Source organism: Microcaecilia unicolor, chromosome 1 (genome assembly GCF_901765095.1).
Source record: "Microcaecilia unicolor chromosome 1, aMicUni1.1, whole genome shotgun sequence".
Taxonomy (NCBI): domain Eukaryota; kingdom Metazoa; phylum Chordata; class Amphibia; order Gymnophiona; family Siphonopidae; genus Microcaecilia; species Microcaecilia unicolor.
In genome coordinates this window covers 326,421,246-326,493,334 of record NC_044031.1, presented here as the reverse complement: position 1 = coordinate 326,493,334, position 72,089 = coordinate 326,421,246, and positions in this window count along the sequence as shown.

Genomic DNA, 72,089 nt, shown 5'->3' with positions numbered 1-72,089 from the left:
GTGATCAAGACACTGTAATTGAATAACATAACAGTGCAGGAAGTGTCACAGGCGTCTGAGATCTTTTCCCCCAACTTTTTTATATAATACATTAAAAAGTGGTAGCTACAGCGAACACCTTTTCTCACTTGATTTTTTGGATTGTATTAAAATACGGTGAAAATATAAAATCTCATAGTTATAGTGCTGCTCTCCACCTAACCTAAACATATATTATCACTATCCTTTACACTATACCAAATACTGCCTGCAACCCTTCTGCTCAACGAGATTAATAAAAAGTCTTCACAAAAAGTGTGTATTTATCTCAATGGTCCTCCAACAGTTTGTCCACACAGGAAGTCCATGTTGCTCCACACTATGCTAACACGGTGCAGCAGTTATATATCCAAAACATGCTCCATAGTCAGTATATTAGTCAGAGTCAACTTTCAAATTTTATTTTATTTATTTATTTATTTGTTGCATTTGGATCCCACCTTATTCCACCTCTTTGCAGGCTCAAAGTGGCTTACAATACATCATGAGTAGTGGAAGAATGTTAGTAGATAAATATTTGGTATTGCAGGATCTTGGTCAGCATGATGTTAATAAAACAAACAAAATAAACAAAGTCATAGTATACAAGCAGATATTATGAAATGGTTCGGGATATAGATGTGCGCGTTGTGCATATTCACATTTGTTGATCTTTGTGGTACGCTTTATTAAAGAGATGTGTCTTCAGTAATATGCGGAAGTTCGTTCTTTCGTATATCGATTTCAAGCTGCGCGAAATGTTATATGCAGTTGGGTGCCACGACATTGTATTTCACCGTAAAACAAGGGCACTAATGCTGAAACTTGAGCCTGTCTCTGTAAAGTACCAAACCCATATTTATTGTGGATTTCCTGAAAACCTATGGGACTAGGTGTACCTCAAGTACTGAGTTGTGAAGCACTGCTTTAGGTGACTGAGGGGATAATGTACATTTAAAAAAAATATTCCACTAAGTTCTATCTAGATTCTATGCAGATGACACAATAAGATATCCTTTATATAGGAGAATTACATACCATCTTTCATAAAGAAAATCACAGTCACATTGCAATATAGATCTATCTTTATTGTCCATGCAAATTAAAGTTGCTCTGCTAATAAATATGTCTTCAGAGCTTTAGAAAAGGCATAATATATTGGAATTCTCCTAATACTCAAAGGTGAGTCATTCCAAATTTTCATGCCCTGATACAGAAAGAGGACTCCAAATAAGATTTCTTTTAAGTACTTCTAAAAGATAAATAATTTAATTTTAAACAACGTCCTGACCTGGCTGAAGAAAGGGATTATGAAAAATCTAATTAACTAAATGTCTAGAACTGTCCTCATATAACAATTTATGCAAACTAATTTAAATTGTATTCTTGAGCCAACAGAAAGCCAGCGTAAGTCATACCGCAATGGAGTTACTCTTTCATATTTTCCCAAACCATAAATCAGCCTTGCGACTGTATTCTGTAAAAACTGTAATCTTTTTAATAACTTATTTGTAAGACCTCCTGTTCAGGCCTCTAAGACTTGTAGCTTCTAAGTCTTATATCCTGACGTATAACCTCGGTACACCAGTTCACACCTGAAGACTCTATCTCTCTGAAAGTCCTTTATTTGAATAACACAATGTTTACTCACAGTCAACTGTAGATCAGAGGTTCTGCCCCAATGGCAAAGAGTCTCTGTGATTCTGAGAACAACATTAGCTCAGAGCTGATTGAATGGAGTACAATATCTTTTTTAGTAAGATTTATTTAAGGTAAAAACTAAGTACTCTAACAGAGGGTAACACAGGAAAGGGTTCTGTACTGTCTAACAAATGGAGCCTACCTCAGACTAGAGGGAAACAGAAAGGGCACACTCTGACCCAGTGATGAGCAGGGGGGAAACCCAGCAATGGGAACAGAGCCTGCCAACTAGCAACAGCATAACCAATCATATAACAGTTCTATACAGACAGGCTAGTGAAGTCAGATTGCCTGATAACTACATCCCCCACAATGCATCGCTCATGTGGCTCTGCAGTGAGAATGAAAGAAAAAGTGTCACACTCACCCCAGAGCCACATTACAATCAGGGAAAGGCTGTCAGAGGACAGAACTCCTCCGTATAAGGAACTGAAATAATCCAAATATGGAAGAAGAATTGCCTGTGCCACTGTTCTAAAGTTACAAGGGTGGAGCATAGAGCCTATTGCTCTTAATTGTCGTAACCTAACAAAGAATTTTGCAGGTATGTTTTAAATGAACACCAGAAACATCTTAATGAAAGAAAATGGCAGAATTTTGCTTACTCTGGAAAGTAAGGACAGAGGGACTTTAGGCTCTATGATTCCTGTGCTCAAAAGTAGCTAAAATTGTCTATATGCTATCTAAAATCATCAAAATAGCAAGTTGTTGCTGATTACTTTGGAGGCTTTTAAACAGTTGTCCAGAACTACCATCTCACGCCTCCTTCTTGCCATATGGACCAGTGTCACCTCCTTTCTCCTCCTCCTGGTTCATGTGGGCCAGCCATGGTTTTCTGCTAGCTGATCTCCACACCAATTTATGCAGAGCAAATAGAAACTTTATGCTGGAGGAGAATTCTGCAAAAATTCTGCATAGTGCACTTTTGCAAAATTTCACCAAGAGCAACCTAAGGAAGGCTTCTCAGTCTGATGTATTTCAGAAGATTGCAAGTGAAATGCAAAGCGCTGATAAGGTAGACAAAGAGCGACTTTGAAAAAAAGATTGCATTGTAGGCAAAACCACATAGTAAAAACTTTTTTAGGTATATTAAAAGCAAGAAGCTAGCAAAAGAATCAGTTGGACCGCTAGATGACCGCGGGGTAAAAGGGGCATTCAGGGAGTACAAAGCCACAGCAGAGAGATTAAATGAATTCTTTGCTTCGGTCTTCACCGAGGAAGATTTTGGAGAGATATCGGTGTCAGAAATGGTATTCAAAGCTGACTAGTCACAGGAGCTGAATGAAATCTCTATAAACCTGGAAGATGTAATGGCACAATTTGACAAATTGAATAGTAGCAAATCACATGGACCAGATGGTATTCATTCCAGAGTACTGATAGAATTGAAAAATGAACTTGCAGAACTATTGTTAATAATATGTAATTTATCTTTAAAATCAAGCATAGTACTGGTACCAGAAGATTGGAGGGTGATCAATGTAACGCCAATTTTTAAAAAAGGTTCCAGAGGTGATCCGGGAAATTATAGACCAGTGAGCCTGACGTTGATGCTGGACAAAATGGTAGAGACTACTATAAAGAACAAAATCACAGAGCATATTCAAAAGCATGGATTAATAAGACAAAGCGAACATGGATTCAGTGAAGGGAAATCTTGCCTCACCAATCTATTACATTTCTTTGAAGGGATGAACAAACAAGTGGATAAAGGTGAGCTGGTTGATATTGTGTATCTGAATTTTCAAAAGGCATTTGACAAAGTACCTCATGAAAGACTCCAGAGGAAACTGGAGAGTCATGGGATAGGAGGTAGTATTTTATTGTGGATTAAAAACTGGTTAAAGGATAGAAAACAGAGAGGAGGGTTAAATGGTCAGTATTCTCAATGGATAATGGTAGATAGTGGGGTTCCCCAGGGGTCTGTGCTGGGACCAGTGCTTTTAAACATATTTATAAATGATTTAGAGATAGGAATAACTAGAGAGGTAATTAAATTTGCTGACAAAACAAGGTTATTCAAAGTTGTTAAAAAGCAATAGAACTGTGAAAAATGCAAGAGGACCTTATGAGACTGGTTATTCAAATGACAAATGACATTTAATGTGAGCAAGTGTAAAGTGATACATGTGGGAAAGTGGAACCTAAACTATAGCTACATGGTGCAAGGTTCCACATTAGTTCTATATGTTACAAACATGAAAAAATGGAGGGAAAAGGCCTCATAAATCGCCAGTGGTGCTTCAGTGCTTTCATACATGAACTTAGTCACCACCAAGACTTGCAGTCATCATTGGCCAAAAAACCTTTTATAAACAGTCATTTTATTATATATAACACCTTCATTTTTAGTACATTTTCTTATAAATAAAAAGCACTTTTATAGTGATTCCAGCATAGTTCATATGATCAAAACTTCAAGCACACCTATACACCCGACAGGGTCCCGTTTCACCCAAAGCTTTATCAAGGGAGTGTGCCCAGAAATGGTTCAGCATTCTGTTACTGTTACTTTCATCTTCAACGCCATTTCTCAGCACACTATAAAAGTGCTTTAAAAAAAATATCATTTATTTATAATTTTTCATTTTACAAGGGTCACTTGCAAACAGTAATACAGAGATGACTGCACATTAATACAAGATAAGAAGAAAACAATCCCAATTAGATATATGGATTATATACAATCTTTCTCTTTCTTAGACCACAAAGTGAAGAAAAATAGGGAGAGTGAGATAAGACAAGGAGATCAATTAAACAGTAAACAGAAAAAAGAAAACATGGTATTAACCTGATTATCCCCAGATATTACTCATCTAATACATTATTCCACATTGATCATCTGGTTGGCTTCTTCAAGACCAAATACGGTGTATAGTCAATTCATTTCATTGAGAACATACTTATTGTCCAGATTTTAGTTAGAAATAATACATCTGATTACATTCTCTCTCTTTTAAAAACCAGAAATTATTTAACAATACATATACTTAAGTCTCTAATTCAAATCCCACTGATTAAAGCAATCCCAGTTTTCACAGGCTTCACTCCTTTCGAAGTAATAATTAAGGAAATATTTCTGAGGAAAACTTTAGGAGTCATACCTGGAACTCTGGGAAAAACAATAATCTCGACATTAATCATCCACAATAACATCCACCTTATCATTCAAAGTTTCTGGTCCATTATCATTTTCAGGATCATAACCACTTCTAGCTTGTGTAGAACTTCATTTATTATATCAATTTTTCACTCTCAAAGGTTTCAGTCAAATTGTTCATGTAACTCTCCAATAAGATTATATCTGAAACAAAGTTATTTACTACCGCCGTCAGGTCCCGAAGCGCCTTCCAGATGGCATTCAATGTAACCTCCACGGAAGCCAAAAACTCCAAGGTGATTTCTCTTGAGGTGTTTAGGAGTGGTTCCGCCGATTCGGATTCTGCTGTAAACGTCCTCCGTTTCAGCAATATGCCTCTAACTCACTCCTCCACTCCTTTGGACATGGTGGTTGAATAATTCGGGAGCGATGGAGTTGTTTTTCCAGGTCCAAGAGCGTTGACGCTCCTTCGCCAGCGCTAATCAAAGGACTCGCCAACCCTTTCATCTGTGGGCAGTTTGACGCGCAGCGGTCTCGCACTTGCTGCTCAGGGGACAAAACGCTGGCCATCAGTGGCTGACTGCCGGTTGTTCCCTTCCTCTCAGTTAAGGAAAGTGCAATTGCAGAGAGGGAATTTACATAAAGAAGACAAAACTTCAGAGGGCAGCTGGGCCGCTGGGCATACGGAAGTGCTTTTTATTCATAAGAAAAATTATGACTGTCAGTCTTGGTGGTGACTAAGTTGATGTCTGAAAGTACTGAAGCACCACTGGCAATTTATGAGGCCTTTTTCCTCCATTTGTTTTTCATGTTTGTAACATATAAAACTCCTAATGTGGAACAAATAGTGTTCATTTAACCCACAATATTTGGTGAAATGAAATGATTTTCACATAAGTTTGTGGAGTGTTCTTTGAGTTTTGAAGTGTCAACAATAGGAGTCACTGCCCTGGAAAAGGATATAGGTGTCATTGTTGATGCTACATTGAAATCCTTTGCTCAGTGGGCAGCAGTGTCTAAGAAAGCAAATAGAATGTTAGGAATTATTAGGAAAGGAATGGAAAGCCACATTGAGCCTACAAATAGGTGGGAAAATGTGGGATATAAATGTAACAAATAAATAAAACAAAATGAGAATGTTATAATGGATTTGTATTGCTCCAAGGTGTGAACACACCTCAAATACTGTATGCAATTGGTCACCATATCTCAAAAAAGATATAGCGATATCTACCCCCATATTCATGGAGGCAGGGTGCATTGATATGTATACTTACAGTGAGTATTATTTGTATTTAATTGCATTGTCTATGTAATAGATAGCACTGTGTATTAGGAATGCTTTTCCTATAGTTTGTTGTATCCTATGATTGAGTCCATATGAGCTTTCCCTATTGGCTGTTAGCTCTGAGCTACGGCCAGCACTCCTTCTCTGCACCTGCAGGCTTTGTGAGAGAAACCAGTCTTTCTTGCATGCTTTTTTGATCAGCAGCCGTTCAATTTACTATAATTCCATCAAGAGTTTTCACCATCTCCCCAACTCATTCCCCTTTTATTTATCCTGAATTTCTCTCCCTTATTTCTTTTGAGAGTTATAAATTTTCCTTTCAGTTGGGCAGAGGTTCTGGCCATCTCCTTACCTCTGGTATGGCTAGATACAGACTGTATGTGCAGAAGGCAACAATTGTCTTCTAAGCACAGTGCTTTTTTTGTGCCGGTACACAACGGTACGGCGTACCGGCACCTTTTTCCTCCCCCCCCCCCCCCCACCGTGAGTCCTCTGACCCTTCTTTCACTTCCCTACTTACTTTGATGTCAACTCGGCGCAGCGCGAACGGTGCAGGCAGCGATTGAGAGAGGCTGTCAGCGTTGGAGCTTCTCTCTGCGAGTCCCGCCTATGTTGTTACAACTTCCAGTTTCCACATAGGCGGGACTCGCAGAGGGAAGCTCCGACACGCTGACAGCCTCTTTCAATCGCATGGAGCTTTTCCTGTTCTTCACCACCATCCTGCAGAGCTGTGTCCTGAAATCGACCAGAGATCCCAAGGACATCAGCTTGGTGCCAGAGAAGGTTGGTCTCATAGTCGAGGCACCCCGATACCAGTTTTTCATCCTTCCTCGATAAGACATGAGAGGCCCTGCTTTACCTTCCTAACCTGCCGTACCTTTGACTTGTTTTAAAAACCTAGTCTGACTCTAATGATTTCTCACTGCTCACCTTGTTTACTTAGCTACCATGGACTATGAAAGGCGAGTTACAAATTAGTTTAAACAAACAATTTTTAAGCTTCTACAGAGGCAAATGAAGAAATGCACAACTAAAACTCAGGAGAACCACAATTATCATAAAATGCCAACCTCCAAACACTGTTTTCTGCAGTCCTACTCCAAACCCTTCCTCAGTGACCAATGAACAAAAAGATTTGTTAACCAATTCTATGGTTTCCTTATCAACTGCTTTATGTTCTTGCATTTCACCTCTGTGGGTCCTAATGACACTATTACACTATCTCCTGTCATTATTAATTTAAAAAAAACTTCTTGTCCTGTGTTACCAATGGATCTATTTTTGTCCCATTTGCACCTTTGCTCTTCTGACTACTTTTCCAGCTTCCTATAGCTTTTCCAGAGATTATTGTCTGTCTTCCTTTCTGTGACCCCTTGCAATTTATGAAGGCTCACCTTTTTCTCCTTACCTCTTCAGTTACTTTAGAAACCTATAGCAGCCTCTTTTCCTCTTACCTCTATTTACTTTCCTAACAAAAATGTTTGTTCCTTTACACTCTTTTCAGTTTTGCCCACTGTTTTTCTGCTTCTTCCAGATATTCCCATTCAGCTAATGACTCTCAGCTGTCCTGTGGTAACCCTGAAATTTGCCCGTGCAGGGCAGAGAGGATAATTACTGGACACGGATGGCAGCGGAGGACAGGGGGCAGAGAAGAATTGCTGGACAAGGATGCCAGGGGAGGACAGGGGGCAGAGAAGAATCGCTGGACATGGATGGGAGGGGAGGGTAGGGCAGGGGAAGGAGGAGACGTACTGGATATGGATGAAAGGAGAGGGCAGGGAAAGGCGGGGACATACTGGATATGGATGGAAGGGGAGGGCAGGGGGCAGAGAATTGCTGGACATGGATGGCAGGGGAGGACAGGGGGCAGAGAAGAATCACTGGACATGGATGGGAGGAGAGGGCAGGGGAAGGAGGAGACATACTGGACATGGATGGAAGGGGAGGGCAGGGAAGAGAGATTCGCTGGACATGGATGGAAGGGGAGGGCAGGGGAGAGAGGAGAATCATTGGACATGGATGAGAGGGAAGGGGAGAGAGGAGAATTGCTGGACATGGATGGCAGGGGAGGACAGGGGACAGAGGAGAATCGCTGGACATGGGAGGGGAGGGCAGGGGAGAGAGGAGACATGCTGGACATGGATGGAGGGGAGGAAAGAGAGGAAGGAGATGCACATGGATGGGAGGGCAGGAAGAGAGGAGAAATGCTGGAAATGGATGGAGAGGAGAGCAGGAGATAGAGGAGAATTGCTGGACATGGATGGATGGAGGGATTGGCGGGGAGAGATGAGAAATGCTGGACCTGGATGGAGGAGAGAGGAGAGAGAATTATTGCTTTATATGGATACGGGGAGGGAAGAGAGAGGAGAAATGCTGGACATGGATGGAGGGGAGGAGAGACGAGAAGTGCTGGACATGGATGGAGGGAAGGAAAGAAAAAAAGAAGAAGATGCACATGGATAGAGATGAGGGAAGGGAAGAGAGGAGAAAAACTGCACATGGATGGAGAAAATAGGCAAAAGCTGGATCCACGTTGTACCTTCTCCAGTCAATTCCATGGAGGAGGACCCAGCTTTTACTTATGGATGTAGGGCAAGAAATGAAGAAGAAAGGCGGAAAGTAAGTGGAGGAGTGGCCTAGTGGTTAGGGTGGTGGACTTTGGTCCTGAGGAACTGAGTTCAATTCCCACTCCAGGCACAGGCAGCTCCTTATGATTCTTGGCAAGTCACTTAACCCTCCATTGTCCCATGTAAGCCACATTGAGCCTGCCATGAGTGGGAAAGCACAGGGTACAAATGTAACAAAAAAAATGGAAAGGAAGCCCTGGAAACAGTGTTAAGAGAACAGATAGAGAGCACCAGAATCAGAGACTGGGACCAATATGGATAGAAAAAGAAAGTCACCAAAGGTAGAAAAAATCATTTTATTTTCATTTTAGTGTTTGGAATATGTCCAATTTGAGAATTTGCATCTGCTGTCTTATTTTGCGCTGGGTATACTGGAACTGTAACAGCTTACAGAAGTTATTTATAATGAAAAAAAAACATTATTTTTTTCTCCTATACTAGTATAATATTTTCAATGATGTCTGTTTATATGCGCCATGGCTAGTATACGGGGTATGGCTAATGTGGATGTGGCTACAATAGGGGTGGAGCCATATGTGGTGACCCCGCCCATGATTAGTACCGGCACCTTTTTTTCTACAAAAAAAAGCACCATCTAAGTAACTGAACTGGAAGTTGGATTTTCTTTGTTTAATATGAGTACTACAATAAAGAAGATTTGCTTAAAAATTGAGTCTACTGATAAAGATGGTTTAAGCTGGCTGTTTAAGCTACACTAACTTTGACTAGAAAAGTACAAGTGGTATTAGAAAAGGTACAGAGAAGGGTGACGAAAATGATAAAGGGGATTGGACGACTTCCCTATGAGGAAAGACTAAAGTGACTAGGGCTCTTCAGCATGGAGAAGAGATGGCTGAGGGAAGATGGCCTACAAAATACTGAGTGGATTGGAACGGGTAGACATAAATCGCTTGTTTACTCTTTCCAAAAATACTAGAACTAGGGGGCACACAATGAAGCTACTAATCCACTGTTTATTTCTAGGATAAGCAGCATAAAATCTATTTCATTGTTCTGGGATCTTGCTGGGAACTTGTGACCTGGATTGGACACTGTTGGAAATAGGATACTGGGCTTGTTGGACTTTTGGTCTGTCCCAGTATGGAAACACTTATGTTCTTACCACTAGGGAGCATCCTTGTTTAGAAAGAGTCATCTTGGAAGCAGGGGCGTATCTGCGTGGGGCCACAGGGGCCTGGGCCCCCGCAGATTTCGCCCTGGCCCCCCTCCCCGCCATCAACCCTCCCCCGCTGCTTACTTTTGCTGGCGGGGGCCGAGGTCCGACCCGCAATCTCCATATTTCGTCTTCCTCCGTGGCCATGTGCTTCAAGGAAGTAACGCTGCAGTGCTGATTGGTTGAATCCAGTTCGGCGTCTGACGTCGCTGCGACGTCAGACGCCGAACTGGATTCAACCAATCAGCACTGCAGCGTTACTTCCTTGAAGCACATGGCCACGGAGGAAGACGAAATATGGAGATTGCGGGTCGGACCTCGGCCCCCGCCAGCAAAAGTAAGCAACGGGGGAGGGTTGACGGCGGGGAGGGGGTGGAGAGAGGCGGCGGCGGTGGCGGCGGGGGGGGGAAGGGAGGCAAAAATGTGCCCCCCCTCTCTGGCTCTGGCCCCCCCTACCGCCGGATTCCAGATACGCCCCTGCTTGGAAGGATGACTCCTAGCAGTAGTATCACAAGACTACTGCCAGGGGTCATTGCCATCATTTTGGATTTGGGCACCGACTGGGCTGCAGTGGAGGAAGATCGCTGCTGTCCGATTCCACTGGGCCACCAATACAGCCCCTGGGTAAGTCTTGGGGTTCAATCGGGGGTGGTGGAAAGAGGGTTGAGCTCTGGGGGGATGGGAATTTTAGGTCCAAAGGTTGTGGTTTTGTGAAGGAATGGGTTACGAAATCTCTAGCCACTCACCTGGGGTTACCCTGTGGCCACATAGAGGGTCTATCCCCACCACAGTTCAGGTCAGCCTGCGCCTGCTGCTTGTGCTCTACACTGGCACTCTCCCTCCACAGACTGGGTCACAACTGCCTCTGGGAGAGTCTCCCACTCTCAAATTATCCCCAGTGATTTCTAGGTTACTGGAGTCACACTCCCAGTTGTCCCACAGGTCCCAGAAAACACTCACAGACCCAACACACAAAAAAGGATTCTTTATCAGTGCAGACAAGCAGAGCAAACAAAGAATTTTGTTTATTCTCATAAAAATTGAACAATGAACAAAAATGTGCAAATAGCAAACATTAACAAGTAACTGAAAAAATGGATTAATTAGAAAAACTAAACATCTGTCTAAACAGTACCTGGGAAGATCAGAACAACATGGACATAGAAAACTTCATTAATGGCCTAGACTCAACCCCTGATGTATACCCTGCTGACCAAATATGGTCCAATTTTGCTCTCCTCAGCACCGACACAGTTACCCAGGTGATAAAACAATACTCCAACCAGTGGCGTAGCCACAGGTGGGCCTGGGTGGGCCGGGGCCCACCCACTTAGGACTCAGGCCCACCCATCAGTAGCACACATTTAGAGGTAGCTGGTGGGGATCCCAAGCTCTGCCCGCTGAAGACTTCCCCCTGATGGTAACAAAAACGCTATTCTCCGTGATACCGGCACCTGCACATGCTAAGTTTTCAGCGCAAGGTGGAAAGAAGTGTTTCCTGCCAGCTGAGATATTATTTGGTGGTGCTGGTGGTGGTGGTGGTGGGAGAACACTTGGTGCCCACCCACTTCTTGCCTAGGACCACCCAAAATCTGTTTTCTGGCTACGCCTCTGACTCCAACAGCCATTTGTAACTGGACACCTGCCCCAGCTACCTAATACAATCTGCCCCCCACCGTGTCATAATAGATCTTACATCCCACTTAAACTTCATGCTTCAACAGCCAGGGTATCTACCCTAAAGAAAAAGGCAACATCCTACTCATTCCAATACCAAAAGACACCAAGAAAAAAAACGAACGACATTAACAACTACCGCCCAGTAGCATCTATCCCATTAGCAGTCAAACTAATGGAAGGACTGGTGACCAAACAACTCAATGACTACATACACAAATTCACTATACTACATGAATCACAATCAGGATTTCGGCCCCTACACAGCACCGAAACAGTACTACTCACTCTCCTAAACAAATTCAAGCAGGAAATAGCCATAGGCAAGAGCATTCTCCTCCTCCAATTTGACATGTCAAGTGCATTCGACATGGTTAACCATAACATATTGCTGAGACTCCTAGACTACTTCAGAATCAGTGGTGGCACTCTCAATTGGATTAAGGGTTTCCTAACCACAAAAGCATATCAAGTGAAATGAAAAACAAACATATCGTCACCATGGAAACCAGGCTGCGGAGTACCGCAAGGATCACCACTATCACCGATCCTTTTCAACCTCATGATGACTCCACTAGCCAAGACCTTATCCACCCAAGGCCTTAACCCATTTATCTACGCTGATGACGTCACATTATACATGCCCTTCAAACATGATCTGGCGGAAATCACCAACGAAATCAAACTAAGCTTAAACATCATGAACTCATGGGCAAATGCATTCCAACTAAAACTCAATACTGAAAAAACGCACTGTCTGATCATTTCATCCCAATACAATACCTACAAGCCCACAAACATTAACACCCCAGGATACACCCTCCCTATCTCAGACAGGCTGAAAATTCTCAGAGTAACAATCGACCATAACCTATCACTAGAGGCCCAAGCGAATTCCACCATAAAAAAAATGTTTTTCTCAATGTGGAAACTCAAATGCGTGAAACCATTCTTCCCGAGGGAAATATTTCGTAACATGGTACTTTCAATGGTACTAAGCCACGCAGATTACTGTAATGGAATCTATGCGGGATGCAAGGAACAAATCATAAAGAAACTTCAGACCGCCCAAAACACAGCAGCCAGGCTTGTATTTGGAAAAACATGTTTTGACAGTGCCAAACCATTCCGAGAAAAACTGCTACCAATCAAAGAATGTATCACTTTCAAAATCTGCACAACTGTCCATAAAATTATCTATGGCGAGGCACTGGGATACATGACAGACCTTATCGACCTGCCAACCAGAAACACCACAAAATCTGCAAGATCATACCTAAACCTCCACTACCCAAGCAGCAAAGGACTCAAATACAAATCCACCTATGCAACCAGCTTTTCCTACCTAAGCGTACAACTATGGAATGCATTACCAAAAGCAGTAAAACCACACTCGACCACCTAAATTTCTGGAAAGCACTAAAGACAGACCTGTTCAGAAGAGCATACCCCACCGACTCAACATAAAAATACCTGGACACTTGCGACACAATGTAACCAAAGATTATAGCAGACATTACCTGACTCTTCTTCCCCCTTTCCCTCCCTAGGTTCTCCCCCAATTGTACCTACCATACATGTACCTCATTCTACCACAATATCACTTTGTATTCATTCATACCATGTATTTGTTCAGACCGGAATCGGCTAACGCTTTTAACGATCATATGTAAGCCACATTGAGTCTGCAAAAAGGTGGGAAAATGTGGGATACAAATGTAACAAATAATAATAATAATAGTGTCACTGCAGGTACCTGCCCTGTTGTTTGTTAACACGTGGCCACATATTACATGCCCGGAGTATTAACTGTGTATTAACTGTGTGACCTGTGTGCTAAATGCAGGGCAGATGTAGGTTATGCCCCATGCAATTACTGCACATTCTTTTCACTTATCGCACATTAATTTTTGTGTTGCATGTGTGGTAACAGCAAAACCTTCCACATTTAGTAGAAGGGCTCCTAAATTTATCCACATAAGCGTGGCCACACAAATGGTAGCTGCAGTCTAACCGCACAGGTTTTGTTCAATTACAAATAGACTTACCTATTAATCCCAACTTTAGCGGCAGCCCTAATATCCAGCCTTAGTTAACTGGTTAAAATTAACGATTAACCTTGCCACTCAGAAGTTCTTTGAATATCTACCCCTAAGTGTGTGGTGGATATTAATAAACTAGCTTCAAATATGAAATATCTGACATTTGTCCTTTGTATATAGAGCATCAGTCCTAGTGGGGAGAACTGATGACTTTCTTTCTAGAAAGAAGCAAAACAGCACCATCTACTGGCTTACTTAGAAAAGAAGAGGGAATTACTTTTTATTTTTTTTCGAATAACATAATAAAAACACACATGCATACATGCTAAATATTTTTAATTTATTATGACATAACTTTTCTATTTTATGGGGTCAATTTAGCACCCACAGATTTGAGACTCCAAGTTGTGGCTAACGGTTGAATATCAGGTTTTCTTCTTTTTTAACTTTATATTTATTAGGATTTTAAATAATGTATACATTGGGGTCCTTTTACTAAACCGCGCTAGAACTTGGTCAGCATTGCAGTTAGCGCATGGGTTTGTCGCACATTCTGGACACTTTCTAGCGTGGCTGAAAAATGGCTGCAGTCATTGTTTTTTTTAATGGTCATGTGCTAATTTCCCCATAAGCACAGGCCATTACCGCCAGGAACCCTTACTGACACCTATTTAGGAAAGGGAAAGGGAAGGGAAATGGGACTTGATATACCACCTTTCTATGCTATTTTGCAACTACATTCAAAGCGGTTTACATATATACAGGTACTTATTTTGTACCTGGGGCAATGGAGGGTTAAGTGACTTGCCCACAGTCACAAGGAGCTGCAGTGGGAATCGAATCGAACTCAGTTCCCCAGGATCAAAGTCCGCTGCACTACTAGGCTACTCCTCCACTACTCCTGTGGTAATCAGGTACTGTGTGGTAATGTGCCTGCACTACCTGATTAGTACAGGCATGCCTACTCTCCATCTGCAGACACGCCTCCTACAGCAAACGTTTTTAAATATTTTTTACAGTGGGAGTAGCGCATGCTGTTGCCCAAACTACTATGGGACACCTCAGTGTGTCCCATGGTAGTGCCCTTTTAACACATGGTAGGCCTATGTTAGGCCTACCATGCCTTAGTAAAAGGGTTCCAATGTGCACTTAACTAGTATTCTATGAAGTCCGTTCCACGCAGACCAACCTTTATAGAATGTATCTATTTATTAAGATTTATTTACTGTCTTTTTGAAGGAAATCACTCAAGGCAGTGTACAATAAGAATAAGTCAAAATAGGCAGTGGTATTCCTTGGTTGGCTGCCACCTGGGCCCTCACCCCGTGTGCAGCATCCCCCCCCCCCCCGCATCACCTTGAAACGCCCCCCCTCCCCCAGGTTCATTGTTCTTACCTCCTGGGATGCTGGGAGCAGTCACGCAGCTTCTCAGCTCCACCAGTTCCCTGCTCTCTCTGCCCCGGAACAGGAAGTAACATCTGAGAGAGCAGGGAACCGGCGGAACTGACAGCCATGCGGCTGCTCCCTGCACCCCCCCCTGCAGCGTGCACCCAGGGCGGACTTCCCCCACCGCCCTGCCCTCGGTACGCCACTGAACATAGGCAACAGGCAATTACAGCAGTAAAAATATTCAAATAACAATATAAAGTAAGGCATAGCGTACTACTTACAATGTCAACACAATACATAATAAAGCATTTTAATAGACAGCATAAGGTATAAGCAAAGAAGGGACATATAGATAGATATAGAAAATACTAGCTTGGGGTTTCTTTTACAAATCTGCAGTAAAAAGAGGCCTGCGGCAGTGTGGGAGCATATTTTAGGCGCGCTGGACCATTTTTTACCACAGCTGGGAAAAAGGCTATTTTTTAAAGGGCCAGGAAATGGACCTGCACTAATGTTAAAACTAGAGTGCACCTATTCACCGCCTGAACCCTTACTGCCAGCCATTGACCTAGCGGTAAGGGCTCATACGTGCCTTGACCTTTGGACCGGACCTGACTACCCGCTGTGTTGCTGCCTGCCTTGACCTTTGGACCGGACCTGATTATCCACGGTATTGCTGCCTGCCTTGATCTTTGGACTGTACCCGATTACCCGCTGAGTTACGCCCACCTTTATCACTAGCCAGGTCATTGGCTGCCCAACCCCGTCCGGATCCCGAAGTCCTGGTGGCCACCTGCACCTGGGGGCTCAACTCCTGGGCAACGGTGGTCGCTTCCCAGGTGAAGCTAGGGGTTGTCCGGCTGCCTGACTGAGTGCGGCGCTGCTCTTCACCGTGCTCAGTCATGGCACAAGGGCTCACTACTCAAGTCCTAACATTTGGAGGGAAAGGGGAGGGAGAAGGCAAACAGGCAATAAACGCGTTTTCGGCTTCCACAGAAAACATATGGTCAGTTTTGGCTGAAACTGAAACTATGACAGTAACCTTTTGGCCAAAACTGAAACCGGGCAGAAAAAGGATTTTGGACCAGTTTTGGTACAGTAACTGAAACTGAAACCAAAATTCAGTCGGTCTCTAGTTTCAGATGTCATGTGTTTACAAAAATAACAGATGAACTATTTGACTTCTGGCTGACCCAATAAATCATTGGGTCAATATTTAGCCACCCCAGACAGTGTTTTTATTTAAAGCCTGCTGCCGTGGTCAAAACATATTGAGATATTTAGTGCACTGTTGCTGAATATCTAAATAAGGTGGTCAGCACCAGAACTTATCTGGAAGTAGCAATATTCAGTCTCCAATCTGAATAATTTATCTGGAAAAATTTGGTCAGCCTTCTGTCCTAAGTTATCTGGATAAGTTATCCAAAAAGTAGACTGACAGGGAGATGTACAAAACTTACCTGACCAGCAATGTGCTTTTTTTTTACCATTTCCAGCCGGTTCAGTGAGCTCGGTATTCAGCAAGCAGTGGACAAAGGGGCTCTGTGGGCTTTTAACCGTTCGCAGTGGCAGCCAATGAAAATCACATGCTAAACAATGCTAATGAGCTGATCAGTATTCAAATGTGCATTCCAAGTGATGCACAACCATTTACGAGCAATGCACAGAAAGACCTGCCTAGCTTTAGTAGGGGGAAATTTTATGGGAGGTCTGGAGCAGGCAGTTTTTCATGTAGGTGGTGGGATAACACATCTTGGGAGCTGGTATGTTCTTGGCTGTCCTGGGCAGGGCTGCTGGCATACCTTGCCAAGGGCTATGGTAGACCTTAGCCATACTTCAGGGCAGGACTGCCCAAAGTTTACATGTTCTCCCAACAGTGAAAGGTAGCTGCTTGGGGCTGTGTGGAGCACGTGCACTACCTAGCCACCCTTGGCTAACTTCATGCTGAAAAATGCTTAAAAATTAAAAATCATCCCTTTCCCTCTGGCCTCAGTTGTGGTGGTTTTGCATCAAAAAAGTTTGAAAAAAAAAAAAAGCTACCCAAGGCTTTTATACACACAGCTTGTATGCGTGTATGAAAGCTTTGAGTAGCACATTGCTCTAGGCTGCGCATTTGATTTGCTATTCACCAAAACAACTTATAAAATATCACAAAATATTAGAGAAAACATTATACAGGAATTAGAGAGAATTAATTGTCTTTAATTACTCACCTACCAGCACAGCATCAGACATCAGTTTCAAGTTATAACAAACTTGCAAAATCTAACATCAGTACCTCTGGTAATTATAAGTAATTAGACTAATTAGATAAAGAAGAGAGAAAGGAGGAAGAAAGTTTGTTCCTCATATAAAGGTCACAGAACAGAGAGAAAGCAGAGAGAAAACAGAGAAAGAAAGAATAATTGAAAGAAAGGTTCATAGTTATAGAGAATTAGTTTCTATCAAGGGGGGGAGTAAAACCCCCTCGGGGAAAACCATAGGCCATTGGATAGATCTGAAACTCTCTCTGTAAGACTGTCTAGTTTTTTCAGAGTTCCTTTGTCTGCAGCGTAGTTTTATAGGCTGTTGTGAGCATCTACCTCTCCTCTACCCTGAACCAATCATAGGTGCTGCATATGGGCTGGAGACTTGTAATTGGGACTTTCACATGTGCTGGAAGCTTGCAATTGGTTCTTGCCATACCTGTAACTCACTTTTGTAACAGGATATACCAGGTATCTGAATTGCCTTAGCAACATGAGACCCCATCAGAGCATGTGACCAGCCAGAAATACCTTCATGTGGCTGATAGGAAAAAGAGAGATGGGGGATGGGAAATAGTGCAGTATACCTGCAGTAAAACTGTACAGCTTATAGCTAAAAATTATAGACAACATATTGTTGTGAGCATGCTCAGAGCAGCCATTCTTAGCGATTGGCTGTTCTGCGAATGCGCAGCTTACCAAATGGCTCTCCCCCCTACCAAGCTGCTCACAGTTTTTTGCCATCAGCTCATTTGCATGCAGTTCTCTTTGGGAATTGCTCACTATTTTCAACTTAGCAACTTTTACTGAGGGTCTCAATGAAAAAGGATGTTTCCCTGGACTTTCGTGCATCTGCCTCTGAATATTGCCACTATAGGGGTAACTCTCAAAAGGTTGCCTCAAATTAGGCTTCAGGATGATGCATACTGAGCCTGAATTCTACACTGACAAGTATGTGTGTAATTGCCATTATAGAATACTAGTGTAAATCCACAGTTATATGCCTAACTATAGGCAGGAGTACTTACATCAGCTTACTGACAGGTGTAAATGTCCATGCCAAAGTGTTGATAGTTAGGCGAGTAACTGCTAGTATTCTTAAACCTGCGCGTGTAAATACTAGGCATGCCACTGACCTGCCCATGCCCCTCCTTGGTTCATACCCCCTTGCAGTTTTGCATATGGACTTTGCATAAGCAATTTATAGGATATTGACTAAGGGTGGTTATATGCATAACTGCAAATTAGTGCCAATTGGTACCACAACACCAAATAAGCCAATTATTGGTTGTTAATGCCAATTGGCAACACAAGAGAAGGAAACCAAACTACACTCACACAGGAGCAAAAAGCACAAAAGCACAAGGAGACTTCAAGAATAAGGGCATCAACTCAGAATTTATTGGACAGACCCAACACAAAGCTGCCTACATCAGGGGTCTAGATATTACAAACATATAAATATATAAATATACATAAACCTGTGTCCACAGAATAAAAAAAATGATTAAACAACTAAAATAAGTAAACTAATATAATTATACAATAATATAAAATCAGTTATATGAATATGACAACAAATGAAATAAAATGATATATAAAAATACATAATCAAAATAACATATGAAAAACAGTATAACTATCACGTTTTCCGAAAGCAGGAACTAGGTTAGTGAGCACTTGGGCCACTGCCGAGGAGTGGCAGTGGCAGGCAAAACCGCCCCACACCAGGAACAAGACAGAACTCAGATAGGAACAGCAAGACTTCACCTGCACTAGTCGCCCTTCCCCAGGAATTGAGCCCCTGGCTGCAGGCAGCCGACAGGACTTACAGGATAGGGTAGCAACTGGAAGCTGCAAGCAGCCACTAAAACAGGGAACAAACACTGACAAACATGAGACAGAACTGAAAGCTGCCAAGCAGCCACTGAACAAGAAACACAGACAAACAGAAACTAAACACAAAAGACAGACAAGGAACAAGTCTGGGAAACAAACAATAACCCTAAGCTAAACTACACACAGGCTAAACTAGCATCAGACAAGGAACTAGAATAAAAACCAAGCTAGGCAGAAGTGCAACAAGCACCAACAAACCAGGGCCTTAGGCGATGCAAAGGCAAAGCAGAGAGTTTCCAAATGGCTAAGAAGCCCAGCAGTAGCTGAGATTCAGCTGCAGCAATCACCAGGCAGCTACGGGTGCTGTGCAGGCTCAAACAAGACAAGCAAGTCTGGCAGGCCGGAAGATCCGGACTGGACTGGGCTGAAGTCTGGAACGGGAAACAGCACAGACAATCCAATGCAGCCACCAGGCCTGGCCACCAGGGGGCGAGATGACTGCGAACCTGAAACCAGGGCACGACTGTGACAATAACATAAAATACCTAAAAGATATAAATGAAAAACTGGAAAAAAGATACACATAATAAACTATGTATATTTACATATTTATAAATGTTTAATATCTAGACCCAAGATGCAGGCAGCTTTGCTGAAACAAGGACCATGTTGGGTCTGTCCAATAAATTATGAGTTGATGACCCTATTCATGAATGCCAATTGGCAGCCAATTATTAAATTAAGTTATACAGATAATTGACCCTTAGCATGACAACTTTGCATGCTAAGCACAAAACTGTGTACACAAGTCTATAGAACTAGAGGATATCTGGAAAAGTTCTAAAACTTCCCTGGCTCTGCCCACATTCTGCCTTTCCCCTGTCAACATAGTGCAGAAGGAATCTGTAAGGATTTTCAGAGGAACTATCTGGATAATGCCTCTGAATATCCTGATCACCAGCACTTATCCAGATAGTACGTGTTGTTATCTAGATAAGTGCTTTTCAATACTGACCTGCTTATTTTTAAACCTAATCTACTGGTGTAGACAGAGTCAATTTTGGAATAGTTGAATGCCTCAAAGAAAGGCTAAAAGACACTAAAAGACTACTGGATGTACATAGCACTGTACTCTAAACATGTATGAGACAGTCTCTGCTCGACAGAGCTTACAATCTATTTGGGACAATTTTCAAGTTTCAAGTTTATTGAAAAGCATACTGGCCTGCCTATTGAACAGATGACTAGGTGGCTTACAATCCACTATTAAATGAGAGGAAGACAGACAGGAAGCACAAAAGAAAGGGGGGGGGGGGGGGGGAGGATCTACAATAATGATAGAAAAGAGAGGAAGGGAAGCTCATAAGGTCAACTTTATGATCCAGGGTCGCTGGGCAAGAGACATGCCTAAGGATAGGCATCAGTGAACAAATAGGTTTTAAAATCTGCCTTGAAGGGTTGTAGAGCAGAATGGAGCCTGAAGTGATTGGGCAAGGCATTCCAGAGTTCTGGGCCCTGGACAGAGGATTGGCATGATGTAATCATATTTCTTACGGCCTGTGAGCATTTTAACAGCTGTGTTTTGAATGATCTGGAAGCGCTTCAAATCATTTACTCATAGACCCCAGTAAAGGGACTTGCAATAGTGAGCTGGGTGAGAATAAGTGAATGAATGAGAATGCTCAAAGCAGGGTGGTCTAAGAAAGACCGTACAGAACAGACCAGTCGAAGCTTACAAAATGAGCGTTGGACAACAAGGGAGACCTGGGAGGTAAATGATAGCAAATTGTCCAAAATGCCACCCAGAATTCTTATGTTATCACGTAGCAGAATCGTTAACATAGTAACATAGTAGATGACGGCAGAAAAAGACCAGCACGGTCCATCCAGTCTGCCCAACAAGATAACTCATATTTGCTACTTTTTGTGTATACCTTACTTTGATTTGTACCTGTGCTCTTCAGGGCACAGACCGTATAAGTCTGCCCAGCACCATCCCTGCCTCCCAACCACCGGCTCTGGCACAGACCGTATAAGTCTGCCCAGCACTATCCTCGCCTCCCAACCACCGGCTCTGGCACAGACCGTACTAGTCTGCCCAGCACCATCCCCGCCTCCCAACCACCAGTCCCGCTTCCCACCACCTGCTCTGGCACAGACCGTATAAGTCTGCCCAGTACTATCCCCGCCTCTCAACCACCAGCCCCGCCTCCCGATCTTGACTAAGCTCCTGAGGATCCATTCCTTCGGCACAGGATTCCTTTATGCTTATCCCACGCATGTTTGAATTCCGTTACCGTTTTCATTTCCACCACCTCCCGCGGGAGGGCATTCCAAGCATCCACTACTCTCTCCGTGAAAAAATACTTCCTGACATTTTTCTTGAGTCTGCCCCCCTTCAATCTCATTTCATGTCCTCTCGTTCTACCATCTTCCCATTTCTGGAAAAGGTTCGTTTGCGGATTAATACCTTTCAAATATTTAAACGTCTGTATCATATCACCCCTGTTTCTCCTTTCCTCCAGAGTATACATGTTTAGTTCAGCAAGTCTCTCCTCATACGTCTTGTAACACAAATCCCATACCATTCTCGTAGCTTTTCTTTGCACCGCTTCAATTCTTTTTACATCCTTAACAAGATACGGCCTCCAAAACTGAACACAATACTCCAGGTGGGGCCTCACCAATGACTTATACAGGGGCATCAACACCCCCTTTCTTCTGCTGGTCACACCTCTCTCTATAACAGCCTAACAACCTTCTAGCTACGGCCACCGCCTTGTCACACTGTTTCGTTGCCTTCAAATCCTCAGATACTATCACCCCAAGATCCCTCTCTCCGCCCGTACCTATCAGACTCTCCCCGCCTAACACATACGTCTCCCGTGGATTTCTATTCCCTAAGTGCATCACTTTGCATTTCTTCGCATTGAATTTTAATTGCCAAACCTTAGACCATTCTTCTAGCTTCCTCAGATCCTTTTTCATGTTTTCCACTCCCTCCCGGGTGTCCACTCTGTTACAGATCTTAGTATCATCCGCAAATAGGCAAACTTTACCTTCTAACCCTTCGGCAATGTCACTCACAAATATATTGAACACAATTGGCCCCAGCACCGATCCCTGAGGCACTCCACTACTCACCTTTCCCTCCTCCGTGCGAATTCCATTCACCACCACCCTCTGGCGTCTGTCCGTCAACCAGTTCCTAATCCAGTTCCCTACTTCAGGTCCTATTTTCAGCCCATCCAGTTTATTTAAGAGCCTCCTGTGGGGAACCGTGTCAAAAGCTTTGCTGAAATCTAAGTAGATTACGTCCATAGCTCGTCCCTGATTCAATTCTCCTGTCACCCAATCAAAGAACTCAATGAGATTCGTTTGGCACGATTTCCCTTTGGTAAAACCATGTTGTCTCGGATCTTGCAACTTATTGGCTTCCAGGAAATTCACTATCCTTTCCTTCAGCATCGCTTCCATTACTTTTCCAATAACCGAAGTGAGGCTTATCGGCCTGTAGTTTCCAGCTTCTTCCCTATCACCACTTTTGTGAAGAAGGACCACCTCTGCCGTTCTCCAATCCCTCGGAACCTTTCCCGTCTGCAAAGATATATTAAACAAATCTTTAAGAGGACCCGCCAAAACCTCTCTGAGCTCCCTCAATATCCTGGGGTGGATCCTGTCTGGTCCCATGGCTTTGTCCACCTTTAGCTTTTCAAGTTGTTGATACACACTTTCTTCCGTGAATGGTGCTCTATCCACTTCATTCTCATTTGTACTATTTCCAGTCCATCGCGGTCCTTCTCCAGGATTTTCTTCTGTGAAAACAGAACAAAAGTATCTATTTAGCAAATTTGCTTTTTCTTCATCATTTTCCACATAGCGGTTCGCAGTATCTTTTAGTCTCACAATTCCCTTTTTAGTCATTCTCCTTTCACTAATATACCTGAAGAAATTTTTGTCACCCCTCCTTACATTTCTAGCCATTTGTTCTTCCGCTTGCGCTTTTGCCAGTCGTATCTCTCTCTTGGCTTCTTTCAGTTTCATCCGGTATTCCTCCATGTGTTCCTTTTCTTGAGTTTTTCTGTATTTCTGGAACGCCAACTCTTTAGCCTTTATTTTCTCAACCACTTGCTTGGAGAACCATATCGGTTTCCTTTTTCTCTTGCTTTTATTTACTTTCCTTACATAAAGGTTTGTGGCCCTATTTATAGCTTCTTTCAGCCTGGACCACTGTCCTTCCACTTCTTGTACTTCCTCCCAGCCCATCATCTCCTTCCTCAGGTATTCCCCCATTTTACTAAAGTCAGCACGCTTGAAATCCAGGACTTTGAGTTTTGAGTGGCCGCTCTCCACTTTAGCTGTTATATCAAACCAAACCGTTTGATGGCCACTGCTGCCCAGGTGGGCACCCACTCGGATATTTGACAAGCTATCCCCATTTGTGAGCACCAGATCCAGTGTTGCTCCCTCCCTCGTGGGTTTCATCACCATTTGTCTGAGCAAAACACTTTGGAAAGCATCCACGATCCCTCTACTTCTTTCCGTTACAGAGCATAGAAGCAACAGTGTTACTAAGGTTCTATCAGCATAGTAGTAAATAGCACAGCCTGGGACTAGGTAGCATTAACCTTCAATTTATTGTTGGTTAGCCAGTCTGTGGCCATGGATGGTTTCTGATTTAGAGCTTGAATTTGTTGCTATTGGTAGGGTCTAGATTGAGGACTCAAATATCATCAAAATAAAGAAAAGCTGTGAGATCTAAGGATTAGAAGAGAGTGAGAAGCAGGGCTAGGAAGATGTTAAAGAGAGTAGTGCATAGGATTGACCCCTGAGGCACCCTAGAGTCGAGGGAGAATGGTGCAGAGGTAGATCCGTGGGCATGAACAACATAGTTTATAGTGTACAGTTTATTAAAACTTCCTATACCGCTCAAGCTAACTCACAGATCTGAGCGTTTACAAACTAAAATAACAAAAATTACAAGAGGGGGGAAAAGAACTACAATATTTGATAGGAAAGGATTTATCACTCAGCAGCAGAACAATCAACCCACAACAGAAAACCAAACAAAGAGATAAGGTCAGAGGGAAAAAAGTAACTTGGGAGGGAAAGGAGAGGAATAGGGGTATTGGAAGAGGACAAGGGAAAAGGGAACAGACAATGAAAATGGCACAATCTACTCTCGACCCTTTTAACGTTCCAAGTTGAATGCTTGATTGAATAACCATGTTTTTAGAGCTAGTTCTGAGCATATAGTATACAGGAGAGAATACCAATAAAAAGATGCTGCGAGAAAGAAAGCATAGTGATGGGTGGATTCTAGCTGGGCTGCTTTGGGGTTTGGAAGAACTAGATGATGAACATTAACAGAACAGAGGAGTCATACAGAGGAATATGGAATAGTAAGTGTGGAAAGATAATCAGGGAGACCAAGCCTATGAGCCTTGAAAGTAAGCACAAGTAAATTGAAAATGACACATTTTTCCACTGGAAGCCAGTGGTGATTTTGAAACAGGAGGGAAACTTGATTGAACTGAAGCCTTTTCAAATTTGCATGGGAACAGCCTAAGTAGATTATATTGCAATAATTGAGCCTGGTGGTTAATAGAGACAGAATGAGAGAGTGAAAAATGTATTTATCAAAATATCTATGGATGGAGCGTAGTTGATGGAGAATGAGAAAACTGCTCTTGCGTACAGTGGAGACCTGTGGAGAGAAATTAAGGTGGGAATCAAAAATAATACCGAGATATCAAAAGACTCAAGTGGACAAATAGGGGTGTCAAAGAGATTCAAAGTAATAGGGGGAGCAGATAATCCTCCAGTGAACCAACATGCCACTGATTTTTCTTTATTTAGGACTAGCTTCTGGATGCATAACCAGTTTGAAGCTAGAGCAAGACAGGCTTGAAGGGGACCAAGAGTCGGGTTATAAGGATTTGTGGAAAAATGAAGGAGGATGTCATCTGCATAAAAATAAAATGAAACGCTGGTTGGATTAGTGTAGCAAAAGGGCTCAGAAACAGATTGAAGAGGAGAGGAGACAGAACTGACCCTTGAGGGACACTATCAGGCTTATTTTCGAAAGAGAAGGGCGCCCATCTTTCGACACAAATCGGAAGATGGGCGTCCTTCTCCCAGGGTCGCCCAAATCGGCATAATTGAAAGCCGACTTTGGGTGTCCTCAACTGCTTTCTGCCGCGAGGATGAACAAAGTTCCTGGGGGCGTGTCAGAAGCATAGCGAAGGCAGGACTGGGGCGTGCTTAACACATGGGCATCCTCGGCCGATAATGGAAAAAAGAAGGCCGTCCCTGACGAGCACTTGGCTGACTTTACTTGGTCCATTTTTTCTTGCAACCAAGCCTCAAAAAGGTGCCCAAACTGACCAGTTGACCACCGGAAGGAATCTGGGATGACCTCCCCTTACTCCCTCAGTGGCCACTAATCCCCTCCCACCCTAAAAAAAACTTTAAAAATATTTTTTGCCAGCCTCTATGCCAGCTTCAAATGTCATACCCAGCTCCCTGACAGCAGTATGCTGGTCCCTGGAGCAGTTTTAGTGGGTGCAGTGCACTTCAGGCAGGCGGTCCCAGGCCCACCCCCCCCCCCACCTGTTACACTTGTGTTGGTAAATGTGAGCCCTTCAAAACCCACCACAAACCCACTGTACCCACATGTAGGTGCCCCCCTTCACCCCTTAGGGCTATGGTAGTGTTGTACAGTTGTGGGGAGTGGGTTTTGGGGGTTTGGGGGGGGGGGGCTTAGCACCCAAGGTAAGTGAGCTATGCACCTGGGAGCAATTTGTGAAGTCCACTGCAGTGCCCCCTAGGGTGCCCGGTTGGTGTCGTGGCATGTGAGGGGGACCAGTGCACTATAAATGCTGGCTCCTCCCATGACCAAATGGCTTGGATTTGGTCGTTTCTGAGTTGGGCGTCCTCGGTTTCCATTATCACTGAAAACCGGGGACGACCATCTCTAAGGACAACCATCTCTAAGGTCAACCTAAATGTTGAGATTTGGGCGTCCCCGACCGTATTATCAAAATGAAAGATGGACGCCCATTTGTTTCGATAATATGGGTTTCCCTGCCCCTTTGTGAGGACGTCCTGCGAGGACGCCCTCAGGAAAACTTGGGCACCCCGTTCGATTATGCCCTCTATGTGTTAAAGGGTTGAGGAAAGCAGTAGATGAGGCAGTGATAACCTTATAGGTGCAGTCAGAGAGATAGGAGGTGAGACATGCCATCACAGAATCCCTAAAACCTATCTGGTGAAGTCAGCATAGGACAGTGATGGCGAACCTTTCAGAGCCCGAGTGCCCAAACAGCAACCCAAAATCTAATTATTTATCGCAAAGTGCCGGTACTCATTATGGGCGGAGTCACCACATGACTCCACCCCTATGATAGCCACACCCCTTACACCAGCCATGGCGCATATAAACAGACATCATTGAAAATATTATACTAGTATAGGAGAAAAAAATAACATGATTTTCTTCCATTATAAATCATTTCTGTAAGCTGTTACAGCTCCAGTATACCCAGTGCAAAATAAGACAGCAGATGTAAATTCTCAAATTGGAATTATTCCAAACACCAGTGCTTTTTTTGTGCTGGTACGCAACGGTACGGCGTACCGGCACCTTTTTCTCCTCCTCCCCTCCCCTCCCATTACTTCCAGCGATTTTCTGCCTCTCTCCTGCCCTCCCATTGACGTGCAGCGATTTTTCCGTCCCTCCCCTGCCCTCACCTCTCTCATATCACTCCCATTATTTCCAGCGATTCTCCACCTCTCCCCTGCCCTCCCATCGACGTGCAGTGATTTTTCCGTCCCTCCCCTGCCCTCACCTCTCCCATATCCAGCGATTCTTCGTCCCCCAGCGTCCTCCTTCACTGCCTGCCAGCCAGCGTTAGACTCAGAAGCGAACGGTGCAGGCAGCGGTTGGCTGGCAGCGTCGTAGCTTCCCTCTGCAAGTCCCGCCTATGCGTAAACAGGAAGTTGTAGGCGGGACTTGCAGAGGGAAGCTACGACGCTGCCAGCCAACCGCTGCCTGCACCGTTCGCTTCTGAGTCTGACGCTGGCTGGCAGGCAGTGAAGGAGGACGCTGGGGGACGAAGAATCGCTGGATATGGGAGAGGTGAGGGCAGGGGAGGGACGGAAAAATCACTGCACGTCGATGGGAGGGCAGGGGAGAGGCGGAGAATCGCTGGAAATAATGGGAGGGAAGGGCAGGGGAGAGAGAATTGCTGGAAATCAATGGGATGGGAGGGAAGGGCAGGGGAGAGAGAATTACTGGACATGATATGGGAGGGAAGGGCAGGGGAGAGAGAATTGCTGGACATGGGATGGGAGGGAAGGGCAGGGGAGAGAGAATTGCTGGACATTGATGGGAGGGCAGGGATGAGATAATTGCTGGACATTGATGGGAGGGCAGGGATGAGATAATTGCTGGACATGGAGGGGAGGGCAGGGAAGGTAGAATTGCTGGACATGGAGGGGAGAGAGGAGAATCGCTGGACGGGGAGGGGAGGACAGGGAAGAGAGAATTGCTGGACATGGAGGGGAGAGAGGAGAATCGCTGGACAGGGAGGGGAGGACAGGGAAGATAGAATTGCTGGACATGGATGAGAGGGGAGAGAGGAGAAATGCTAGAAATGGATGGAGAGAAGAGCAGGAGATAGAGGAGAATTGCTGGACATGGATGGATGGAGGAGTTGGCTAGGAGAGAGGAGAAATGCTGACTTGGATGGAGGAGAGGGGAGGGGAGAGAGAATTATTGCTTTACTAGTAAAAAAGGCCCGTTTCTGACACAAATGAAACGGGCGCTAGCAAGGTTTTCCTCGGAGTGTGTATGTTTGGGAGAGTGTATGTGAGAGTGACTGAGAGTCAGAGTGAAAGTGTGAGTGTGTGAGAGAGAGTGAGTCTGGGTGTGAGTGTGTTTGTGAGAATGAGAGTGTGTGCAAGTGTGTATGTGAGACACAGTGTGAGAGAGAGTGTGTGTGTGTGTGGGCGAGAGAGAGAGTGTGTGTGAGACACAGATTCTCTGTGAGAGTGAGTGTATGAGACCAAGCGAGTGTGTGAGTGACTGTGTGGCACATAGAGAGTGAATGTGATACAGTGTGAGACAGAGTGTGTGAGAGTGAGAGTCAGAAAGACATTGTATATGAGAGAGAGAGTGTGAGCCCTGCCCTCCCAATCCATGCCCATCTGTTCCCTGCCCCCTCCATTCATCCTTTTCCAGCAATTCCCCTCTCTCCCTGAGCCCTGCCCTCCCAATCCATGCCCATCCATGCTCCTCTGTCACCTGTCCCCTCCATTCATCCCTATCCAGCAATTCCCCTCTCTCCCTGAGGCCTGCCCTGCAATCCATATCCATCCATGCCCATCTGTCCCCTCCATTCATCCCTATCCAGCAATTCCCCTCTCTCCCTGAGCCCTGCCCTCCCAATCCATGCCCATCCATGCTCCTCTGTCCCCTGCCCCCTCCATTCATCCTTTTCTAGCAATTCCCCTCTCTCCCTGAGCCCTGCCCTCCCAATCCATGCCCATCCATGCTCCTCTGTCACCTGTCCCCTCCATTCATCCCTATCCAGCAATTCCCCTCTCTCCCTGAGGCCTGCCCTGCAATCCATATCCATCCATGCCCATCTGTCCCCTCCATTCATCCCTATCCAGCAATTCCCCTCTCTCCCTGAGCCCTGCCCTCCCAATCCATGCCCATCCATGCTCCTCTGTCCCCTGCCCCCTCCATTCATCCCTTTCCAGCAATTCCCCTCTCTCCCTGAGCCCTGCCCTCCCAATCCATGCCCATCCATGTTCCTCTGTCACCTGCCCCCTCCATTCATCCCTATCCAGCAATTCCCCTCTCTCCCTAAGCCCTGCCCTGCAATCCATATCCATCCATGCCCATCTGTCCCCTCCATTCATCCCTATCCAGCAATTCCCCTCTCCCTGAGTCCTGCCCTTCCAATCCATGCCCATCCATGCTCCTCTGTCACCTGGCCCCTCCATTCATCCCTATCCAGCAATTCCCCTCTCTCCCTGAGGCCTGCCCTGCAATCCATATCCATCCATGCCCATCTGTCCCCTCCATTCATCCCTATCCAGCAATTCCCCTCTCTCCCTGAGTCCTGCCCTCCCAATCCATGCCCATCCATGCTCCTCTGTCCCCTGCCCCCTCCATTCATCCCTTTCCAGCAATTCCCCTCTCTCCCTGAGCCCTGCCCTCCCAATCCATGCCCATCCATGCTCCTCTGTCCCCTGCCACCTCCATTCATCCTTTTCCAGCAAGTCCCCTCTCTCCCTTCCATGACCCCCCCTCGCATCCATGCTCCTCTCTCTCCCATGTCCCAGCCTGGCCCGCCCTCTTCTCCCCCCCCACCTTCGCATCCATGCTGTCGTTTCTCCCCTGCCCTCCCGCTCCCATTGTTCTACTTTACTGGCCACCCTCTTCTCTCCCCCCAACATCCCTTTTTGTTTTTTTTCTTCTTTTTAAATTTACCTCCGTGGCGGTTCCGGCAGCGAAGCGTCAGGGAAGGAGGCGTTGCTCCCGACGTCTAGCTTTCCCTTCGCTGTGTTCCGCCTTCTTTTGACGTCATCCTTGACGTCAGAAGAAGGCGGAACACAGTGAAGGGAAGGCTAGACATCGGGAGCCCCGCCTCCTTCCCTGACGCTTCACTGCCGGATTTGTTTGTTTGTTTTTTTCCGCCCTCGACGTCATGACGTTTGACGCGAGGGCGGGGCAGAGACGGCTGGCTGGCTTGAAGGCTTCACACCACGAATCCACGAACCCTTCAGCCTGGGAGTGACGTCAGATGGCTTCAGAACGTTGTCCTCAGAACGTTGAGGGTGCGTTTTATTATATTAGATATGGATACAGAGGAGGGAAGAGAGATGAGAAATGCTGGACACGGATGGAGGAGAAGAGAGAGGAGAAGTGCTGGACATGAATGGAGGGGAGGAAAGAAAAAAGAAGATGCGCATGGTTGGAGATGAGGGAAAGGGAACAGGAGAAAAACTGCACATGGATGGAGAAAATAGGCAAAAGCTGGATCCATGTTATACCTCCTCCAGTCAATTCCATGGAGGAGGACCCAGCTTTTACTTATGGATGCAGGGCAACAAAAGAAGAAGAAAGGAGGAAAGTAAAGAAATAAATGGAAAGGAAGCCCTGGAAATGGAGTTAAGAGAACAGATAGAGAGCAGCAGAATCAGAAACTGGGACCAATATGGATAGAAAAACAATGTCACCAGACAACAAAGGTAGAAAAAAATCATTTTATTTTCATTTTAGTGTTTGGAATTTGTCTTATTTTGCACTGGGTATACTGGAGCTGTAACAGCTTACAGAAATTATTTATAATGAAAAAAAATCACATTATTTTTTCTCCTATACTAGTATAATATTTTCAATGATGTCTGTTTATATGCGCCATGGCTGGTATAAGGGGTGTGGCTAATGTGGGTGTGGCTATAATAGGGGCGGTGCCATGTGTGGTGACCCCGCCCACAATGAGTACCGGCACCTTTTTTTCTACAAAAAAAGCACTGCCAAACACTAAAATGAAAATAAAATGATTTTTTCTACCTTTGTTGTCTCTGATTCTGCTGCTCTCTTAACTCCGTTTCCAGGGCTTCCTTTCCATTTCTTTCTTTACTTTCCTCCTTTCTTCTTCATTTCTTGCCCTCCATCCATGTCCAGCCACCCTCCTTTCCCCTCCAGCCACAGATGTCCAGCCACCCTCCTCTCCCCTCCAGCCACCCATGTCCAGCCACCCTCCTCTCCCCCCTGCCTGCCCGCCCTCCCAGCACCAGGCAGGCCTCCCTCCCACCCAGCACCCAGTAGCACCCAGCTCCAGGCCTGTCTCCCTCCCTCCCAGCACCCAGTAGCTCCCAGCACCAGGTCTCCCTCCCACCCACCCACCCACCTAGCACCAGGCCACCCTCCCAGCACCAGGCCACCCTTCTACCCACCCAGCACCCAGCACCAGGCCTGCCTCCCTCCCTCCCAGCACCAGGCCTCCCTCCCATCCAGCCCCCAGTAGCACCCAGCACCAGGCCTGCCTGCCTCCCTCCCTCCCAGCACCAGGCCTGCTTCCCTCCCAAACCGACGAAGCACCAGGCCTGCCTGCTTCCCTCCCTCCCAGCACCAGCGCTCACCCTCCCTCCCTCCTCCCAGCACCAGGACTCCCTCCCATCCAGCACCCAGTAGCACCCAGCACCAGGCCTGCCTCCCTCCCTCCCTCCCAGCACCCAGTAGCACCCAGCCTGCCTGCCTGCCTGCCTCCCTCCCTCCCAGCACCAGGCCTGCTTCCCTCCCAAACCGCCGAAGCACCAGGCCGCCCGCCCGCCCGCCCAGCACCTCCCAGCACCAGCGCTCGCCCTCCCTCCCTCCCAGCACCTCCCAGTACCAGTGCTCGTCCTCCTCCTCCGAAATTGAAAAGGCGTCGGCAGCTTTCGCTGTAGCTGCCGACGCCTTTTCAATTTCGGAGGAGGAGGGCAAGCGCTGGTACTGGGAGGTGCTGGGAGGGAGGGAGGGCGAGCGCTGGTGTTGGGAGGTGCTGGGAGGGCGGGCGGCCTGGTGCTTCCGCGGTTTGGAAGAGGGAGTGAGGGCAGGTGGCCTGGTACTCGGAGGGAAGGAGAGTGGGCGGAGCGGACCGACGGCGCGCGTGCCAAAGGAGAGGGCTCTGTGTGCCCTCTCTGGCACGCGTGCCATAGGTTCGCCATCGCTGGCATAGGAGAAGAGAGTGATCCACCAAGTCAAAGGCAGCTGAGAGGTCAATGGAGAGGAGGACTGATTGGACCTGATCCAGATGTGAACAGATATGTGGTAATACCTAAGAGGGTCATTTCAGTGCTGTGGTGTAAGTGAAAACCAGACTGACATGGATGGAGGATAAAAGATTTTGTCTAAGAAATCTTGTAACTTAGTGTGAATAAGGTGTTCTGCAAGATTGGCAATGGGACAATAGTTACTACAATCACTGAATGGCCTACGAGTATCCTTTAACTTGGGTCTGAGAACAGCAGTCTTCCAGGATATGGGTACATGGCCCTCTGCTAGACTACAGGCAACCAGTGACAGAAGAAATGGAAAAGGAGTATCTAAGAAGTGCTGGATAAAACCAGAGGGGTAGGATCCTGGGGAGCGGTGGTCAGTTTCATTGACTTAATGATATGGGACAGATGGGTCCTAGAAGGGGAAGTAAAGCTGTAGAGAGAACTGCAGGATAAACTCTTGGTGATAGTCGAGTCTGAGGATAAACAGGACAAATAAGGGATTAGAGAAGAGCCTTGAAGACATATCTTGCCTCTGTTCCTCAGGACCTATAAGAAAGAGTCCAGGTTGAGTTCCAAGTCCAGTCAAGATGCTGAGTTCATTCTGGGTTCCAGTCCTGATTCCTGTTCAAGTTCCAGCCTAGCTACCCCTGGTCATGTTTTGAAACTCCTCCGTAGGTTTCATCATTCCTACCCATGGAGACCTGAATCACCCATGGAGACCGGGGGAGCCTTGAGGGAGAGGTACTGTCACGGTTGTGCCCCTGTTTCAAGGTCTCATTCATCTTGCCACCTGGTGGTCAGACCTGGTGGCTGCGATGGACTGTTTGTTTGCTGTTTCCCATGTTCCAGAAGTCATGTTGGTCCGGTCCGGATCTTCCAGCCTTCCAGACTGTTGGGATTTTTGGAACTTAGCAGCACCCTTACCTAGTGAACTCCCTTATATGTGGCCTTTATTAAGCACCTGGGACCTTTCAGACTTTGCCTTGGCAACAGAGGTCTTCAGTCCTGTTCTTGTCCTTGTTGGTCTGTTGAGATTCCTGCCCTGAAAGCTTGTTTTGCCTGTTTTTGACCTTGCTAGTTTCCTGGTTTAGTCTACTGTCTGCTGCCTGCCCAAGACTCTGCTTGCTTCCTGGTTTGTTCTACTGTCTGCTGCCTGCCCAAGACTCTGCTTGTTTCCTGGTTTGTTCTACTGTCTGCTGCCTGCCCAAGACTCTGCTTGATTCCTGATTTACTATTGATTGCCGCCAGCCTAAGACTCTGTGTGGTTCCTGGTTTCCCTGCTGCTTTGCTGCCTGCCGGTAAGACTCTGCGTGATTCATGGACTATTCTCCTGCTTCTGCTTAGTGCTTATGCTCCAGTCCAGCTGCTCCAGTCCGGCCTGTGCCCGTCTGTCTGTGGTCTGCCTTGCCTCCTGTTTGTGTGTTTTGCCTGCCGCTGCTACTCCTCGGCAGTGGCCCAAGGGCTCACTTTTCCTCACCAACTTGACATACAGAGATAACAAGAAGCCTGCCAGTTGCATTTTGGATTCAGATCTTGGAAGGGGAAAATGCTATGTTTTCCCACCAATGAAACCCACCAACGAAAGGATGACAATGTAAAGGAGCAGTTATGAGCACTTTCGGAGTCTCTCACTAGTAAGGTAGAGGACCTCGAAGATCATGATGAGGCGATGAAGCGTTGTTTGTTCAATATTCAAAACAGAGTGTCTGTGGTGCAACTAAGTTGTATTGTCCAGAGGAATGAGGAAATGTCACCAATGAGTAAGGCACTATGGGAGCAAAATCTTGCCTTACAAAAAGATAAAGAGAGTCTTTTGAGGGAGCAATGCACTAAAGAGTGTACTTTGAGCACCAAGTTAATGGAACTGGTTTTCCTACAGAAGGAACTTGAAAGAGTTAAAGGAGAGAAGGACATTGCTATCCTGCTTATAATCGAAAGAGAAAAACGCCTATATTGTGACCCAAATCGGGAGATGGGCGTCTTTCTCCCGTGGGCGCCCAAATCGGTATAATCGAAAGCTGATTTTGGGCATTTCCAACTGCAATCCGTCGCGGAAACGGGTAAAGTTGATGGGGGCGTGTTGGAGGCATGGTGAAGGCGGAACTGGGGCGTGGTTATCGGCCGAGGAGAGATGGGCGTCTTTAGTTGATAATCAAAAAAAAAGGCGTTTTTACCGCGATTTTGGGTCACTTTTTGTGGACCCTTTTTTTCACAAACAATTCCCAAAAAAGTGCCCCAACTGACTAGATGGCCACTGGAGGGAATCGGGGATGACCTCCCCGGACTCCTCCAGTGGTCACTAACCCCCTCCCACCAAAAAAAACCCCACTTTAAAAACTTTTTTTCCAGCCTCTATGCCAGCCTCAAATGCCGTACCCACCTCCATGACAACAGAATGTGTTCTATCCTGTGACAGCCTTTCCCTGGTTTTGATGTGGCTCTCGGGTGAGTGTGACACCTTTTCTGTTATGCACACTGCAGAGTCACATCAGCAATGCATTGTGGTGGGTGTAGGGTATTGGGCTCCGTGATTCCACTAGCTTGTGGCAAATGCTCAAGATGTTGGTAGTTGGTAGGCTCTACTCCCATGGTGCTTTTCCCCCTGCTTACTGGGTCAGAGTGTGCCCTGTTTTGTTTCCGGTAGTCCATGAGGTAGTGGCCATTTTTGTAAGCCAGTTTTAGATCCCTTTCACGTGTTAGCCACGTTACAGAACTTAGTTCTTACCTTGAATGTGGCTGAAAGAGGGCATTGTACACCATTCTGCCAGCTCGGACCTACTGCTAATCTCAGTACCAGGGAGACTCGTTGCCAGTGGGGCACAACCTCTGATCTGCAGTTAACTGTGAGTAAGCGTGCTTTTTCCAATAAAGGACGTCTTTGGAGAGATTAGTCTTCAGGTGTCAACTGGTGTGCCAATGTTATATAGCAGCAACAAGTCCTAGAGGCCTGCGTGTATGCAGGTCCCTGGAGCACTTTTAGTGGGTACTGCAGTGCACTTCAGCCAGGTGGACCCAGGCCTATCCCTCCTACCTGTAACACTTGTGCTGGTAAATGGGAGGCCTCCAAAACCCACTGTACCCACATGTAGGTGCCCCCTTCACCCCTAAGAGCTATGGTAGTGTTGTACATTTGTGGGTAGTGGGTTTTGGGGGAGGGGGTTGGGTGCTCAGCGCCCGTGGTAAGGGAGCTATGCATGTGGGAGCGTTGTCTGAAGTCCACCGCACTGACCTCTAGGGTGTCCAGTAGGTGTCCTGGCATGTCAGGGGGGCGAGTGTACTATGAATCGTGGCCCCTCCCACGACCAAATGGCTCGGATTAGGACGTTTTGGAGCTGGGCGTTTTTAGTTTCCATTATCGCTAAAAAAAACAAACGCCCAGCTGAAAAACGTCCATTTTTTTGAAAATATGGTCTGTCCCGCCTCTTCACGTACCCGTTTTTGGACATAGACGCCCATGGAGATAGGCGTTCGCGTTCGATTATACCCCTCCACGTGTCCTTAAGTAAATCCAGCTGATGATGTTGTGATGGGATGTCTGTACCATGTTCAAAAACAAGTTGATGGGGTAAGCGCCATGGTGGGATAAACATAAAGGAATCCTGTTCAGAAGGAAAGGATCCTCAGGAGCTTAACCGAGATTGGATAGCAGAGCCGGTAGTGGGAGGCGGGGCTGGAGGTTGGGAGGTGGGGATAGTGCGGGGCAGACTTATACGGTCTGTGCCAGAGCCAGTGGTGGGAGGCGGGACTGGAGGTTGGGAGGCAGGGATAGCGCTGGGCAGACTTATACGGTCTGTGCCAGAGCCGGTGGTGGGAGGCGGGGATAGTGCTGGGCAGACTTATACGGTCTGTGCCAGAGCCGGTGGTTGGGAGGCGGGGCTGGTGGTTGGGAGGCGGGGATAGTGCTGGGCAGACTTATACGGTCTATGCCCTGAAGAGCACAGTTACAAATCAAAGTAGGGTATACACAAAAGTAGCACACATGAGTTGTCTTGTTGGGCAGACTGGATGGACCGTGCAGGTCTTTTTCTGCCGTCATCTACTATGTTACTATGTTACTCAGGGTCAGATTGCTAAATTGCAGTCAGAAACTGAAGATCTGATGGGATATGCTGAACAGGTAGATCAGGATCCTAGGAGCATCACAGATGCCATGATCATTGTAGCTGGGCCCAGTGTGCACCATCCGGAAGGAGAAGCTGCTATTCTGGAAAGCCGTTTCCTGGCCCCAGAGGATGGTCCTGTTCCAGAATCAGAGAATGAGTCTTACTATGAGGAAAATAAAGAGTAACATAGTAACATAGTAACATAGTAAATGACGGCAGAAAAAGACCTGCATGGTCCATCCAGTCTGCCCAACAAGATAAACTCATATGTGCTACTTTTTGTGTATCCTTACCTTGATTTGTACCTGTCCTTTTCAGGGCACAGACCGTGTAAGTCTGCCCAGCACTATCCCCGCCTCCTGCCACCGGCTCTGCAACCCAATCTCGGCTAAGCTCCTTAGGATCCATCAGGGGCGCCCAGTTTGTCCTGATCCTCCAATCATAGCCGGTCTTCTAGGCACACAGCCTTTTAGTTTAGTTGCGTCTCGACAGCCACGTGCATTCAGGCAGCTGGCTGGCAGTAAACACAGCAGCTGGATTCCTCCTTCTGCCTTAATTGTTTTAGTGCAGTGCTCAGTCAGGAAGTCAGGAGTGCGACTTTACTTTTCAGTCTCAGCTGCTCTGTGGACAATTATCTTATCGGTGGTTCTGCCTTAATTGTTTTAGTGCAGTGCTGAGTCCGAGCACCTTAAGACCTGATCCCGGACTTGGGGCCTGCTGGATTTAGCTCAGTAATTAGCTCAGCTGGAGAAGTTGGGCCCTATTCTAAGAGGAGATACCAAAGGGTCCCTCTGGACCACAGCCAGCAGTCAGCATTCCTAAGCAAAAGCTGGAGAACATCATGGGCCAGAGAAGGTGACGGTTTCATATTTGGACTCCAGATCAGGAGGCAAAAGGATAATGGAACTTAGAAAAATAGTAATGTAGCATGATATGAGTTTAATTGTCAGAGTTATTGATTTTGCTGGATCAGATACAAATGTAAAATATACACCTTCCCCCTGGAAACTACTGATAACAAAAGCTAGCTGGGTGGATACCTAAGTCCATCAACACATCTCCAAAGAACAACAATCTGAAGATGGACAGCAATCACAGAGACTGGAGTTAACAAAGACAGTGAAACCCTACCTATTCTCAGACAATGACTCAGAAACTGAAAAGCCCATCTAGCTATCTAATCTGACAAAAGATGCCCACTTACTCTCAGACAAAGACTCTTTTAATCCTGTCAGATGCCTTCTGGATGTATATCACAGCAGATGTCCAGACAGAAAGTCTTATGAGGTCATTAAAACATGTGACCAGTTACTATGCTCCATCTCAAAATTAGATGAAACCAGTTTTCAGCTAACCCTGAGTTTTCATTGGATCGAGTACAGCCCACCTGACTTCAGCCTATGGTCCAACAAAAGATTATAAAAAGCCTGGAACATTTTCAGTTCACACTCTGGCTCTTCTCTCTTGCTCTTCGCTCTGCCTCCTGTCTCTCTGCTGGACTTCACACACATCTAAAATAAGACTTTCTCCAGGCTCCAGCAACAACTCTGCAACAAAAAGACTTCTTTTCCAGCAAGGACCTCCTTCATCACTCCAACCAGCAGCCTCCATCAAAGTGAGTTACCATTATCCAGGCTAATTTATAATTCAGATTCGCTATCTTGAAAGCACATTCCCCTTGTGAAAGCTCCTTAAAAACTGCCTCTCTCTTGTAACATTATTACATTACCTGTATTGTAAATAAACATTTTAAAGTTAAATATATGGTCTTTATGTCTGAGCACATGTCCTTAAACCTTACAGTGCAGGTTAATGTAATTCAACAAACAGAGTATTTAATTCCCTCTTTTCTTTCATATTCTTATTCTTATCATATTACCTTATATTTAATTGGTGGAGAATAGAATATAGAAGAATAGAATATTATATTATTATTTTTTACAGTAACACTCTTCACCAGGGGAGGGGCAATCTCCATTAAAGATCTCCTGGACCAGGTTCACGCAGCCATAGCTGCCTTAGGAGTGAAAAGAGATGTGGATATCATTGCCCTTGTACCTTTGATATTTTCAGATGCCTGCCAACAATTCTTAGCCACCATGTCGCCACATGAGAAGACGAATTTGGTGACATTTGAACAGGCCTTGGTTAAATATTATGGGCCATATAAAGATCCATTTGAAGCTCGTAGTGTGGCCTATAGGATGAAATGTGAAGGACAGTACCCTGCTTAGACAGGCGTATTATTACTTTGAGCCTAATCCCCAGGAGAGGAGGATGTGGACTTCAAGGGCCTGTTTCTGAGAAGCTTGACATCCGATCTGAAAACCTATCTGGCAAAGAACATGAGTCTCTCTCAACCTTTGTGAACTGTTGTATGAGACAAAGTCCAGCGGTACCACAAAACAAGATCGAGGAAAAAAGGACCAACGGAAGAACAAAGATCGTCAGTCTGGAGTTAGCTTGGTTCAGGATACTTTGACACTGAGACAGATGAGTTCCCTGTCTCTCCACAAAATAGGAAAATGTTTCCTGCCAGGCCATCTGCTAATAAGACAGAACAACCAAGATGGACGAAAAAGTCATCTAAGTGTGGTGGACAAAGAGGGTTCTCTGAGGAACCCTCCACACAGCCAACTCCCCCGCGGGACATGGGTAAACCTGTCACGAAATACCTGGAGAAAATGGATCACCTTGAATCCCTTTTGTTATGCTTGCTGGAGCAGAAGGTCTCAAGACTGAAGCAACCTTTCAAGGGGAAGTGGAGGAAGTTTCTTAGGAATACGGAGGTAAAGGCTAGTTCTTCTATGGAAAAAACAAGCCAGTGACATGTTAAAACCTGTGGACCACCAACTCCTGATGTGCCCAGGCAGATAATTGAATATTCTGATGCTCACATATATTCACTCGACAACAGGGGTAAGGATTTAACCCCCAGATCAGCCGTCATGACCAAGGACTCCCTATCTAGTCACCAGTACTTCTTAGGTGCTCTTCATCCAAAGGGACAAATACCTTTCTGTGTTACTGCAGGGGCCCTTCTGGAGTGAGGGATTGATGGATACAGCATTGGAAGCTATACAGATGACCAAAAAACTCTTTGAGAAGAAGTACTCTGTAAGGAGTCCCCATGGCCTCCGTTTGTCTCCCTGTGATGTCTCTCATTTGTCCTGTTCTTGAAGGTCCGCTTGTGCTTTTTGTTTTGTTTTGGTCTTTGACTGTACTTGAAACCTTCTCTTTTTTGCCTTTAATGCACAGTAGCCAGTAGTGTGGGCTCATTCTAAATGCTTAGGCCCTTTTTTAAATAAAAAAGAAACACAATATTTGCAATCAGGCACACAGTACACAGTAGTTCTCAATTTAAGTCATCTATTAGGCTTATAAATTTCTCCGGTAACAAGCATCAAAACCTTAATGAGACATTTTCTAGTTTATTCCAGGAGATGGCAGTGTTGAATAACTTTGCTTCCTAATGTCTGCTGTAAAAGGAAGCAACAATTCCACTACGGCAGCAAAGAAACAACCTTAAAAGCTCCTTCCAGATTCTCTGATGGAGATAAAAGTGTAGCTCTGAAACATGGATTGGTGAAGTTACTTTCTTTAGGTTTAGTTCACTAAATTTGCAATACAGACTTTAAGCACTGGACAATCAGGAGCAAGGTTCACAAAGCACTAGCTGATAGTAATAGTAATAGCAGTTTGAAAACATTTTTTTTTAAGTGGCAGAACTTGACTGAAGCATTATGCAGCCAAATAATGAAAACTAGTCCTTCAGAGAACACAAGTATTAATTCTAGTCCAGAATTGAGTTTATCTCTCATGGGGGCAATATCTCCAAATGGATTTGCTTTATGCATACAGTAACACACTTGAAGGAGAGGGAATCCTTATGGGAATTCTATTACGACCTTTTGAATTATCATTCTTGATATGAATATACTCAGATTACCTTTCATGTTTCCCTTAGAGGATTCATTCTTTCCTATGAGGCTAATTCTTCATTGAGTCCCCACCAGATCAATGGTTTTCCTGGAGGGTGGGAGGGAAAGCATGCAAATTCTAATTTTTAAAATCCAACACAAAAATAGTCAATCAAGTAGATGTTACATTTATTGTAGCAGTTAATGTATTATTAAATATTGCTGGTGTTTAAAATTAAGTTGTAAAGACTGAACATTACATGAACAAAGTACTTGATAAAGAAGCTTCCCAAAAGTTCAGTGTTTTACTTTCAAATTTCAAATTATAATATTCTATGAAATATTAACAGAGTATTTTTTTCTCTTTTACAGGAAATGACAAATGGTATTTCCATTGTTAAAGGTTAACAAAATATGTAACATATCTAACCATGAGCACTGAAAATAAAATAGCTAATTAGTTTCTAATAAATGTAAGAGTCACTAATGTGATAAGCTGAAATAAGGTTATGGTTGAGGAACACATGCAGTTTTGTCCGTTTCTTGGAGGAGCAACTATGAGACTGAAAATTGTTCTCTAGTAATTTTTCATATTGTCTGTATAGAAGGATCCAAATTTTGGTGCCAATAGTGTGCTTAGTTTATAGAATAGTAGCGCTTATATACGTGATTGGTGCCAGTGATTGGCAGTTATGTAGTTAAGTGCTAGGCACTAGCCTATAAACAGTGCACCTAATTTACTTAGCACACAATGGTCAGGGGAGCTGTACACGTAGATCTAATTCTATCTGGTTGAGATGTTTCTTTTTTTCTGTAATCTGCAATGAATTTTTTTCCTCTTTTAGACTCAAGACAATATATATATATATATATATATATATATATACACACACACACAATGCACTCCATTTAAGTGCACGTCGGATAAGCGCATGCTCTGTTTAACTGTATACTGTACTTCGGTCCCGTTTTTGGCGCCATCAATTTCTATGGGGACAAACTTCGGTTTAGCGCACCACTGAGACATGCAAGATTTGCTTATATGCATGGTTTAAGACCGCTCCTCTGCAGGAAAGACTCCACATAAGCGTGCAAACGGAATATTGAAGCCGATTGGCGCATGACAACCGAGATTTCAAATTTACCGCCCCTTTAACTGCCACAGGCAGAATAAGCGAAAGAATGTTGTTAGAGTGTGCACTGGAGTCGTCGTGGTGGTGGACCTGTAAGACTTGCATATATGGTTTATGCTCATTAAACACTAATGCACACATAGAAATGTATAGGCGCATTAGCGTTTAACGCGCCTTAAATTTAAGGATGTGTTAGAAACACTAACACACCTTAGTAAACATACCCCATCTTGAACAATAATATTATCGCATATGCTTATGTCAGTTGGCTATCCTTTCACTTCATTGATCCATTTACACTGGGTCTTCACATATTCAACAATTTTTCACCATGTATCATATAATAGCAATATTTTATATGCTTGTATTTTACAGTTATACTTCATTTTTCATTTCTCATTGTTCCATTTTACTTTATATTATTCACATTTTATGCAAAATGTCATTATATTCTTATATTTACAGTCACAAGATATTTTTACACTTAGGCTTTCCCATGTACACCAGACACTGAGCTATTTTATTCTAGACATAGTTTATATTCCACTATATCTCCACTGGATTCATTGCAGATTACAGAATAAAAAAGAAATATCTCAACCATATAGAATTACAAAATAATACATTAAAACAGAATAAACTAAATTAAACTAATTCTATATCTAAAAGTAAAAAAGTCTTCAGCCGTTTTCTAAATAAAAAAAATAGGATGAAAAAGATCTAATCTGATAAGGAATTTCATTTCAAACTTTTACAGCTAAACGTTGAAATGAATTGCTCAAATAACTTTTAAGCCTAACTCCCCAAAAATTTGGGAACAGCAAGGTATAGACGAGAAGCTCGCCCCACAAACAATATAAATAATCAGATATTTAAATAAACAAGCTGAATTTTGAACTATTAAAGTTTTAAAAACCATACAAGCCAATTTGAGCTTAATACATGAATGAACCGGAAGTCAGTGCAGTTTTTCAAAAAGAGGAGTCGCTCTATCAAATCTATTAACTAACAATCAATCTGACAGCTGTATTCTGAAGAAGTTTGCAGTCTTTGTAAAAGCTTCAACATAAGCCCCCCATATAGGGAGTTACAATAATCACCTGTAGGTAGTAGTGGCACCTAACTTTTCTCATAACAATGCGGCATTGCAGTAATATTCCATGACAGCTAAGGCGCGCCCTTAACCTGTTATAGAACTGTTGCTAAACTGCAGGGCTGCTGAGAGACAAAGTCGGGCCTGGGGCAAACACCCCTCCAGGCCTGCCCCCTTCTCTGGGTGGGCCCACCTTCGCCCCCGTCTCACCGCCCCACCGCCCCACCACCGCCACACTGCTGCCGCCCTGCTTACTTGTCCTTTCTCCTGTGCACAGCAAACTTCCCCAGGTCTTAAGTTTATCTTGAGGGGCATAATCGAATGGGGCCGGCCATCTATAAGGGCGGCCATCTTCAAGGCCGGCCCCATAAAGTGGTGTCCCGACCGTATTATCGGTTGGAGCTGGCCAAATCTCAACATTTGGGCTTGCTTTAATGATGGACGGCATTGGTTTTCAGCAATAATGGAAACTAATGGCGGCCATCTCAAACCCAGCCAAATCCAAGACATTTGGTTGTGGGAGGACCCAGCATTTGTAGTGCACTGGTCCCCCTGACATGCCAGGACACCAACTGGGCACCCTAGGAGGCACTGCAGTGGACTTCAAAAATAGTTCCCAGGTGCATACCTCCCTTACCTTGTGTTCTGAGCCCCCCAAATCCCCCCCAAAACCCACTCCCCACAACTGTACACCACTACCATAGCCCTTAGGGATGAAGGGGGGCACCTATATGTGGGTACAGTGGGTTTGGGGGGGGGGGTTTGGAGGGCTCCCATTTATCACCACAAGTGTAACAGGTAGGGGGAATGGGCCTGGGTCCACCTGCCTGAAGTGCACTGCACCCACTAAAAACTGCTCCAGGGACCTGCATACTGCTGTCATGGAGCTGGGTATGACATTTGAGGCTGGCATAGAGGCTGGCAAAAAAATGTTTTTTTAATTTTTTAGGGTGGGAGGGGGTTGGTGACCACTGGGGGAGTAAGGGGAGGTCATCCCCGATTCTTTCCGGTGGTCATCTGGTCAGTTTGGGCACCTTTTTGAGGCTTGGTCGTGAACAAAAAGGGACCAAGTGAAGTCGGCCAAATGCTTGTCAGGGCCGGCTTTCTTTTTTCCATTATCGGACAAAGCCGGCAATCTCGTAACTACTCCCCCATCCCGCCTTCTGTACCCTGCTGACACGCCCCCTTGAAGTTTGGCCGGCTCCGCAACGGAAAGCAGTTGAAGCCGGCCAAAATCGGCTTTCGATTATACTGATTTGGCCGGGTTTAGGAGATGGCCGGCCATCTCCCGATATGTGTTGGAAGATGGCCGGCCTTCTCGCTCGAAAATAAGCAGGCTTGTGAGCTGGGAGCTGCACTGGGCATTTTCAGACTTGGTTTGATTGGTAACTGAGGTTACCTGTGTCCTGCTCTTAATATCTTCCTGATAAATTATTGACTCCTTTATTCTATCCTATTAAAACAAAAAACAAACAAACAAACAAAACCCCCCCCCCCCCCCCCGTCCTTTCACTTGCAGAGGGTCTGACCTCTATAAGTTCCTTATCTGTATCCTATTGCATATATTGCACTGTGATTTTATATTTTTATGCTGGTATTGTCTTAAAGGGATTTTAGATAATTGTGTTTTGAATATCTGTGCTAGTGATTTCATCTTTTTATGCTGAAATTGTCTTAAAGATGTTTTCATTGGAACTGTGTTTTAACCTGTGACTTAATCTGGTGACATTGAATCTGGTGTCTGTTTTCATTAGAATTGTGTGTTGAATCTACACTGCCAGAGACTTAATTCAATCAATTTTGGTTACATAGTATCTGGTGACTCATAGCTCTGGAGGAGGGGCAATTTTGTTTTGAGCTGGGTAGTAGAACCTAAGTTTACCTTGTGTGCTGGGAGCTGCACTGGGCATTTTCAGACTTGGTTTGATTGGTAACTGAAGTTACCTGTGTCCTAGTCCCACCCACCTACCCACCCACCCCTAGGTAAACTCCCTTTATATAGGGCAATCAAGGGACAAGTATCTTCATTACACTTAATTGGTCAATCCTAATTCTTGTTATTCCCTCTCATAGTTCACCTTTTCATACTTGTGAATCACATCATTATGACCTTCATTCAGTGCAATATATGTTCTGCTTTAATCCTAAAGCAAACTATCTGGAACCTTAGAGCTTGTCCTATCTGTCTCCAAATATCAGCCTTGAAAGAAGAGATCAACAAACTCAAGAAGGATTAACTACAATTAAAGAAGCATCCAGGATTACTCATTTCCCAACTAATTTACCACCACCACTGCCTCAGAGAATGAAACATCAGAGGAATAGATGGGTCACAGTAGGCTCTCGTAGACTAAGATCCTGTAACACAGAAACACTCGCCCTTCCAAGCTTTGCCCCTGTCAAATTCTTTTGCAGCATTGCCTCATTATGATAGCGAAAAAAGAAGTACTGTGGTAGAACCAGAGGCAATGAAAACAGCACAACCCCAGAAACATCCCCCAACTAATGACAGAATTGTGAAAAGCAGAAAATTATTTCTGCTCGGAGACTCCATTATCAGAGGCATTAACTTAGGAGCACAGTTCAGGGGTTCCAACGTAGTGAAATGTCTTCCAGGATCTTCAGCTACGAGATGTACAGACCAAATACTGAAAGTGATCCGAGAAGAGAGCGAGGCTTCTATCGCTGATGTTGCAATTCACCTGGAGACAAATGACCTGGCCAACAATAGCAAGTTTACAGCACAGAGCGTTCCAGAAGTTTGGGGAGGGACTGAAATCTTTGGTTCGGACTGTGGCTTTTTCTGAAGTAATTCGTACGTTGGGGAGGGGAGAGGAAAGACTACACAAAACAGAGGAATTCAATAAGTGGCTTGAGTCTTGGTGTAAAGAAGAAGGTTTTAGATACATAGGAGAATGGGGTAATACGTGGAAAAATAACAGGCTGTACTGTAATGATGGGCTACATCTTTCTGTGATGGGAAAAAGGATCCTTGGGGAGAAATTCAGACATTTAAACTAGAGGGTGGGGGTGACAAAAGGAAACAGGAGATTTTGGAAAGTCACCCCCAGAATAAACATGATGGCAGAGGGAAAGGTCATGTAAATATAAAAAAACCCCAACCTCACTAAGCACATGGAAATCTATGTGCATAAATGCTTGTAGTCTAAGTAAAAAGGTTCAAGACTTGCAAGCCCTGATGTTTGAAGAAAACTTGGATATTGTTGCTACTACGGAGACGTGGTTCAACGATTCTCATGAATGGGATATGACTGTGCCAGGCTATAATCTTTTTAGGAAGAATAGAGAGGGCCAAAGAGGTGGAGGAGTGGCTCTGTATGTGAGAGAGAATATCAGAGCGGCTGAAATGCAGGGAACCTGGGGAAAAAAAGAAGCTTTATGGATCGTCCTGGAAAGAGAAGATGGAACCTTTATCCACACGGGAGTTATCTACAGACCTCCTGCACAAACGGAGAAGTTAGACAAGGATCTGATAGAAGATATTCAAAAGATTGGTATGAAAGGGGAGGTGCTACTGGTGGGAGATTTCAATTTGACGTGGATTGGAACGTCCCATCTGCAGAATCGGAAAGAAGTAGGGAGATTGTGGATGCCCGTCAAAGTGCCTTGCTCAGACAAATGGTGACGGAACCCACAAGGAAAGGGTCGAAGCTGGATCTAGTGATCACTTATGGAGGTAGTGTTTCCGATATCCGGGTGGGTGCTCACCTATGTAATAGTGATCATCACAACGTATGGTTTGATATAAGGGCGAAGGTGGAGTGTGGACACACAAAACTCAAAGTACTGGATTTCAGACATACTGATTTTGATAAAATGGGAGAATACCTGAAGAAGGAGCTGTTGGCGTGGGAAGGCATAGGAGAAGTGGAAAAACAGTGGTCCAAGCTAAAGGCTGCTATAAATATGGTGACTGATCTTTTTGTGGGGAAAGTAAACAAAAACCACTGAAGCAGGAAGCCTATATGTTTCTCCAAACAAGTAGCTGAAAAAATAAGAGCAAAAGAGGCTTTGTTCAAGAAATACAAAAGAACGCAACGAGAGGAACTCGGAAAAGATTATCAGATTAAACTGAAAAAGCGAAGAGGGAAATACGGCTAGCGAAAGCGCAAGCAGAAGAAAAAATGGCTAAAGATGTAAAGAGAGGTGACAAGACTTTTTTTCAGATATATTGGAGAAAGGAGAAGAGATAGGAATGGAATTGCAAGACTGTAAGATAATGAGAATTGCTATGTGGAGAGTGATGAAGATAAAGCGAACGTGCTAAACAATTATTTTTCTTCGGTGTTCACGGAGGAAAATCTTGGAGAAGGACCGAGGTTGGCTGCCAAGGAAACGTCTGGGAATGGAGTGGATACTGCACCGTTTACGGAAGAAAGAGTTTATAAACAACTGGAGAATCTGAAGGTGAACAAAGCTATGGGGCCGAATGGGATACATCCCAGGATACTGAAGGAGCACAGAGAGGTCTTGGCGGGACCTCTTAAACATTTATTTAATAGATCTTTAGAGACGGGAGAGGTTCCTTGAAATTGGAGACGAGCGGATGTGGTCCCTCTTCACAAAAGTGGAGACAGGGAAGAAGTTGAAAACTACAGATCGGTAAGTCTCATGTCGGTGGTAGGAAAAATAATGGAGTTGCTGCTGAAAGAAAGGATAGTTAACTTTCTAGAAACAGACGGGTTACAGGACCCGAGGCAACATGGCTTTACCAAAGGAAAATCCTGCCAAACGAATCTTATTGACTTTTTTGACTGGGTGACCAAAGAACTGGATGAGGGACGTGCGCTAGATGTAATCTACTTGGACTTCAGCAAAGCCTTTGATACGGTCCCCCACAGAAGACTCATGAATAAGCTGAAAGGGTTGAACTTAGGACCGAAAGTGGTGAACTGGATAAGAAACTGGTTGACCGACAGGTGGCAGAGGGTGGTGGTAAATGGAATCCGCTCGGAGGAAAGGAAGGTGAGCAGTGGAGTTCCTCAGGGGTCGGTGCTGGGGCCTATTCTGTTTAATATATTTGTGGGAGATATTGCTGAAGGGTTGGAAGGAAAGGTGTGCTTTTTTGAAGATGACACGAAAATAGCCAATAAAGTGGATACCCTGGAGGGAGTAGAAATGATGAGAAGGGATCTCCGAATGTTAGAAGAATGGTCGAGAATCTGGCAGTTAAAATTTAACAAAAAGGTTAATCTGGGGACCTATGCACTATAAGATTTCTCCAAATATTAAATAAATACACAAAAATAGAAACCTATTAAAATTTAATGCCAAGAAGTGTAGAGTGATGCACTTGGGGTGCAGAAACCTAAAAGAGGGTAGGAGGGGAGAGATTAGTAAGCCTGACTCAGGAGAGAGACCTTGGGGTGTTGGTGTCGGAGGATCTGAAGGGGAAGAAACAAAGCGAGAAGGTGACGGCCGTGGCCAGAAGGATGCTAGGCTGCTTAGAGAGGGGCATAACCAGCAGAAGAAAAGAGGTGTTGATGCCCCTCTACAAGTCGTTGGTGAGGCCGCACTTGGAGTATTGTGTTCAGTTTTGGAGGCCGTATCTTGCTAAAGATGTAAAAAGACTGGAAGCAGTGCAAAGAAAAGCTACGAAAATGGCATGGGATTTGTGTTGCAAACCGTACGAGGAGAGACTTGCTGACCTGAACACGTATACCTTGGAGGAAAAGAGAAACATGGGTGATATGATACAGACGTTCAAATATTTGAAAGGTATTAATCCACAAACGAACCTTTTCCGGAGACGGGAAGGCAGTAGAACTAAAGGACATGAATTGAGGTTGAAGGGGGGCAGACTCAGGACTAATGTCAGGAAGTATTATTTCACGGAGAGGATGGTGGATATGTGGAATGCCCTCCCGCGGGAGGTGGTGGAGATGAAAACGGTAATGGAATTCAAACGTGCATGGGATAAACACAAAGGAATCCTGTTTAGAAGGAATGGTTCCATGGAATCTTAGCGGAGATTGGGTGGCGACACTGGTAATTGGAAACAAAACGGGAGCTGGGCAGACTTCTACGGTCTATGCCATGATCATGACTGAATAGATAGGGATGGGCTGGAGTGTAAATTTTAAGGGACTTCGATGTTAGCTTCAGAACTTAGGACAAGAACAGTACTGGGCAGACTTCTACGGTCTGTGCCCTGAGAAAGGCAAGGACAAATCAAACTCGGGTATACATATAAAGTATCACATACCATGTAAAATGAGTTTATCTTGTTGGGCAGACTGGATGGACCATACAGGTCTTTATCTGCCATCATTTACTATGTTGCTATGTTACTATGTTAATACTGCTCTCCTGTTCCTGTGTGCAGCAGCACCACAGAGCAGAGTCCTTCCTTCCTTCCTGCTGTTTGGACGCGGCAGGAAGGAAGTACTCTGCTCTGCAGTGCTGCTGCGCAGAGGAACAGGAGAGTAATGCTAGTGCTGGGCGGGCCCCCCTTGGATGCTGGGCACTGGGGAATTTTGCCTTCCTGCCCCCCTCATGGCAGTCTTGCTAAACTGTCCCTTCGTGACACCTAAAATGAGGTGCCAATTCATAGAATTCCACCTTAACTTTTAGAGTGGTTTGTATAGTCAGTTGTAAGAGTTAGGCAGCACTGCTTGACCAAAGGCACTGTCCTGTGTAGGCTTGGTCTACGCATATAGGCTGTCCTAACTTTATCTGCTGAGTTAACTGAGCGCTAGTCTCAATATCAGCCAGTGCCTGGTTAACTCCTATCCAGATATTCAATGATGGAGGCCGTTCATGCTCCCAGCATCAAATATCCAGGGTTAACTCAACCCAGGATATGAGCGGCTTACAAGCTACTTACTGTTTTGGCCTAAATATCAACTGCATGGATACCAACTTTTCAAAATAAGTGGGGGGCCAACCACAATACAAAGTACCTCTCTCTGGACACAATAAAGGAGCCTGCTAAATATTGGAGGTGCTCAGTACCCACTAGCACCCACAATGCTGGCTCTTATGAGTAGATACAAGGAATAAAAAAGTCCAAACAGATGGGGGAAGGGGGAGGAGGGCTTTATAAATCAGTGCAACACTCCCCATCAATTAGAAGTCTTCAAACCTGCAGGACAGGTTTGAGCTGTAGTAATGGCATCCGCCTGGCCTTCCTGAGGATCTTCTGTCTCTCCACACAATGTACACAACAGTCATTTGGCATTAACACTTCTATTTGTTATGCCATTCTAGTACTGTGTATTTATTGACAGGGTGAGGGGGAGGGAGGCAGTGTCTCTAAATGGGTTCATTTCACACACTGAAAAAATGCCACCAAGGTGGACGAACAGAAAAGCCACTGCAACCAGCAGGCCCTGAGGTAGGTGGTAATGCTGAAACAAGGTGCCATATTGAGTCTTAGTGGTTATATTTCAATAAATATGTTTATTTATTTTATTTTATTTATTTATTGCATTTGTATCCAGGGCCGTGCCAAGGGTCTGTGGCGCCCCCCTGGAGGAGATCAGTTGGCACCCCCCCCCGCAGACGAACAGTTGGCGCGTGCGCCCCCTCCCCTCCCCCCCATGAAAATGATCACTGCCCTCCCGCTCCCATGTCCCAACTGCACGCCCTCTTCTCCCCCCAAGATCCCTTTTAAATTTACCTCCGTCCGGCAGCGAAGGCGCGCCACAGAGTCAGTGAAGGAGGCGGCGCTCCCGACGTCTCTACTAGTCTTCCCTTCGCTCAATGTCCCGCCTTCTTCTGACGTCATTTCCTTGACATCAGAAGAAGGCGGAACACTGAGCGAAGGGAAGACTAGTAGAGACGTCGGGAGCGCTGCCTCCTTCACTGACGCTGCGGCGCGCCTTCACTACCGGACGGAGGTAAATTTCAAAGGGATCTTGTTGGGGGGGAGAAGAGGGTGGGCAGTTGGGACGTGGGAGGGCAAGGTAAGCATGGTGCGGCGGGGCGCCCCCCAGAGGATGGCGCCCTCCTGCCGTGCTTACCTCGCTTACCGTGTTGCCCTGGCTGCCAGTGAAGAACTGCTGTTTTAAAAGGTAATTTTGTTTCAGAAGCCACACTATTGATAAATGGAATAAAATACCCTTTCTATTAGCCATCTGTGGGTGGGGCAACAGTGGCAGGGGCCCTTAAGATTGTTTACCCTGGGCCTAGCTTTGTTTCTCAGCGGTCCTGCTTCTAGCTTATACATCTTTCACACTTCTTAACAGATTAGACAGTTGTCACACCCCTTTCTTTTCAGTAATGTGGCTCTTCTCTCCTTCAAGTTGGTCAGCAACCTCTCTCCTCATCTATCACAGGTATATTCTAGCATCTGAGCCCAGTAATTCACTTGTCTTACTCTTTTCGGTAGGCAAACAAGTTTTCTGTGCTCTAGTCACACTTCGCTCTTTCCCTCTTCCTCTCCCCCTCTGTCTCACCCCTTTCCTCCCTCTCCTCAGTGCTCCCTTTCTCTTAGATCAGGCAGATCAGGCTACATCCAAGACTTGGGCCCTACCTCATCTCAGGGTCTCAGCACTCTGCAGTCAAACTGCTCCCCAGCTTCCAGGCCTTTCCCTAATAAGGACTGTAGGCTAGAAGCAGCATCCCTCTCGGAGGATAAGGATGAGATCTCCCTAATGATCTGTCCCTTCTCTCATGTCTAGCATGCTGGGGGTAGTTCTATAAAACAGACATTAATTAATTAATTTATTTATTGGGATTTATTAGCTGCCTTTATGAAGGAAAGTCACCCAAACCAGTGTACAGCAGGCACAGCTTGACATAAATCTTACAATACTGCTAACGGGATAACAATTGTAAAATGACCAAATATAAACATAAATACAATCAATAGGGTAAACTTGGAGATGGTAAATTAAATCCTAATAATAGGACTAACGTTTGCACTAAAATTTGGTGAAATCTTTACTGATGGTTGAGAGTCTGATGTATTGATGGTGTTTCTTGTATCTGATGAGTTTTTAACTATGGTCTGATAAGTTGTAAATTTTGGATCTTATGTTTTTGTCTGTTTTATAGATTTGTAGATCTGATCATGATATTGTATTGCTATTTCTATTTTTAATAAGTATGTATGTTTATTTATTGTGTAATCCACTTAGAATCATTGAGATAATGTGGAATAACAGCTGTTTTTTTACAATAAACAATACACTAACATGTTGCAGTATCAGAAATATACACTTTAACAGTGCAATTCTCTAAATGGGTGTCTCCGTTTAGGCACCCTGATGCCACGTGTGTGATATTCATGTGTATATCCCAGATATGCACCTAAGCACTGTTCTGTAAATAGGCACATATCTTGCATAGCATGAATATGACAGGTAGGCATGCACATGGGCGGAATCTGTGGGGGCAGGGCATACATTTACAAATGTATCTCATAGAATCCTATAAGTTACATGTATTTCATTGACACTGAGGAATTTTTGGTGCTATGGCTGGCATAGGTTCTTGTGTCTAAGTGCGTATGTGCATATTGAACCGACTACACCTATTAGATTGTAAGCTCTTTGAGCAGGGACTGTCTTTCTTCTATGTTTGTGCAGCGCTGCGTACGCCTTGTAGCGCTATAGAAATGCTAAATAGTAGTAGTAGTAGTAGTATTCGATTAAAGAAAGTAGGCACTTACATTTCTTTGCAGGATATGTGCCTATCAGGCACCCTCTGGGTGGATCTATATAGGTGCCGTGTTAGAGAATTATCCCCAGAGATCTGCTGCTCAGGGGCAACTGTGAACAAGACTAGCAACCCCTGATCAGTTGATTCCATTTTGGGAACAGGCCTCCCTCCTTTCGCTATGCACTATAATGCCAGTTGTGTGCATGATTGCTATTATAGAATTCACAATTAGGGCTAGATTCTATATGTGGTGCTAAAAATATCAGTGCCGAAAAAGCGCTATTCTATACGTCACGTTTAAAGTAAGGGCATGGTTTATAAAATAGCGCTTACGCCTGGGAATCGCACCTAACTTTAGGCATGGCCATTTGCACCAAATGAAATGTGGTGCAAATATACATGCCTCCATTAAGTGCGTATCCCCGTTATTCTATATCAACACACGTTAACATTAGGAACGTCCCTGTTCCGCCCATGGCCCCCTATTTCTGTGCCCCCCTTTTTCAAATTGTGTGTAAATTTTAGGTACAGATCCTGCACCTAAATTTATACATGTGAAGTTAAATTAACTTTAATTAGTGCCAATAATTGCTTGTTAAAAAGCCAATTATTGGCTCTAATTAGTTTGCTATTGAATTTAATTGCATGGGCAAATTTCAGCATGTAATTTTTGGTGACTTTTACAGAAATAGGGGTTAATGCACATCATCCCAGTGCCTAAGTTTCAGTGACCTTTTGAGAATTTACCCCCCATGTGTATTGTGTGCCATTCTCGGCAAAAGGATCTTATATGGCAGCTAGAACCTTAGCAGTACTTACTATGAGACTGCTGTTAGGAGTTATCTGTGCCATTTTGTACCCAACACCATCTACATCTTATTTATTATCCCCCTTAGTCTCTCCACTAGGTCTTATCCTCTCTGAATACCTTTTTTACCCTTCAATCATCTAATGGTACAACTGGCTCCTTCACAGTCTTCATGCTTTGAATGAATCTGAAAATGTTTTCATTATAAGTATTCACTTAAATGGTCTAGGAACAACAGCAAGGGTAACAAATCAATAGTCATGTCAACCCAGCTGATTAAAATATATCAATCCTTTCTATTCTTCTTAGGATGATAGAATTTTCTTTAAGGTAATCCAACTGACATCATGAGTTTAATGAAAAGTTTCAATTTTATTAATATACATACTCTTGCACCTTTATATAAATGTTCTTCCGTGTTTAACAACTTTTAAAATACTTCAAACATATTCTTGAATGATAGTGTTATTCGATCAGACATCTAAATTTTTTACTGTAAATGGAACTCCTCCACCAACATCCGGCATGTTTCGCAAATTGCTGCCTCAGGGTGCGGTCCTCTTGAACTTGTACTAAAAATCACACACGCTCCATTGGTGTCCAGCTGGGTTGAACTTACTATTCATTATGAGTATTTGCAACAGTGGCAAACTTCTTTTCATATTCTCATTCTGTCTTCCTTATCAATACTTTACATCTAATTTTCCCCTTCTTATACTATTTTCTTTGTTAGTTTGTTTGTTTGAATATGTTTTCAATCTCTGGCTATAATAACCTCTTCTGCCTCTTAGACAAATTTGTCAAAAAAATATATCTTCAAATTGAAATCCTTATGAAACTTGTGGAATTTTTTACATGCTACTAATTTTTGTAATGCAGTTCAGATTTCCGTTTTTCTACTATTTGATTATTGCAATGCCTTGGTGCTAGGTTTACAAAAGAAGTCACTTCATGCAGTCCAAGTAGCTCATAACGCTGCAGCTTGGTTGATTTCAGGGGGGTCTCGTTATGATCATATTACGGCAATATGATGCAGCTACATTGCCTTCCTATTATGTGGCAGATTTGTTTTAAGACTGCAACACTTGCTTTTAAAATACTTCAGGATGAATCTCCTGTATGCCTTTCTACTGCCCTCAAAGTCTATATTCCCTCTCACTTACTGAGATCTCAAAGTCAGAGCCTCCTTGAAATGCCCTCTGTTAGGCAGGTAAGGTTAGAGGATTATAGAGAAACAGTTTTCATCCTCACAGCCCCAAAATTACGGAACTGTCTCCCACAACAGTCAAGACAAGAACAATCAATGTTCCCTTTCAGGAAACAGCTGAAAACTTTCATTTTTGAACAGGTGTTTGGATGACGTTGGACTCTAATTCAGAGTATAGAAGTTTACATGCTGTTCTCTTAATGCTTTAAGAGTTATACATTAGTAAATTTTATTATGAATGTTTTGATATAAGCCAACCAGAATTGTAGATGGTGTGGGATACAAATTTTTTAAATAAATGAATAAAGTCAAGTCAATAAGATGGATTACCTGCAACTTATTGGCTGTTTCCTATTACTAACCTATTTGAATGGACTAATGTGGCAAAGGTAATTGAAAACCAGTTAAGGCCATAGATGTAATTTTGGAGGCATGGGGTGTATTGAATCCCAAAATTCTCTAAGTGGAGGGAGAGGGGAAAATTCAGTACAAGTACTTGTACTGAATTTCCCCTCCCCCTCCACTACCAATATGATATCCTTACGCCTTTCCATCCCTAGAATTAGTGCGGCAAACTACACGCACAGCTAAGATATGGAGTTTTAAGAGCTAGAATACTTTGATAAATGAACCATTTTTATTTATTTTTTTTATAATTCATACAATAGTGTTGACACTTAGACAAAATCCATCTACGTTGCCAAGGAAAGAACACAGCAGTAAGTTCCAAGCATCAAAGCCTGGCCTGTGGTTAAACTTTTTTGTTGGTCAGCCTGCAGTTGCAAAAGCAGGGATGAGAGTGCCTTAGCTACTTTACAGATAACAAGAGAATGTTATGTTCCACTACTGATGGTTCCCAAACCTACCAGAGAGCAAATATTTACACAAAGCAATTCTCATATGAAAAAAAAGATTTTGAAATAACATGAAACTATCCAAATAAATCTTGAAATGTGTACTTTTCACAGATGAATCCACAATACTCTCCAATGGCCATTTGATCCCCTACCCCCACCCCTTCAGTCATGAGATAAATCTTTAATTCATGTAAATAAATCCTGTATCTGTTTAGATGTCACATTTATTTTTCATTCATGGGCCTTCTGGGACTTGAGTTACAACAAGTTGAAGAGTGCATGCTGTAAGCCTGAGTTTCACTGATTGAATGTGTAGTTAGAGTGATTATATGTGAACTGAGTGTTGCGTCCCGCGCCCCTACCTGCTCTTCCGCTGCGGGGGGGGCGGGAGCCAGCGTCCTCCGCGGCGAGGGGTAGTGGCCCGAAGGCCTCAGCGTGGAGTCGGGGCCCGCCGCAGTGATGGCCGTTCCGGCCGGGACCGGAGGCCGGCGACTGCGGCCACCGGTCTCTCAGTCGCCGGTTGTGGGGGCGATGTTCGCGCCGCCAAAGGAGGCGGCGCCAGGACGCGATGGTCGGCGTCTTCCTCCCTCCTGGGCAGGAGGGCCCGGAGCTCCGCCTCTGAGGCGCTGGATTGGGAGGCCAAGTTGGTGGTCCCGCCTGGGAGATCGGACAGAGCCAATCAGAGGGGCTCTGCCGATACCCAGGACCGGATTGGTCGGCTGTTCCTACGGGGGCGGGGCGGCTGATATTGTTCTGTATTTAAAGAGGGGAACTGAGCTAGCACTTTGCTTCAGGTTCTGTTCCCGAAGCCTATCTCCGTGGTTCCTGTGTTTTGGTGTTTTCCTGGTTTTTGCGGATTTTGGAATCTGGACTGTTTCCTGGTATCTCTGACTAGCTGCCTGCCTCGACCTCCAGCCTGACTTTGACTTCTCTACTAGGTGCCTGCCTCGACCTCCAGCCTGACTTTGACTTCTCTACTAGCTGCCGGCCTTGACCTCTTGCCTGACCCCGACTACGCTTTGGCTGCCGGCCCTGATCTGCTGCCAGTCTTTGGACTCTTCTTTCCACCTGCCCGCTTCTCTCCCGGGTCCAGCCCAGGCCAGTCCGGTAACCCCGTGGTTCCTGAAGTCCCGTTGACCGCCTGCAGCTGGGGGCTCAACCCTTGGTGAACGGCGGTCGCCATGGGTGAAGACTTGGGGTTGCGCGGCTGTCCTTTGAGGTCCTTTTGGGCCTTGCGGGACCTAAGGGCTCACCCTCCTTGTGGACAAGACAGGAACCTAAAGCCATGAGCTCGCCTAGGCAACCTGACCTGCGGGACATGGCTAAATTTCTCCAGCAGCAGCAGGAGCAGTTGAATGCCCTGTCGGGGGCCCTCCAGAATGTATGCTCTCAGCTATCTTCGGTCCAGGTACAGAACCAGGCCGCTGTGGTCCAGGGTGCCGCAGCAGCTCCCCGTCCGGGAGGGTCCTTCCCGGGACCTCGGTTCCCTGAGCCTGCACGATATGATGGCATTCCCGGAAGCTGCCAGGGTTTCCTCAACCAGTGCAACTTATACTTCAAGATGCAACCAGAAGCTTTCGCATCAGACCAGATAAAAGTGGCCTATGTTATTTCCTTGCTTACAGGACGGGCCCTGGCATGGGCGTCCCCGTTATGTGAACAACAGGATCCGCTCTTGGACAATTATGCGGAGTTCCAACGCCGCTTCCGCATGGTGTTTGACCTCCCAGGAAGGCCGTCTTCCGCCGCGTCAGAACTACTGCGGATTCAACAGGGTGAATGGACCATGGCAGACTATGCTATTCGATTTCGGACTTTGGCAACCGAGTTGCGTTGGAATCAGGAGTCCTTATCTGCAATCTTCCTGGAGGGTCTTCAGGATCAAATCAAGGATGAGCTGGCGGGCCGGGAGGTCCCGGGGCAACTGGATACCCTGATCTCGCTCTGTGTCCGGGTGGATACCCGTTTCCAGGAGAGGGCTAGAGCTCGAGCAGACCGGCGGAAGGGATCCAGGGGTGTGTCTCGGCCTGGTCAGGGACCGTCTCCCCACTGTGGCTCCCGAGATCTTAGGGAGCCCTCCGAAGAACCTATGGTGATCGGCCGCCAACGACTGACTCCGTCGGAGAGGACTCAACGTTTGCGGGGCGGTCTTTGCCTGTATTGTGGCGAGGCGGGTCATTTCATTCGCACATGCCCAGGGTTGCCAGGTAGAAATTTTTTTTCCAGCCCAATCCGGGCCAGAAACCAGCCCAAAACCCGCCCAAACACAAACCCCGCCCCTGACACCCCCACCCCCGCGTCACCGGCCCCGCCCCCGCCGTCACCGGCCCCGCCTCCCACGTCATCGGGCCCGCCTCCCCATCATCAGCCCCGCCTCCCACGTCATCGGGCCCGCCTCCCCGTCATCAGCCCCGCCTCCCCGTCATCGGCCCCGCCTCCCACGTCATCGGCCCCGCCTCCCACGTCACTAACCCCGCCCAAAAACGTCACTAACCCCGCCCCCCGCGGCCAAAAAAAATCAAAAAGCCGCCCAAAAAGCCGCCCGGAAGCCTAAAAAACCGCCCAAAAAAACCGCAACCCGCCGCGGGCAAAAATTTCCCGCGGCGGGGCGCGGAAAACCGCCCAATTGGGCGGTAAAACCGCCCACCTGGCAACACTGCACATGCCCCGCACGGCCGGGAAACTCCACTCCCAAGGCGCCCTGAGGGGAGGGGTCTTGGGGCACTCTACTCCCCTACCTGATCATCTGATAACACTTCCGGTAACTTTGCGGTGGCAGGAGACGATGGTTCACACCCGTGCCCTCTTGGACTCTGGGGCTGGGGGAATTTCATTTGCCAGGAACTCCTGCAGCAGATGGAATGGCCCACACTGCCCTATCGACCTGTGCTGCAAGTAACGTCCATCCAGGGTACTGCGTTAACCCAGCCTATCACAGAGGTAACCCCCTTTTTGGGGCTTCAGGTGGGGGAGGATCATCGTGAGGAGGCTCAATTTCTGGTCTTACCCCGCACTATTCATCCTGTGGTGCTGGGACTGCCCTGGTTACGGCGCCATACCCCCGTTATAGACTGGACTTTAGGGAAGATCCAGGCCTGGGGTGACGCCTGCACTGAGGCCTGTTTGAAGGGCTGGGAATCCAGCTGTCCCGCGGTAGTAGCTACCCCTAAACTGTGCCAGCCTGTCAAGCTACTCTGCCAGAGGAATACCGGGAGTTTGCGGATGTATTTAGTCCCGTAGAAGCGGATGTGCTACCGCCACATCGGTCCATAGATTGTGCTATTAAGTTGATGGCTGACACAATGCCACCTCGGGTCCGTCTCTACACACTGTCCCGGGAGGAATCTAAGGTAATGCAAGCCTATATCCGGGAGAATCTCCAGAAAGGGTTCATCCATCCCTCTACGTCCCCTGCCGGGGCAGGATTCTTTTTTGTGACCAAGAAAGATGGCTCCTTGAGGCCCTGTATTGACTACCGGGGCCTAAATGCCATCACCGTGAAGGATCGATACCCTCTGCCCCTTATCCCAGAGTTGTTCGATCTTCACCAAGTTGGATCTCCGTGGGGCCTAGAACTTGGTCCGTATCCGGCAGGGGGACGAGTGGAAAACCGCATTTAATACACATGAGGGACATTTCGAGTATCGGGTGATGCCTTTCGGCTTGTGTAACGCTCCCGCAGTGTTCCAAAGGTTTATAAACTTCGCTCTCGAGGACCTGTTGTATACTACGGTAATTGTTTACTTGGATGACATCCTGATCTTCTCCAAAGATCCCATGGAGCATGTGACCCATGTTCGAACTGTGCTTCAGCGCTTACGACAATTCCGCTTGTTTGCCAAGCTCAGCAAATGCTCTTTTCATCAGCAGTCTCTGCCTTTTCTGGGACATATTCTGTTACCAGGGGGTCTGCAGATGGATCCAGATAAACTCCGTGCTATCTGGGAGTGGCCTCAACCTCAGGGACTGAAGGCTCTACAACGGTTCCTGGGGTTTGCGAATTACTACCGTCAATTTATTCCTTATTATTCGCAACTGACAGCTCCTTTGACAGCGCTCACCAAGAAGCATGCTGATGTCCGAAACTGGCCAGCTGAGGCGCAAGCGGCATTCAGTCAATTGAAGAAAGCCTTTGAATCTGCTTCTATCCTTCAGGCTCCGGATCCTGACAAACCATTTGTGGTAGAGGTGGACGCTTCTGCTTTGGGCGCCGGGGCAGTCCTCTCTCAAGTTAACGCCAAGGGCCGGCGTCAACCTTGCTTCTTCTTCTCCCGTAAGTTCTCCCCAGCGGAACGCAACTATACTGTGGGAGACAGAGAACTACTAGCCTTGAAGTTAGCTCTGCAAGAGTGGAGACATTTGCTGGAGGGGGCAGAGCACCGGTTTACGGTGATTACGAACCACAAGAATCTCTTGTATCTACAGGAGGCCCAAAGACTAAATCCATGGCAAGCCCGTTGGTCATTGTTTTTCGCCAGGTTCCGCTTTCAACTTGTATTCTGGTCTGCTGCCCAGAACACCCCTGCGGACTCCCTCTCCAGAGCCTTCGAAGCTCCTGAGGAGATTGAAGAGCTTCATCCTATGTTGGATCCAGTTTGCCTCAGTGCGGCCCCAGGTGGGGTCGCCCCGGTGAGAAAGCTTGTGCCCCCACAGGACCGGGAAAAAGTAATGCATTGGGGACATTCCTCCGTGTGGGCCAGACATTTTGGGTTCCAAAAGACCCTTCGTCTGATTTCTCGACAGTACCAGTGGCCTCACATGAGGCAAGATATCCTTCAGTTTGTCACGACCTGCCCTACCTGTGCCCGGACCAGGGGCGTATCTGGAATCCGGCGGTAGGGGGGGCCACAGCCAGAGAGGGGGGGCACATTTTTGCCTCCCTCCCCCCCCCCGCCGCCGCCGCCGCCTCTCTCCACCCCCTCCCCGCCGTCAACCCTCCCCCGCTGCTTACTTTTGCTGGCGCCGAGGTCCGACCCGCAATCTCCGTTTTTCGTCTTCCTCCGTGGCCATGCTTCCAGGAAGTAACACTGCAGTGCTGATTCGTTGAATCCAGTTCGACGTCTGACGTCAGACGCCGAACTGGATTCAACGAATCAGCACTGCAGCGTTACTTCCTGGAAGCATGGCCACGGAGGAAGACGAAAAACGGAGATTGCGGGTCGGACCTCGGCGCCAGCAAAAGTAAGCAGCGGGGGAGGGTTGACGGCGGGGAGGGGGGCCAGGGCGAAATCTGCGGGGGCCCAGGCCCCTGTGGCCCCACGCAGATACGCCCCTGGCCCGGACTAAGTCTGTGGTAGGGTGCCCTTGGGAAGACCTGCAACCGTTGCCCATTCCTGCAGCTCCCTGGGAGGAATTGTCTATGGATTTCATCACGGACCTTCCCCGCTCCCAGGGACACACCGTGATTTGGGTGGTGGTAGACCGGTTTTCCCGTATGGCACATTTTGTTCCCCTGCCAGGACTTCCGTCGGCTGCAATGTTAGCCCAGCAGTTCATCCAGCATATTTTCCGGCTCCATGGGCTACCTGTCAGGATCATCAGTGACCGTGGAACCCAGTTCACTTCACGATTCTGGAGAGCCCTGTGTTCCGCTCTGGGGGTGATGACCCATTTCTCCTCGGCCTATCATCCACAGACCAATGGTATGGTCGAACGGATTAACCAAACATTGAAAGGGTTCTTGCGGGCCTTTGTCAATAAGCGGCAAGACAACTGGGCATCCCTTCTTCCGTGGGCCGAGTTTGCCTATAACCATAGTGAACATTCTGCCTCTGGGCAATCTCCCTTTTTCATGGTGTATGGACAACATCCGCGGCTTCCTTCGCCCATTCCCTCTGACTCATCTATGCCCATGGTCACTCAAACCCTGGCTGACCTACAGGAGGTCTGGAATATGGCCCGTGAACAACTACAAAGAGTGGCCGCCAAGTACAAGTCGTTTGCTGACCGACACCGGCGTCCCGCCCCGGTGTTGCAGCCGGGGCAAAAGGTATGGCTAAGTACTAAATACCTAAGGCTCCGGGTACCCTCTCGGAGGTTGGGACCACGGTACATCGGGCCGTTTACGATCCAGTCTCGGATCGGAGCGGTGACATACCGCCTGCGGCTACCTAGTACTCTATGGGTTCATAATGCCTTCCATGTTTCTCTGTTGAAGAGTTTCCGGGGATCCAAATGGCATCTACAGAATTAAGAAACTGTCGTTCCGGAGGCTGACCCCGATCCCGAGTATGAGGTTGAAGAAATCATTGACTCCAAGAGGTGGCGGGGGAGGCTACACTACCTACTATCTTGGAAGCATTTCGGTCCCGAAGACAATTCCTGGGAACCAGCTACCAATATACATGCTCCGGAGTTGGTAAGGGCTTTCCATGAGCGTTATCCTCTTAAACCTGGCCCCGGGAGGAGGGGGGGCATCTGGGGGGGATACTGTCGCGTCCCGCGCCCCTACCTGCTCTTCTGCCGTGGGGGGGGGGGGGGGGAGCTAGCGTCCTCCGCGGCGAGGGGTAGCGGCCCGAAGGCCTCAGCATGGAGTCAGGGCCCGCCGCAGTGATGGCCGTTCCGGCCGGGACTGGAGGCCGGCGACTGCGGCCGCCGGTCTCTCGGTCACCGGTTGTGGGGGCGATGTTCACGCCGCCAAAGGAGGCGGCGCCAGGACGCGATGGTCGGCGTCTTCCTCCCTCCTGGGCAGGAGGGCCCGGAGCTCCGCCTCTGAGGCGCCGGATTGGGAGGCCAAGTTGGTGGTCCCGCCTGGGAGATCGGACAGAGCCAATCAGAGGGGCTCTGCCGATACCCAGGACCGGATTGGTCGGCTGTTCCTACGGGGGCGGGGCGGCTGATATTGTTCTGTATTTAAAGAGGGGAACTGAGCTAGCACTTTGCTTCAGGTTCTGTTCCCGAAGCCTATCTCCATGGTTCCTGTGTTTTGGTGTTTTCCTGGTTTTTGCAGATTTTGGAATCTGGACTGTTTCCTGGTATCTCTGACTAGCTGCCTGCCTCGACCTCCAGCCTGAATTTGACTTCTCTACTAGCTGCCGGCCTTGACCTCTTGCCTGACCCCGACTACGCTTTGGCTGCCGGCCCTGATCTGCTGCCAGTCTTTGGACTCTTCTTTCCACCTGCCCGCTTCTCTCCCGGGTCCAGCCCAGGCCAGTCCGGTAACCCCGTGGTTCCTGAAGTCCCGTTGACCGCCTGCAGCTGGGGGCTCAACCCTTGGTGAACGGCGGTCGCCACGGGTGAAGACTTGGGGTTGCGCGGCTGTCCTTTGAGGTCCTTTTGGGCCTTGCGGGACCTAAGGGCTCACCCTCCTTGTGGACAAGACACTGAGTAAGTTCATGAGTTAGGATGGGGTGGTGGTGACTAAATGAACAAGTGAATGGCTGGGGAGTTCGTAAGTAGAGATGGGGGCTGAGTGAGTAGATGGCAGGGCTCAGAGTGAGATGTGGGTGTGTCTTTGAAAGGAGTGCGGGAGGTGTCTTAGGCTATGTGGTCGGGTATGTGTTGAAAGGCAAGGGGGTGTTGGGGCACAGGAAATGGTCTTGGGGACACATTCTTTCCTTCACTCCAACCTACCCCACAACACATCCTCATACCCCTCTGATTCCCCTCCTTCACAGTCTCCACCGTTCCTCTCCTCTCCTTGATCCTCCTCTCTCTATTGTGAAGGGGAAGATAAGGGTTTTGAACAGATGGAAGTGGAGGGGGGAGAAGGAAGGAGGCTCAAGAGCTGAGGGAGATGGAGCAGAGCCTTACCTTTAATCATTCCTCAGAGAGAGTGAGAGAAGGGAAAAGGTAGTGCCCCCTAGAAAATGGAGGTGGGAGAAGGACTACATTTCCCAGCATCCCCGGGGAAAACCCTGGTATAAGGATTATTGGCCCCAGCATTCCCCGGGAGAAGGCTCTGACAAGGCAAGGGAGGGGCACCTGGAACCTAATCAAGTAAGAGAGGAACAGCCGCCCAGAGGAGAGGAGAATGAGTCCATGAACTGGCAAGCTGCTGGAGAGCAGGAGCAGGAGGCAGGCTCTGAGGAACCCATGGACCTTTCTGCCTGGGCTCATGCCTTGAAAACTAAACTGAAAAACCAGGTGAACTCTTGGCGTCAGAGCTGGGCTGAAGTGGAAAGGGGAAAGGTCATGCGGGAGGAGGGTCAGTGAAGTAATAGAGTGACCCTGAATGGGTGGGATCTTTTCCTCTTTCCCAGGAGAGTTCAGGCTGTGCTCCTTGAAGAGACTGTATGCCTGAACTGAGTGCTAAGACACTACGCACTGTGGGTTTTGAACTGTTGGGAAAACAAACCTTCTTTTGTGTGGGGGAGGGGAAAGTAAGTTACATTGTTTTTTTTTCTTTTTGTGGCTGAGGTCCACAGACTTGTGTGTTTTGGACTGTTTGCAGAAACCCCGTGGGGGTGGACCAGATACAGGGGTTCTTTTTGGGGTGTGAAGTTGGACTACAGAGGAACCTATCTGTGGGAATTAGGCTCCAACTGATTTGTGCAGCAGCTGAGAGGGGACGTGTTTTTTTTTTTGGTTCTGCGGTATCTGGGCCCTGAGAGTAAAACAGGAGCAAACTGTTTTGAAGGGCTGCAGGATTCCTTTTGAAAGTTACTGGACTGTGAATCCCTGGCAATAAAGGATCTTGGTGACTTTTATCTTTTTGAGTTTATTTTCTTTGAGCCCTGCCCTGTGGACTGCAGTGGGCCGGGAGGCTGAGTGGCCAGGGTGGAGGCAAGGTCCTGAAAATCGTCCGGCGGAGGGAAGGATCTTCACACTATCTCATTTCAACTTCTCTCACCCCTGCAATCCTCCCTCCTTCCCCCACAGGAGATCACTTAACTCCACTCCCGCCCCCCCTGATACCTTTAAATCCTTTAGGTCTTTGCCGGCAGTGAGCAGCAACTCATTCCGGTGCTTACACCAACTCTGAGCCTTCCCTATGATGCAACTTCCTGGTCCCGCAAACAGGAAGTTGCATCAGAGGGAAACCTCAGGCTGACATGAACAGGGGGGAATGTGTTGCTGCTCACTACTGGCAAAGAATTAAAGGACTTAAAGGTACCGGGAAAGGTGGGGGGGAGGGGTTGAAGGAGTAGAGTTACTACTACTACTACTACTACTACTTAACATTTCTAAAGCGCTACTAGGGTTACGCAGCACTGTACAATTTAACATAGAGAGATGGTCCCTGCTCAAGGAGCTTACAATCTAAGAGACAAGTGAATGGACAGTCCGATAGGGGCGGTCAAATGGGGCAGTCTGGATTTAGTGATTGGTAAGAGTTAGGTGCCGAATGCAGCATTGAAGAGGTGGGTTTTGAGCAAAGACTTGAAGATGGGCAGGGAGGGGGCTTGGCGTAAGGGCTCAGGAAGGTTGTTCCAAGCATAGGGTGAGGCGAGGCAGAATGAGCGGAGCCTGGAGTTGGCGGTGTTGGAGAAGGGTACAGAGAGGAGGGATTTGTCCTGTGAACGGAGGTTACGGTCGGGAACATAGGGGGAGATGAGGGAGGAGAGGTAGTGAGGGGCAGCAGACTGAATGCATTTGTAGGTAAGAAGAAGCTTGAATTGGATGCGGTATCTGATTGGAAGCCAGTGAAGTGACCTGAGGAGAGGGGTGATATGAGTAAATCGGTTTTGGTGGAATATGAGACGTGCCGCAGAGTTCTGAACAGATTGAAGGGGGGATAGATGGCTAAGTGGGAGGCCAGTGAGGAGTAAGTTGCAGTAGTCAAGGCGAGAGGTGATGAGAGCATGGACGAGAGTTCGGGTGGTGTGTTCAGAGAGGAAGGGGTGAATTTGCTGATGTTAAAGAGGAAGAAGCGGCAGGTCTTGGCAGTCTGCTGGATATGCGCAGAGAAGGAGAGGGAGGAGTCAAAGATGACTCTAAGGTTGCGGGCAGATGAGACGGGGAGGATGAGGGTGTTATCAACTGAGAAAGAAAGTGGAGGAAGAGGAGACGTGGGTTTTGGTGGAAAGACGATGAGCTCGGTCTTGGACATGTTCAGTTTCAGGTGGCGGTTGGACATCCAGGCAGCAATGTCGGATAGGCAGGCTGAGTTAAGTGACCCCCCCCCCCCCCAATCTCCTGGAGGGAAAGATGTCAGAGTCTTCAGCTGGTGGGGCTTGGGGATGCCTGTCAGCTACATCACTGTTGGATGGGCCTGTGCCCACCTGGGCCTATCCATGACTACACCACAGGTATGCACTTACTCACTTCAGTGCTTACAGGGTGCCTAAGTGCTATTCTGCAAATATCAACATACATAACTTACATAACAGACATTTGCAAAGGGAGTGTACGTGATGGGTGAAACATGGAAAGGGCTCCCACTTCTCTGCACAATACTGTATGTTACACACACTCTTCTGCATTTAGGTGCTCACATTTATGGCAGCTCTATGGTTGGTATTACTGCATGTGCCTAAATGTTATGTGCACCGATACTGGGTTATGCTGGTGTCCTCTAATGGAACCTTGGTGCCCAGGTTCCATTATAGAATAAGCCCCTACCACAGAGTCTCCATTGCCTAAATAGAGATACCCACTTTTAGAATGTCCTCCATTGTGTAAGTACAGTGTGTGTGTGTGTGTGTGTGTGGGGGGGGGGGGGGGTAGTGAGGTGGGTGTCTGTGTGGGGAGGTTCTATATGTGTGTATGTGACTGGAAGTGTGAGGAATGTCTTTATATGGGAAGTTTAGAGACCATGTGAGTTGGGTGTATTGGGGGGAGAGAGATGTAGGTGTGGATGGGGGAGGGGAGCAGTTTGTCTTGCATGGGTGTGTGGTGCCAATATTCATCAGTGTAGTTTGTATATGAATGTGGATGCATGTGTGGAGGGTGGAGGGTGTCTATGTAGGACCTGATTAAGGCATAGGCAAACTAGGCATGTAATTGGGCCCAGATGTTTAAGGACCCTACCAGATGTGCTCAGGCCTCAGGAGACTAGGATTGCCAACTCATATATGCATTTTTCAGGATTCTACAGATTTGTAAATGAACTGTCTTGAAGCTGCAATGATGACTAAAGGGTTTGGATATTTTTCAGAGTTTAGCTCTCTGTGGCTCTCCAATCCTTCCCTCTTCCAACACAGTGTGGTAAGATCCAGCTAATGGGAGACTAAGCTCTGCAGGGGCTAGAGGGATGGGGTGGGGGCTGTTGAGAAGGTACAGGAATGGGGGAAAGTGTCTATTGATGCAAGCTGAGAAAAAGAGCTGGCAGCAAAGACAATAACTTTCTATAATAGTGGGCAGAGCTGGATGGGGGAAGGGGAGGGCACTGACTAAATGAGAACATGAGCAGCATACAGAAGTACGGCACCAGAAGACAGACGAGGGCTTGATGCACAAAGGTAGCCATAAAATACGGCTGCCTCAGTAAAACTTATAAAGTCACAAACAGCAACCAATGCACAAAGGGAATCACATGCAAATGAGATGCACAGATCCCCCTTTGTGCATCAGTCACTGCTTCCGACTCTAAATCCCTGGTGGACCAGTGGACCATTTCCCGACCCCCCCGGTGCCTCCCAATCCTCCGGCATCCCCTGTGCTTCCTGACCTCCCTTAAACAATTTCCTGGTAGTCCAGTGAACCCTACACCTCTCATACCTCTTGACCCCACTGGTGCCTCCTGCTCCTCCTGACCCCCCAAACAATTCACTGGTGGTGTGGTGGACCCCACACCCCACTGGCCCCCTAGCAAAATTATCCTGGTTGTCCAGTGGACCCAGCGCCCCCTGCACCCCGAAAACGATCTACCCTGGTGGTTTATTGACCTCCTTTCTTTTCCTCTGCCCTGGCCTACTTGTTCCTTAAAATTTTGGAGGCAGGAAGGCAGTAGCAACACCTCCTCCCTCCTGCCTCAGGCCCCACCACTTCCAAAATGGCAGCATCCAGCCCCTGCCCGGTGCATTCTGGGATGCACTGGGTGGGGCTAAGCACTATATAAGGAGTCCTGTTGGGTCTGTGTAAGCATGAGGATCTATGGCTATGAGTTCAGAGGGGTGTGGGTGTGGCTGTGAGTGCAGGCAGTAGGGAGAGTGTGCAGAGTGAGAAAGATATTAGTGTAAATCAACTCCTTCCTTTCCTTTCTTCCCTCCCATTTTCTCAGCTCCCTCTTCTTCCCTTCCCTCTCACCCAGCTCCCCCTTTCCTCTTTCAACCCCTTCCATGCCACCTGCTCCTTTCTTCCTCCCATTTCTTCCTACATCCGTGAGATCCAGCAAGTGTCACTGGTGGGAGCTTGGCCTGCCCTTGGGGCTCATGTTGGAATTTCAACTTGGCTTATTCTGTACACTTCTGCTTGCTTGCTTGCATGTACTGTACACAAACAGATGCATATGAATGGAGTGGCAGGTAGACAAACAGAAAGGAAAACAGACAAACAGGCAGATCCCTAAAGATGCCAAACATGCCCAGAAAATAACTAATAATAAATAGGAGTCATATAATAATGCTTGTTGGGAATAAGAGTTTAGGTATTAATCAATATACACTGATAAAACACCTCTGTTGGGAAAACTATAGGGCCCAATATTCCGACTGTGGGAGGTAGCCCGGCTAAATCCTGCGGTCAGCGCTCAGCCTGGATATTCATTGCTGGACCATTTCCATTGACCGGCATTGAATATTCAGTTTATTTTTGGCCAGATCAAACCTAACCGGCCAAGTTGAAATTCAGCGCTGGCTGGTTAAGTTTGGACTGGCCAAAGTTAGGCCTGGTATTCACTAGGCCAAATATGGCTGCCAAACTTAGCCGGCGATGCACTGAAAATTGGTGGTAGCTGGTTACATCGCATGGCCATCCATGTCCCGCTGAACATTTGCAGATAGCCGGTAATGGGGCATTTAATCGGCCAGGTGCCAATCCTGGCCAGTTAAATGCTTTTGAATATCAGGGGGATGGTGTTTATTAAACATTGGAAAAATGCTGGGGTTGATATTCAAAGAGTTAGCTCCGGGCCAGGTAAATCGCTTGTATGGGGGCTATCCATTGATATTCAGCGGCACTTAACTGGTTAAGGCCAGTGAATATCACCACAGACCTCTAACGTGAAAACTGACTATTTTGTGGGTGTTCTGGGTGCAGAGTTGGCACTTATGCAGCTAAATGCTGAGATCCAGCTCTTAAGTGCCTAAGTTTAATGGTTAAATCAGACCTGTCTTTATGTAGCGCTGCTTATGTGGTTAAATGCTAAATATCGCACAACTGCATAAGAGATAGCCAATCACATGACCCTGGATATTCAATGCTGGTGCCAAGACTATCTAGTAATAACGCCAGCAGTCATTAAAAAAAAAAATGCTCACCTCTACTAACTGTCCTTCCCTTGGCTTGTTTTGGCTCCTCCATTCTATTGATATGCCTTTTCTGCAGTGACCGTGCCTCAGCTGCACAAATGTATGTATTTGATTCAACTGGAAAAGATACCTGTGCTGCAAACCCCCTGATAAAGACTGATTTGTCACAGCCTTAAAGAACCCCTAACTAGCTGGAAGAAACCACTTATTTTTACATATGATAAACACCTACAAAGAGAAGCCCTGTTTACATAGCATTATCCAAACACGGATTGTTGTGCAAGATCATATGAAATTTTCAATATCCAATCCTAAAACAGCTTACAGTCTTTACAGACAATAATTTGCTTAGAATCACACAGTGAGTGGTATAGGGAGACTCAAACCTGAATTTCCAGATTCCCAGCTCTGAACATAATGCTACTGTCTCACCACAGTCTTCCAGAGTGCAGTGTATCTTGTACTGCTCCTTTTTAGAGATTTCATTCCTTATTTCTGTTTGCAATTGGCACCAAGACAGTTAAACAGTACAACATGATCATAACTTTGGAGCTTTACCTTTCACCATACTTTTTTTTATAAGAACATAAAAATAGTCATTTTGGGTCAGAGCAATGATCTATCTAGCCCAGTATCCTGTTTCCAACAGTGGCCAATCCAGGTCACAAATACCTGGCAGAAACCCAAATATTACTAACATTCCTCACTACTAGTCCCAGGGCAAGCAGTGGCTTCTTGGAGAAACAGAAATAGTACAGATTAATGACAAAAGCTGTTGAGTTGATAAAAATATCAACATAGCTTCCTCTCCTCTTGAATTCTCTATTACAGATTACAATGTCCTCCTGGATGTTTCCTACCTTTGTTAACGCGATAATGCTTTGCTTTCTTACTGTTGACTGGCAGATGAGTGAGTGGTGGAGATAAATAGCTCATTATTATAGAATTTTTGAAACAGAAAGTAGGGCTTACAGGACACATCTAAAGATCGTAAACATGTGCCTAGACTCTGGTAGATGGAACCTTTCTGGCATCAACTAATATGAGATTTCATGAGGAACTAATGAAATCTAGTTTCTAGAGTGTATGCACGTGTGTCTGTGCCCACAACTATAGGTGGGGAAAACCACTTCTGGCAGGATGTCCCATGGACCTCTGCATATAGATTGAAAATTTGGTATGAATCAGATACTAAACACAAAACTTATAAGGGAAAAACACAAATACACAGTGTTCTCATGAGTCTATTTTTCTTAATTGGCTGCAGTTTTCCTCATAAAACACATGGGGGCACCAAAGGCTTAAAAGTTGTTTTTGGAACTCTGAGGATCTGAATCGATTTAAACTCATGGTTGTGCATGTGTTCATGTTTTATTGCTTTATTGGCAATTGCTGTGCAGGAACTTGAAGTTTATTCAAAACAGCAAAGCACTTTACCACCTCATTAGTCTGGCCACCTATGAGAAAGAATATATGACACTGTATATATGACTATGTTCTCATTACCCTGGGAATCAGATCTCATACAACTAAAGGCCAGAAAAGTATTATTATTATTATTATTATTATTATTATTATTGTTGTTGTTGTTGTTGTTGTTGTTGTGGTTTAGCACTTACCAGTTGTGTGCAGTGCTGAACTGAGACATATAGGGCTAGATTCTATATATCACGCCTAAAAAATAATATGCCTTGGTGTATTCTATGAACTATGTCTAAAGTTAGACACGGTTTATAGAATATAGCTAAATCATAAGTACATAAGTATTGCCATACTGGGAAAGACCAAAGGTCCATCAAGCCCAGCATCCTGTTTTCAACAGTGGCCAATCCCAAAAAAGTACAAAACATTTTATATTGCTTATCCCAGAAATAGTGGATTTTCCCCAAGTCCATTCAATAACGGTCTATGGACGTTTCCTTTAGGAAGCTGGCCAAACCTTTTTTAAACTTCGCTAAGCTAACCGCCTTCACCACATTCTCCGGCAACGAATTCCAGAGTTTAATTACATGTTGAGTGAAGAACAATTTTCTGTGATTCGTTTTAAATTCACTACATTGTAGCGTCATCGCATGCCCCTTAGTCCTAGTATTTTTGGAAAGCATAAACAGACGCTTCACATCTACCCATTCAACTCCACTCATTATTTTATAGACCTCTATCATATCTCCCATCAGCTGCCTTTTTCCAAGCTAGTTAATAGAATATGCCCAGTGCCTGTTTACTGTGATATTTAGTTGCGGTCATTTACGCCAATGAAAACCTAGTGAAAATGTTGACACCTAAATTACCCGTGGAATGGGCATATTCTATAACACTGCGCATAAATTCAAGGAATGCCCATGTCCCACCCATGCCCCTCCCATGGCCACACTCCCTTTTTAGATCCACATCTTTGAATTTACACTCATTGTGTTATAGAGTAAGCAGACATTTATGCGTGTGAATTCTATTTAATTAGCGTCAATAATTACTACTACTACTAACCATTTCTATAGCACTACCAGACATATGCAGCACTGTACATATTATATACAGGTACTTTTTCCTTTCCCCTAGAGGGCTAGCAATCTAAGGTTTTGTACCTGGGGGCAATGGGGGGTTAAGTGACTTGCCCAAGGTTACAAGGAGCTGCAGTGGGAATTGAACCCAGGTTGCCAGGATCAAAGCCTGCTGCACTAACCATTAGTGCAATTATCAGTGCTGATTGGCTTGTTAAGCTAATTAAGTTGTGCGTGCAAATCCAGAACATGTCTGTATTTTTGCACGCAACTTATGTTGCACTATATGGAATCTACAGGATAATAGGCAGTCCCTACTCTTTGGAGTCTAGAGTCTAGTCCAGACAAACAGGCAGGGCAGAATAAGAAACTCATAGGAGGGTGTTATGTTCCTCACCTGCGGTGCGGTATGCTCTATCTCGGTAGTGGGGTGGCCGGCCATGTTGGTTGTCGGCATCCAGAGGAGGTGGGGCTTCCTTCCAGCGCGGGTCCCGGGATCCTTCGCCCCGCCTGATTGTGCAGGATTGGCCGCCTCCCGTTCTTCGCTCCACCCCTCTCCAGTGACCAACTACCCAGGATCATTTTCCCCAGCTGATTGAGGTTACTGCCGACGAGGGGACTATTTAAGAACCGAAGTTACCTACATTCTTTGCTTCGGCTTCTATCTTTGTAGAGGTCTGGTGCTTTGGCTTGTGCTTTCCTTCGTTTGCTCTTCCGTTTGACCTGACCTTGGATTGGACCTGACTCTTCTCTGCTTTGCTGCCTGCCCTGACCTTGGATTGGACCTGACTCTTCTCTGTTTTGCTGCCTGCCTTGACCTAGGATTCGACCTGACTCTTCTCTGCTTTGCTGCCTGCCCTGACCTTGGATTGGACCTGATTCTTCCCTGTTCTTCTTTCCTCTGCCTACCACGGCCAGCGGCCGTCTGACCCCATTCGTGACCGGAAGTCCTGGTGGCCGCCTGCACCTGGGGGCTCAACTCCCGGGGAACAGTGGTCGCTCCCAGGTGAAGCTGGGGTTGTTCGGCTGCCCGACCGAGTACGGCGTTACTCGTCTGTCCACCGTGCTCTATAGGGGCACAAGGGCTCACTTTCATAGTTGTAACAGAGGGTATGAGTACAGGCAGCAAGGTCATGACAGAAAAAGTTTAAGTTAGGTAGGATTAGACTGAGGAGAGATAATTTATAGCTGAATCCAACAGGCTGTTTGGGCTCTGGAAGTGAGAAGTCTGATTACACAAGTTGTTGCTGATCTGGCTTTTCTTGTATAGTGTAAAGTAGATAAGAAATACCTATCAGCCTCAGTTCAGTCTAGAGACTGGAAAATGCATTCTAGAGCCCAAACTGAAACCTCTGTTGCAAGAGCAAGAAGAACTGAGATTCAGGTATTGACAGCACACTCAGAGAGGCTGGGAGGCATTAGCTCCCCAACTTTTCCAGGAAGATCCGATTCCGAGCAGAGCACGTAGAAGCTTTACTCGGTTAGTGTTCATGAACGTATTGTTTTCTGATAATAGTACACTTATGTCAAATGCTGTACACCGCCTTGGGTGAATCTCTTCATAAAGGTGGTTAATAAATCCCAATAAATAAATAAATAAATATTTTCTAGGTGGCAGATGCTGTTTTTATAGGGCTTATGCAGAATCCATTAGGAGATGAAAC